This window comes from Notolepis coatsorum (genome assembly GCF_963971535.1).
Source record: "Notolepis coatsorum genome assembly, chromosome: 4".
Taxonomy (NCBI): domain Eukaryota; kingdom Metazoa; phylum Chordata; class Actinopteri; order Aulopiformes; family Paralepididae; genus Notolepis; species Notolepis coatsorum.
The window spans coordinates 120,725,232-120,794,250 of NC_140168.1; the positions used below are offsets into that span (position 1 = coordinate 120,725,232).

The window sequence follows — 69,019 nt, forward strand, 5'->3', positions numbered from 1 at the left end:
GCGAGGAATACTATCCTCCATTGTTGTAGCCAGCCAGCGTTGATGCTAAATAATTAGCGTCACATAGCTGGCCTTTTTCTGAAAACCCAAGCACATATTGTTCCATAGCATACGCCTTCAGTTGATCATGACAAATCCCCTCTTACCTTGACGATTAAAAAGCCTCCATAATTTAGTAAATAAAGCTGTAGCCAGCCAGCTAGCATTGGTGCTATTCAAAATGCTATCCACATTAGCTACATAGCTAATAGGGGTGGGAATCACCAGTTTCATCACGATACGATACGATATCGATTCTTTGGACAACGATACGATATTTGCCGATATCACAAAGTCTGCCACGATACGATACGATTCAATTCAGGTGCCTGCGATCGATATGAGGCGATATTATGTGCCCATTTAACACAATCAGTCACATTTAGATCAACTAAAAAAAGGCTACGGAAATATCAATTGATGTATTTATTTTTGAGCTCTTCCAGACATTTAAATGAAAAACAATCTATTGTTTTTAATACAAATAGACCTCCTGTTCACTTTTGTTTTTATATATTGAGCTTTAACACACACACAGACAGACACACACAGACACACACAGACACACACACACACACACACACAGTCCCCCACAGCCCCCACCCCTCCTCCTTCCAAGTCCCCTCTCTCCTCTCCTGTTCTCTCTCACGGTTAGCTGCTTAGCTTTTAAGCAGCCAACGCGACGTTCATTTAGATATTTAATGCGACGTTGGCATAAACGAATGGCGACGATGCAACGCCTGTTATATGCATTTGACCCGTTGCGGGGAAAAAACTGCACAGACTTATATCGGCTCGCAAAATAGACGCTCTGAGTCAGGGCTGTACGTTAACTTTTTTTGCACATAGCACTGGTGCTACAGAGGTTGATAGTTTTGTAGCACAGGCCAAAATCTTGTAGCACGAGTATAAAACGTCTCTAAAATCTCTAAAAACAACCACAAGTAGTGCAGTTCATTACTTAAATAGGTATGTGACTGGCAAGGGACATGAATCTTGCATACAGGGCACACAAAATCCAAACTTTAACAAGAAATGCTTTTAGACAAATTCTTTCTTTATTTGCCCATAATGTAAAACAAAAAGAACAAGGACATAACCATATAACCGATATGAAGCAGTCCGAGACCAGGCAGCGCTGGTGTGGACTCAGATTACAGGGAAAGCTAGAAACCAACCTAGAAACACCTAGAGACCAACATAACAAATAGATATAATGCATACAAACACCTGTACATATTTGTGGAACCAAATAAATAAATGTATTATTATTATTATTATTATTATTATTATTATTATTATTATTATTATTATTATAATTATTCGTGTGTGTGTGTGTGCGTGCGTGTGTGTGTGTGTGTGCACTGCACACGTGTCACAGTTCCAGCATCATGTCTGCTGGCCACTTTTTCAGATCCACACACACACACACACACACACACACATGAATGAATGAATGAAAACTTTATTTAACAGATTGCAGAATGGGTACAATACAGTACGGCTCAATACATACAATTGTTAAGGGGATGCAGACCTGAGAAAGACGTTTGTCTTGTTTCCATCAGGGTCCCCCACACACACACACACACACACACACTATTGCATTAATCAGAACTAAGTACAAGGAACTCTGCATGAATGAAAAGGGCTTTATAAATAAAATGAATTATTATTATTATTACCTTATTTGCATATTGTCTCGTTATTAGATAGATAGATAGATTGATTGATAGATAATTAATACTTTGTTGATCCCGGAGGGGAATTTAAGTAGCCATACGATGGAGTTCTTTTTACAGAGTAAAATTAGCGGCTTAAATTTAGTGAACAGCATTTCTTCCTTGGCGATGCAATATGCCACATTCATCTTAAACTTTACCTCACGGAGATCAGCATCATCCGCTCTGGTCGTCTGTTTACTCAGCGAGTGCAAGAGGGTGCCGGCCCGCGCTCAGGAGTTTGTTTAGCGTTGAAGGCATCCCGGGCAAGAATGTGTCGATGGGACGTATTGTGTTTATTAATGTTATCCCTTTTTAGGATATTGTTACCCGCGAGTCAAGGGATTCTCTGATCGGATCTTTTCCGGAGTCTCCCGGCACCAGTGACAGAATAATAATAGCTGTGCTTCCTCATTAAAAAATATCCACGGAAAATCATTTTCCCACTCTGCGTTATATCTGTACATCTTGTTAATCTTCTCCTTTTGTCTAGTTTCTATTAACGGTGGTCCCTCTCGGGCTCGTTTGGGGTTTTGATCTTGTACTTCTTTTGTTGGATTTAATACCTTAAAAAAGCGCTTCATCTTGTCGAAGTCACCCAGTCAGTGTACATTGAGCTCGCAACTTAGTCGCGGGGATATTGTTCGCTAGGGATTATGGGATTTGGTGTTTGATTATGGACTCTACGCGAGACGGGACATTGTTTTTAATCGCACGAGACTACAAGTACCAAGTGGATAGCGTGGCGCTGTGGTCCATTCAATTTACCGTCACACTTTATTTTTTTTTGCTTGCTCCACGGGCCATCGCACCAGTGCTACTGAAGTCAATTCATTCATCGCACAGACTGACGTCAGTGTCGCACGTGCGACATATATGTCGCAATGTACAGGCCTGCTCTGAGTGCTTTACAGCAGACGCAAACACTGCTGTAATGTCTACACGGAGTTTCACAATACTGGGCGCCGGCGGATATGACTTGCAGGGATTTTCAAAATAAGAGTATCGCAATATGAATCGATCTTTTTACGTTGCGTCGATCCTATTTGATTATTGATAATAGATCGATATATCGATCTGGATCGATGTATTGTCCCACCCCTAATAGCTAACCAACTAAATACAATGGTATCCTGAGGTAACGTTAAATACAACGTTTGCTAGTCGAAATGACTGGACACACACAGGGACACGTTAAACATCAATCAATTAATTTATTCCAACAGGTAGTTTGAGGTCTTTCTCTCTTCTCCATTGGAAACTAATGACGTTACGGTAACGTTAGCTCGAAAAGCACAGAAACGGGCGACAGAAGTTAAGCTGCTAGCAACAGACACTATAACACTTCCAAAATAAGAGGTAAGGATGGGTGGAGAGTGTTGGATGGATGGCAACTTGGTTTTCAGTCTCGATTTAAAGATTTCAGGGACGAGGCAAACGTGTATGGATGATGTGAGGGATGAGGGCAAAGGTGTATGGGATGCTGCTAAGCCATTTACACGTGTTGTTTATTCAACATACAACCTTTTTTAAAGTGTTAAAAAACACCAGGAAGACCAGCTGCATGTGCTAATCTGTGCCCCCCTCCCCCCAGTGCGATGGAGAGCCACTCGTTGTTGAACCCCAACCTGCAGAGCAGCGAGGGGGTGCTGTCCAGCTTCAGGACCACCTGGCAGGAGTTTGTGGAGGACCTGGGCTTCTGGAGGGTCCTCCTGCTGCTGGTGGTCATCGCCCTGCTCTCCCTGGGCATCGCCTACTACGTCAGCGGTGTGCTGCCCTTCTCCGCCAGCCAGCTGGAGCTGGTGCACTGAGGGGAAGCGAGGGAGAGAGAGAGAGAGAGAGAGAGAGAGAGAGGGTAGACCGGAGAGGTGCAGTGCTAGTTTGTGTGGGAGACTGTTGGAGGGTGGTGCTCTGAGATGGGCGGGGAGGAGGAGGGACTCTCTTTTTTTTATGTTTTATGTATGATGTGGAGCAAAGACTGAACTGGGGGAGGCGGGGGCCGGGGGGGTGAAGAGATTCGGAATAATGAGAATTCGAATGGGATTTAGGGGTAGATGAACAGGGTATGAGTAAGGTGGAGTTGATTTGGATATTTCTTTTAAAAACAAAAGAAATTATAATCTCCCCCACCACGTTACAAGAAGGAATGTGTTCGGGTGTCATGAATGGTGTTGCTTGCCAGTCGTCACTTGCGTTCTATCACCGGGTGAAGCCGGGTTACAGTGCTGGCTCTGGGTTCCAGACCTTCAGGTGGTGATGCACGCGGTGAAACCCGGGACGGGCAGCAGTGGCACCAGGAGTCGTTTCGTTCCAGGAAACACTCCCGCTTCGTTGCCCCCAGCCGGGAGCGCTGCCCGTCTACATTGTGTGCACGGGGGGGGGGAAAGAAGTGCGCCCAGTGTATCATCACCTTTTTAAAGTCTGTAGCCAAGGCCTCTCTCTCTCTCTCTCTCTCTCTCTCTCTCTCTCTCTCCAAAGGGTGCAGAACACATTTTCATGCACCATTTAGATTTCTTAGATGGTAGTTGCTGTTATTACTAAGCAAGAACATTAGTAACCAGACTATCCCCAAATGATGATGATGATGATGATGGCTATTTGTGGGCAGGTTGCTGGCTTAGTGGCTTGTATAGTATGCTATATTCTGCTTTTTTTTTCTTTTGTAAAGGCACAAACACGCTTACACTTTATCTGTTAACATGTTTATTTTAATTTCTTTTATGTATTAAGCTTCTTTTTTTTCCACAGTTAAAACTGATGATAATGTACTGTACATTTCCTAGATACCAATGTATTGTTTCTTTTTTTATTGCATCTATATTGAGCATAGATGAAGCCATGTCCTTTGGCCATCATGCTGTCATGTAGCAGGTCCCCTTTGAGGAACGGGTCGGACTGTTCAAGGGGCACGTCACTGAACACTTGCACACCTTCATTTAGTTTGACAGATGTTGAGAGTAAATTAGTTTGAATATGGCCACCAGTGATGTCATTGGGGGACATTTAGTGTTAATTACAGTCCAATGAAATGATAAGGTAACATTCTATCAGACTAATTATTACTATTTCTTCATCTACTAACTACACCATGGAGCTGTAATTAACGCAACACAAAGATTCACTGTCCCCCAATGACATCACTGGTGGCCATATTCAAACTCATTTACGCATGTGTGTGAGATTATGTGCAAAATAAATCGGCGTAATCTTTAGGTTTAGTGCCCCCTTAATATACACAAGCATACTACATTTCTGGCATTTGTAATGACATTTGCATCTTTAATTCAGTCTTATTATACTGTTTTGAAACAAAGTATCAGTTAATTACCCTTGGGGGTCATGTCCAGTTTTTTTTTAATTTGATTTCCCTCTTACACATCCTGTTACAAGCTGTATATTGTCGGTGTGTTTTTATATCATGTCCCGTCGTCCCCCCTGTATTCCATTATTTGTCACTGTCTGAGCCTTCGAGACACAATGAAACGGTTCATTGTTTATTTATCACTGTCTTTTTTTTGGTATTCTCTTTCCGTAAAAATATTGTCTGGTTGAAATGTTACACGTTTATTTGTATCCTGTTTGTTTTGTCCCTGCTTCCAACCTGACTTGATTGATCAGCTTCATTGTTGGAACTGACAATGAAGTGAGTGGAGTTGCACGGTGAATGTTATTGGCCGCTTCTTCACCGTCACTAACGGTAGAACAGCACCTGGACTGTGTGCCTTGAGAGAGAAGCAACGGTGACGTTTTAGAGCGTTTTCTTTTGGACATTCACAAGCATGCAGCTATAGCTTTCTTGCATTATGAATCTGTTGTAATCAACATTATACGCACTATGCTTAGAAAGTGGGCTTATGGAAGCTGTTTAACGGTTTGTTATATAGGCATATAACCACATTTACTTGTATATTTTATCGTTTATGAATTTTTATTTATCTGTTTTCACCCCCTTGTAGTTTCTGCACTACTCTTTTGTGTATGTAATCCTGTAGAATAACAGAATTGAGGTTTAATTATAATTTAATGTGGAAAAATGAATAAAATGATGAGTGCAAATGAACTAAATTGAAGTATATCATTAAAGAAGAATCCCAGTATGTTATTTCCACAGCCCAGGAAAGTGAAATCAATATTTGTGAACATGAGCTTCTCTCTCTCTTGAAGCCAGAAACTCCATCTTGGGATGTCATCCGGTATAAAGTCTGGAGCTGCTCCATAGACGGTGAATGGGAGACTGATTTTGTGGAGAAAACGTACCCATAATATACTTGGAGTTGGATCATTCCCCTCTTGTGTTCTCAAATTTCCCAATTAGTTTTCTTTGGAACAGCTCCAGACCTGGGCCCTCATTCATCAATGTGTGCGTAGAACATGTTCTATTTCCACACGTAAGCACGGAATGTAGAACTAGTGTACGCAGCACAGGGAAGTCGGGATTCATCACACGTGCGTACGCAGGCTCTACGCACACCTGTCATGATGAATCCCACCTTGGCTCTGCGCCGCGGCTCGTGCACGCTTTCACGTATTTGCATACCAGAAACGCCCCGATTAACCATATACGGTAATGGAATACACCCATGAAATGTGGAAAAATGGACTAAGCCGAGGGAAGCGTGTCATGAGACAGGCTGACAGACGTGTACACTTAAGGCGCTCCCATAGTCCAGCAGACTGTACACAGAGCAGACTCCGCGGATGTCCGCGCGGACTCTTGAGCTTTGATCTCAGCGGACAGCAGACCCACAGGTGCGACGCTCCTATTTCCTGACGCGCGGACATCCGCGCCGCTGACTTGGTGTCACACAAAACGCTGCTCGGCGTTTTGGTTGACATCGAACTGCATTTAATGTGACGCCGCGCGAGCGATTGGTGGCGCGAGGAGAGAGATGAGCCCTGAATGAATGAATGAATGAATGAAAACTTTATTTAACAGATTGCAGAATGGGTACAATACAGTACGGCTCAATACATACAATTGTTAAGGGGATGCAGACCTGAGAAAGACGTTTGTCTTGTTTCCATCAGGGTCCCCCATTTTCAATTCATATAGACATTTATGACATACACAACATACATGACATTTATGTTGAGAGCGTGAAGCGCTCTCTCTCTCTCTGTCTCTCTCTCTCTCTCCCTCTCCCTCTCCCTCTCTCTCTCTCCCGCTGATAATGTTCCCTCTGATCTGCCAGTACAGTAGAACAGACAGAATTGTGGGAAATGTAGTAAAACTGGAGCGAGAAATGTAGGAAATAGACCGCGGACGTCCGCTGAGATCTGCTGGACTATGAAAGCTCAAAGAGCCGCGCGGACATCCGCGGAGTCTGCTCTGTGTACAGTCTGCTGGACTATGGGAGCGCCTTTACGGTGATGTCGGATATGATATCTATTAACCATTGCTGCCTGGGCAGCGCAAACACTAATAAATACCGCGCTGGAATATGACTGCCTTTTCCCGTGTTGTTTGATTAATACCCAGGGATTAAAGTTCTCCTCAATTTTATTCCAAATCGCGATGGATCTCCCGTCAATTTTCTACCTGCTGCATATGATTTCTAGAGGCATACTACAATCTATTTTGATGTCAGTATTGGGTAGCAATGAATCTCACTGCATGTATGATGTAGCCTGCCTTTCAATACATGAACTTGAATTCCATCATGTTTGTGACTCACAAGGCTGTTGTCACAATGGGTGGTACCGGTACAGACAGTAATAATAACAGCACACAATATCACAATCCATGCCATAGCCTATGTTCTATTAGGACATGATCTGTGACGACAAATGTTCTGATATCATACTCTGACAGCATGCCTATGATCAACAAAAACGCGAACTTGAATCCCATCATATACATAGTCTGTCCACTATCTGGTGTCATTGCAATGCGTTTTCTATTCTTTCTTATACAGTAAAAAGGGGGAAGAACACTATATTCATATGACTTGTATTCTGCTTACAGCTTCGAAATTCCACTTGTTTCGTTTAACGTAAAGCCTTTTAAATATAATCAAACCGTTCCCGTGTTTCTGCGGTCTGCGCAAAATAATAACGAGTTGAGCTTTATGATTTATGATGAATTGAAAATGGGGGACCCTGATGTAAACAATACGAAAGTCTTTCTCTGGTCTGCATCCCCAATTAACAATTGTATGTACTGAGCTGTACTGTACTGTACCCATTCTGCAATCTGTTAATAAACTTTTCAATCAATCAATCAATCAATCAAGCTACGCGGAGCGCAGTCAGTCAGTAGCCTACACCCCGTATATTCCGATAAGATATAACGCTATATAAACCATGCTGCATTTGTAACGGATATGTGCCGCGATAGTGTGACTACGGCACATAGAAGTGTGTAAAACTCACTCCCCAGAGGCAGATAAACCGAGCGCTTAGAGGGGAATTCCCTTCTTGGCGCAGCGGTTTTCTATACTGGCCCCGGAGCAGACGCTCGGGGTTCGACTCCCACTTGAGGCATGGTCGAAGTTTCGTGACGGGTACTAGGACGTACCCGTTATACTGGTGCCGTGACCCGGATGCCTTGGGTGGTGTGAGTTTAGGGGGGGTGAATGTAACGGATATGTGCCGCGATAGTGTGACTACGGCACATAGAAGTGTGTAAAACTCACTCCCCAGAGGCAGATAAACCGAGCGCTTAGAGGGGAATTCCCTTCTTGGCGCAGCGGTTTGCTATACTGGCCCCGGAGCAGACGCTCGGGGTTCGACTCCCACTCGAGGCATGGTCGAAGTTTCGTGACGGGTACTAGGACGTACCCGTTATACATTCATTCTGAGAGAAATATCTATTATTCCAAATGCTATTTATAGGGTTTTGACCATAATTACACTACTGTTGCTGTTACGAAGGGTCAGGTTAAACCGAATATATATATTTATTGCCTGAGATCCCATGTATGGTATTTGTATGTCGTTTGATATCCCTTGTATATTCTTTGTACATATACACGGAATATCCCTTTACCTGGTACAGGACAGACCATAATATTCGTTCTCCTATTGGAAGCGATCCCCTAGGCGCCAGTGACTTACCCCCTAGAGCCGACTTCAAAGGTGCCGACGAACATGTCGTTACTGGCCCCGGCTCCGCGCAGGAATACGGCTACCGAAGGCAGAGCGGCACTGTTTGTCCACCGTGTATATAAATATGGCGCAAGAAATGTAGAAGTCCCTTGTCCCGTTCAGTCTCGTGCAGTTCCAGTTATCCAAGCAACGTCTCCCCATTATGCAACGTGGGGTAGAGTAGGGCTCGTATTGCCTCAAATAGAGTCGTGTTATTCTACTACGTTTGTTTAACGTATCGTTCGCTATTCACTAGTAAACCTTCATTACGAGTCAAAGACCACGTGAAGTGGGTAATTGTGTGTCTACATAGAGCACTTATTGCCGCGTGCTAATAAGGATAGTAACGTCAAGTTCAACTGTGAACCACGGACCAACCGGAGGATTTACCCCGGTGATTGCAGAGCCACTTTCGGGCAGGAGTACTATTATTATTCTTCATTCTTCACCAAGCTGCTGGAGCAGAGAACCGCCTACCCCGCTGCTACTGTGGGATCTACACACGCCCGTGAGGACATCATTCGAGCCCGTCTCTGTTGGAGCAGAGACTCCACGGCTTCCCCTTGTGCTGCTGCATACTGGAATTACAGCGGCTGCTTTTCCCCGCGGAGCAGGGAGTAATACACCGTCTCCAGGTGCCTTGCTGAAGCCCTGTGGAACCATTGACCTTCATAGAGCATTGCCTCCCCCTGCTGGCTTACAACCGGTAGTACCCCCCCCTCCCCAGAGTACCAGATCTAATTCCTAATATTCAGTATTGACTTGCCTACGCACATTCTTTGCCTTACAAGTGCATTCAAATGATAAATGTAATAATACCTTTTGATGTAATAAATATTCTAAACAAGTATTTGTGTGGAAACCGTGTTATTGTGGAGAAGTTCGCATCATATACCTGTGTACGGTATTGGCCAGTAATGTACATAAGACGGTAGTAGTTTAATGATACTAATACTTGATTAATACAGTCAGGGAATTGTACCCCTCAGTTACAATTGGTCCTTCGAGCCCCGGATAATAATTAGCGTAATATTAATATAATATTAATATTGACATGGCCGATGACGAACACTCCACAAACGGTTCTCCTAAGCTAGATCGCCCGCAGCGCAGACGGCAGCCACCTCCCTATCTAGAGGCATACTCTGTCAGTCCAATACCTAGCTTTAAAGGGAAATTAGATACGGATAAAATAACTAAAGCGGATAGTAAAATTATGTCCGACCCTACCAACCAGGCTACCCCGACCACAGAGGCCCTAGTGGGTTCTAATGTAACTGACCAAGCTCACGGTGGGGACCAGGAGGGAACTGACACGACTTTATCCCCCGACAACGCCGACGAGGTAGTCCCCGGAGCGCTCCAGGATAAAGAAAGCCCTCCCGGGATGGAACCCGACCCACCACAAGAAGAGACGCGCACCCAGGAGACGGATCTCCTCGGTACGCAACAGGAGAACGGGCCTCCAACAAGTACTGCCGGGAGCCGATCGCCCCGAACGGCGTCTTCCCCCAGCGCGGCGGACAAGATGCTGGCGCAAGCACTCATCGCCACCCTGGCAGCCTCCACCGAACGCGATCGACTTCAAGCGCAACAGACGCGCGAGCGCGAACATTTTGCAGTCGAGCGAGAGCGCTTCCAGGCGCAACAAAGGAGTGAAGACGACCGCATAAGACTGGAGACCAGACGCCTCCAGACAGAAGAGAACATTGAGAGAAGCCGCGCCGATGCACAGCACGCCGCCGCCAATGCACAGCACGCCGCCGCCAATGCACAGCGCGACGTCGCAAATGCCCAGCGCGACGCCGCCAACGCACAGTGCGACGCTGCCCAGGCCAGCGCCAATGCGCAGCGCGACGTCGCCAATGCCCAGCGCAAAGCAGCGCGCGACGCAGCCCATGCCCAGCGCGAGGCAGAGCGCGACCGGCTGCAGGCGGAGCTGATGGACAGACTGGTTGCCATGGCGACACCCCCTCACTCCACACGGAGCTCTCAGAGATCGTCAAGACATGGGTCTAGGACACATTCCCCTACCCGACGAAGCGACCCGGGACCCCGCCAACAGGAGGATCCTGTCCACGTCTCCGAACCCCCTTCCCGGCCGGTCCATACGAGACCCAGCAACCGGGAAGAATCGGACCACGCCGAGAGACTGAACAGAAGACTCCAGGTCCTAGCAGAGGGAGAGGAGGAGGAAGAGGAGGAATGTCAAGCCGACCAGCAGCAACGTACTCTGGCCCAGGAGGCCCAGTACAGCCCCGACCAGCAGCAACGTACTCTGGCCCAGGAGGCCCAGTACAGCCCCGACCAGCAGCAACGTACTCTGGACCAGGAGGTCCAGTACAGCCCAGAAGTCAGCCCCGAGGCCCTGCGCTACAAACCCCCGACTCAACTCACGGGTGAGTTTGACGCACCGCCAGCCCCGAGGGACAGCACCTGGGTACCCGACCTTCGGTACCCACCAAGTACCAGCCCAAGACGACACGCACGGGGAGACTCGCCTAGGAGGCCTCTTCCCCAACGCTCACCGATGTGCCAGTCATCCATGGCATCGTACCTTGGCGCACCGACGTTTCCAGACTTCACCCATGAGAACCGAGCACAGTACACGGAGCTACGGATGTGCTTAGAGACAATGATGGTTGATGTAGCTGATGAACGCCACAAGTATGCTACCCTATTGAAGCACCTCAAGGTGCCCCGAGCGCACAATATAGCGCTGGCCTATGCCAACTCTACTACCCCATACACAGCGGCTCTAGCAGCACTCGACCAACGTTATGGACGCGTATGGGACTATGTGATACAGGAGATAAGAGACATTGACCGTCTCCCCCCAGCCAGAGACAACAGAGCATTAGATGACTTGTCTATCAAGGTACAGTCCCTGGTAGGGATGCTGGGGTCCCAAAAGGAAAAGGGTATCTACGAACTGTACGCTAACTCCAACGTAGAGAGGATATTAGAGAAGCTCCCTCCCGCCCGACAAGAGCGCTTCAGGCGGCAGAGAGACTACCGCGACCCCAACGGTCCAGAGGCATCCCTCCTAGACCTATCTGAGTTCCTCGCCAGGGAGGTCAGTAGCCTACGACTCGACACGTTCGTATGGAGTGGACCAAGCCCAAGACTCAGACCTCGGGGACAAACGGATAACCGCCGGTTGGTGACCGCTATGCACCAAGCCGAATCAGTACCACACAAGAACCACAACACCCCCTCGACGAAAGAGGACCAGTGGAAGATTGAGTGCCAGTACTGTGAGGGAGAACATCGGCTGTATCAGTGCGAAGATTTCAAGAAGCTGACCACGGATGATGTGAGTCAGTGGGTCAAGGACCACCGCCGCTGCTTCCGCTGCGCGCGCAGCCACCTAGCAGCTGAGTGCCGCCTGAAAAAGAAGTGCAGCAGGTGCGGTGGCACCCACTTGGAGGTCCTGCATGACATCAACAGGCGTCAGCCAGGACAACAGAGTGGGCCCGTCGCGGTAATGTACCATGCCGAGGCGGTGGCACCAGCACCAAAGTTCCACCAGACCGCTCCCTGGTGTCCCGACTGCTACGGCAGACACTGGGAGCCACGGTGCGACTCGCACCATATAGATTCTACGTCACCACCCACAGGAGTGCTCCACATTGACCAGCATAGCGGGACCCCCCGTGTGCTCCTCAAAGTGGTCAGAGTGCTCCTGAGCTACGAGGACAAGGTCCTGGACACTTACGCCGTCCTGGACGATGGGTCTGAAAAGACTCTCCTCCTCGCTTCCGCAGCAGCCCAGTTGGGCCTGCGAGGTGTAAAAGATACAATGACCATACGCACCATCAGAAGGGACCAGAAGACCATAAAGGGTGAAAAGGTCTCCTTCAAGATAGCAGCGGTGGACCAGCCCGAGAAGCAGTATAGTATAACTAACGTCTTCACCAGCCACGACATAGGCCTGTCTCAGTACACCTACCCCATCCCACAGCTGATGGCTAAGTATGTGCACCTATGTCAACTACCTATACCGCTTATCGACGGCGCCACACCGACCCTACTCATCGGCTCCGACCACGCGGACCTCATTCTCCCGATTGAGGCGGCCCACGTCGGACCCAAAGGATGCCCAGTCGCGGTTCAGACCCGACTGGGATGGACGCTCCAGGGCCCCCTCTACGGACTTGACAGTCAACCCACGTCTACACGCTGCCTACACACAGAGGCGAGCGACACCGGCCTCTCCCCCGTACAGCAGAGGCTATTGACATTAAGCGAGAGGCCCGTGAGAGAACCGTGGGTACCAGAGGGAGTTCGGAACTCCACCCCCCTCAGCTGCGCTTCAGACGTAGCTGACCTCGGACCCAGCACCCCAAGCGACTCCTTGACGGGGCGGCCGGGACCGGCCCCTCCTCAGATGGGGTACAGAGCAAACAAGAGAAACAGACGGAGGAGGAGAAAGCACAGCCAAGCACAGATCAAAGCAGTCTCAGGCCCGCTTCCTCCTAACCCCCCCTTCATCCCGTCCAGTCGTCATGACCATAGACCAGTCACTACCCCGAGCTGCGTGGCCGGCCGGCCGCGTAAGCAAAGTGACCACTGGTGCCGACGGAAAGGTCAGAGTGGCAGAAGTGCTCGGCCAAGGGCGGACCTACAACCGACCCGCGGCGAAGCTGATAGAGTTGCCAAGGCTCCCCGACTCGCTTAATGACGACCATGACCCATGACTTTGTGACCTGCCTACCCTCACAGCGGACATTGAGTAGTGGACAGTGCGGTTAATCTGTCTCTGCTTAGCTAATTAGGTGGGACTAATTAGGGGGCGGCTGTTACGAAGGGTCAGGTTAAACCGAATATATATATTTATTGCCTGAGATCCCATGTATGGTATTTGTATGTCGTTTGATATCCCTTGTATATTCTTTGTACATATACACGGAATATCCCTTTACCTGGTACAGGACAGACCATAATATTCGTTCTCCTATTGGAAGCGATCCCCTAGGCGCCAGTGACTTACCCCCTAGAGCCGACTTCAAAGGTGCCGACGAACATGTCGTTACTGGCCCCGGCTCCGCGCAGGAATACGGCTACCGAAGGCAGAGCGGCACTGTTTGTCCACCGTGTATATAAATATGGCGCAAGAAATGTAGAAGTCCCTTGTCCCGTTCAGTCTCGTGCAGTTCCAGTTATCCAAGCAACGTCTCCCCATTATGCAACGTGGGGTAGAGTAGGGCTCGTATTGCCTCAAATAGAGTCGTGTTATTCTACTACGTTTGTTTAACGTATCGTTCGCTATTCACTAGTAAACCTTCATTACGAGTCAAAGACCACGTGAAGTGGGTAATTGTGTGTCTACATAGAGCACTTATTGCCGCGTGCTAATAAGGATAGTAACGTCAAGTTCAACTGTGAACCACGGACCAACCGGAGGATTTACCCCGGTGATTGCAGAGCCACTTTCGGGCAGGAGTACTATTATTATTCTTCATTCTTCACCAAGCTGCTGGAGCAGAGAACCGCCTACCCCGCTGCTACTGTGGGATCTACACACGCCCGTGAGGACATCATTCGAGCCCGTCTCTGTTGGAGCAGAGACTCCACGGCTTCCCCTTGTGCTGCTGCATACTGGAATTACAGCGGCTGCTTTTCCCCGCGGAGCAAGGAGTAATACACCGTCTCCAGGTGCCTTGCTGAAGCCCTGTGGAACCATTGACCTTCATAGAGCATTGCCTCCCCCTGCTGGCTTACAACCGGTAGTACCCCCCCCTCCCCAGAGTACCAGATCTAATTCCTAATATTCAGTATTGACTTGCCTACGCACATTCTTTGCCTTACAAGTGCATTCAAATGATAAATGTAATAATACCTTTTGATGTAATAAATATTCTAAACTAGTATTTGTGTGGAAACCGTGTTATTGTGGAGAAGTTCGCATCATATACCTGTGTACGGTATTGGCCAGTAATGTACATAAGACGGTAGTAGTTTAATGATACTAATACTTGATTAATACAGTCAGGGAATTGTACCCCTCAGTTACAGTTGCTATTTTACAATGAACTATAATGAACTACGGTTCGTACAGAACATGCCAGTGTTATTATGCACAGAAGCTCATTTCCTTGTTGTAATAATATATTCTACCACTGGGCGCCAGGTACGCCTGGTCTGACCTGTGCGTAGATGTAAGCACGGAGTCAAGTTCAAATCGAAATTGATGAATCCCACTCTTTGCTTAGAAATGATCGTACGCACAGGGTAAGCACAGATCTGTGCGTAGAACACGTTGATGAATGAGGGCCCAGACCTTTTACTCCAGACCTTTTCCTCGAGGACGTTACAAGTTTGAGTTTTAGCTTGGATTAGGGAGAGAGTTCTTTGTTTTCACTAGCATTCTTGGACCGTCTTAGACCATAGGAATAACATGTATAAATTCTTAAATAATAATTACACGCTACGGTTTAGGACAGCCCAAGACCGTGAACACAAGCAACACTTGCAAAACCAGAGCAGAGATGGTCTATATATAATGAGACGGAGCACTGTGGCAGTTTTGAATTATGAAATCCATAACACTGAAGATGGCGACAACAAAGAAACTACTTGCTACAAAACAAACCGAGAAAATAATTCAACGTGATGTGATTTTATGTTGAGTAAAACTAATCTATCTAATCTTGAGGTTCAATTTGACTTTTAAAAATATGTTGCTAATTAATCACATCTCTGCTAAAAGGCTGGGAATTAAGCAGTGAGTGGTTGCCACAGTAACTAAGGACTCTAGACAGGTGGCATATCTAGAAGCTGGTTTTAAGTGGAAATTTAGCAATTTACTAGTTATTTCAAATATGAAAAAAACAATTAAATTTACCGATACTTAGACACGGACGACTCCCCATTCAAAGAGATAGGGGTTGGGTCTCAGTCCCCATTATCAAGATGGGAGCAGAGTGAGCAGACTTTACATTTTGTGATTTAGCTAATGCTTTATCCAAAGTGACTTACACGTTCTGTACAACAAGTCAGGAAGGGTACAAATCTGGCAAGTAACATTGTTCGTCAAACAGTGTTGAACTTGAGTGCATAGTAGTATAGTCTAGAGATATATTAGCATAGTAGGTAGTAATATAGGCAAGGTAGATTACTTAGTAGCAATGTGTATTTTCTAATTTCAGATATTGATTTCTGAAAATTGGGCGGGTTTCAGCTGTCCTGACAGGTGGGAAGTTCGTTCCACCATTGCGGAGCCACGACAGAGAGTAGCCTGCTTCACTTTGATGACCCCCCAGGAGCCCGAATAGGAGTGGGTCTGAGGCGGCCAGAAGATGCAGAGCGTAGAGGTCTGAGGGTGTGAAATTAGACATCATTGACCGGAGGTAGGAGGGAGCCGTTCTCCTCGCTGCACGGTATGCCATGTCAAGGAGCTTGAAGCGGATTCATGCTGAAAGTCTTTCTCTGGTCTGCATCCCCTTAACAATTGTGTGTATTAAGCTGTACTGTATTAATTTGTACCCATTCTGCAATCTGTTAATAAAGTTTTCAATCAATCAAGAAATGGGAAGCCAGTTCTCTAAGAAGTGGGGTAACATGGGCTGGCTGTTAGGTTGGAGATCAGGTGGACTGGAGGCGTCTATGCTTTTACCAACCGGTTCGTGTTTCCGGGTTCCCGTTTTGCGCTCTGATTGGCCACTGACCTACGCTAGTACGCCCCCCTCGCTATGAGCGTAGCAGGACACTGAAATGCGTATCACAGTACTGCCTCCAGGAACAGCTGTTTCCGTGTGACTATGTGCGCTAAAGTTCTGGTAAGTTTAAAGTGCTTAGAAATGCCGGTAAATGCCGGTTCATTCATGCTTTGAGGCACGCTTCCTGACAGGATTTTATAATATTGTATTGACAGGATTTTATAATATACAATTTTAAGAAACGACACTCTCAGCTCAGCTGCGTCGGTCAGTAGTGTGAAGCACCTCTGTATTCATGGGACTATGAATGCCAATTTCATGGGCAGCACATTTAATGAATTAATTTGAATCATCCTGTGTTGGTCCTCAACATGACACGCCAACATGACTCATCCTTGAATCCTTCCTTCGTTTCAAGGAAGGACACACGCTTTTACACGTCCTAGAAGGGCTTCGACAGAGGAGCACACTCCAAACTGGAGACCATGCAGCTGGCAGAGAGTGAGAGGTAAGGAGGGAGGGAGAGGTAAGGATGGTTGGATGGAGAGGTATAGATGGATGGATGGAGAGGTAAGGATGGATGGATGGAGGGGTAATAATGGATGGATGGAGAGGTGAGGATGGATGTAGAGGTATGGAATGCGGTTACCTTGGTCTTCGACAGACAGACCGGCGCAGGCAGTTCAGCGTCGGGAGCATTTAGCCTGCTGGCTACCTAGCTACAGTTCAACCAGCCGAGCGTCGGGACCATTTAGCCTGCTGGCTAGTTCAACCAGCAGAGCGTCGGGACCATTTAGTAGACAACATTTGACTGACCCGACAGTCCATGTTTACTATGCAGCTAACCAGCAGTGTATACACCAAACCAACACTGTGACATCAGCAACAAAATGGCGCCGCCCATGGCGAAAACAGGGAAATTATATTTGATTTTTCAGACAAATAAGCAGGATTTCACATTTTATTATAGGACCCTGTCTTACACAAGGTACACAACAAACAAACTAGGATCACATTGTTCACTGCTTCATCTCCCCTTTAAAGTATAGAAGCGGACTGGAGTGCTAAAACTCATATTTGTGATGTCATCATATGTCATATGAAGCTGCTCCATATATAATGAATTATCTAAGATGGTAAAGAGGACAGAGCACCCAGGGGCATGTTTTTGCATTTTCTGTTTTTGAACTGAGATCACTACTAAAGAATAAAGGACATTTGGATATGAAAACTCAACCAATCTTTGGGTCTGCAAAATCAGTCTCCCATTAATTATCTATGGGACTTGATACCCGATGACATCAGATGCCTGAATCCTTATTATTTAGACTAGCTCATGTTCACAAATGTTGTTTCCGTGATTCTTAATCTGGAAAATGAATAAAATAGTGACATCAAATTATTCTAATCTACCAAGTATCCTACCCACTGATTTGTGTTCTCAAGCGAAAGCTCCTTTATCTTTTAAAACTAAGGCTAATCTCAATTACAATTTTCTTAAATTAGGAAAAGTCATGAAATAATAAGGAAAAATTACATCAATCATTTGCAACAGTGGCTCAGGAGGTAGATAATTGGAAGGTTCCCAGTTCGATTCCAGCTCCTCCAGTGTCCTTGAGCAAGACACTTAGGCTGAGGTTACACCTTTCGTATCATCTTCGTATTGTTTTCTTATACGCATCGCCGCGTATCGCCGCGACGTCATGCGCCTCGAGTCACACTTTCGTTTTTTTTTCGTTTTTGTCAGCCAAGCACACTGATGTAGTACACTGCCAAAGCAGTAGGTGGCAGTAGGTGGCAAACATGAAGGCAATTTCAACCAATCAGAACGAATGTGCCAATACACTTCCTGGAAGCTCCAGCAAAGAAAATGTCAACAAGGCAGGCGCCTATGCCGCGCCACCATCTTGCTCAATGCAGCAATTCTTTTTTCAGCAAAGCCTAATAAAAGTGCAATAAACAAAACGGATACATTCACTGTGTGTTCTGCCTGTCATTTGTTGATGAAACAAAACTAACATCAACACAAGTGACCACCAAGAGCGGATAGTTTAGGCTAAAAAACGATCGGTAGCATTGTTAGCTCACGCTACTTAGCCAGCATCAAAACTGATGATATCGCGAGCTATCAGTAGTTAGATAACATTAGAGACAACGCTGTGTGTATTAAACAAAGGTGAATAGATGACTGGGCCATTTTGTTTAATGCTTCTTAAGTTGAAAGAGGAACTCTGAGCTAACAGGGTCTGAATCCTGATAGCTCACGTTAGCCAGCTGCTCATGCCATCGGTAATGCTAGCAGAATGAATGGATGTAAACTTTATTTAACATATTGCATATGGGTACAATACAATACGGCTCAATACAAACAATTGTTAAGGGAATGCAGACTGTTGTAGCTTGGACTGGGGTCCTTATAACAATAACTTGACAACACATGATAGCTGAAGCTATTTGGGACACGGAGCTCCCACACACTGTACACAGGAAGGGCACGCAGATGGTATCTACTGCGCATGGGCGTTTTCGCAACAACTGCTCCGTGCTGACTACACGCTGTATTCCTGGCGTTTTTTTTGCGTATCTCCAAACGCAAACACAATTTTGCGTTTCAGCCGTATCCACAAAAAAACGCCAAAAAACGCGTTTCTGTGTAGATAGGACATGATACGTCGTCAAAAACGTATAAAAAAACGCCAGGAATACACTAGTCTAACCTCAGCCTTAACCCCTAACCAGGGATGTTGGAAGGGGGGGGGGGGGCTGCAGCACCCCCTCTCAATTATTGCAAAAATAATAATAAAAAAAAATGTTTATTTTTTATTTTTTTTATGTTTTTTTTATGACAGTATTTATATATTTGTATATACTGTAACTGTATAACTGTAACACTGTATATTATAAGTTTATCCTGCTCAAAGCACTTCACCATTTTAATATTGTGTGTATTGAGCCGTACTGTATTGTAGCCATTCTCCAATCTGTTAAATAAAGTTTTCATTCATTCATTACACTACTGTATGTACACAATCATACGTGTAAAACCGAGTAGATTTTCGAGTGATGACAGACTGTCACAGACTGATTGAATGACAGGTGAAACAACTAATTGTATTCACCTCCCGTCTCCCGCCCTTCCCACGCGCCACGAACCACTGAGCTACTGTGATACAGTGCTTGCGCAGTCAGTCGATTTTAGCTAGTAGTCAGACTTTGCTAGCACAGAATGTCTCACTCGCAGAAAAGAAAAATATCAGATTTATTTTCGAAACGTCCCGCCGGTCCCAGTGACAGTCCCACTAAATCTGATAAACGTCAGAGAGAGACAGAGACGACAGGTTCAGCCTCAGCATCAGGTATTGAAGAGTTAACTGAGTCTGTTCCCCTATACGCCCCCTCGGGCGCCAGGGGCTTCCACTGAGGGGTGATGCAAATAGGGATGGGGTGTTATGGCAGCTCATGATGGAAAGAGTGCGCACCGAGTCTGATCCCGAAGAATTGGCTCCAAAAGAGAGACAACTGGATGTCCAACAACATCCAAAACGAAATCTTACAGCTGTTTGCCCATGATATTCAGCGACAAATTAGAGGCAAAGCATCCAAAAGCCCATTCTTTGGCTTGAACGCTGACGGAACCACTGATGTCACTCACTGGAAAAGAACAATTCTCGTGTAATATACAGTTCGCCGATGACAACTTGGAAGGTCAGAACTTATTTTTTTTACAATGCGTTTTTACAATGCCCGGCCCAGACACAACAGCCGAGACGCTGTTTTTGTGTATAAAATACTTTTACGCCTCGACCTGCCCATGGAGAGGCTGATTGGATACTGTTTTGACGGGGCCAGCAACATGTCTGGGGGGTACAGGCTAGACCAGGGGTTCCCAAACTTTTCAGGCCGCGACCCAAAGAAAACGGTGTCAGAGAGCCGCGACCCCCACTATTATAGGAGGTACAAAAAAAATTTAAATGTAAATGTATGGTTGAAACATGCAAACGTTCAAACGCACACACACTAATAAGCATTGGAGGCTTTTAACCAGGGCCGGACTGGGGAAATCATTCAGGCCAGGAAATATAGCCCCAGTCAGGCCACTTTTTAAGCAGGGGGTCTGGGGGTCCCCCACCAGGATTTTTTTGTTACAAAGACTTCATTTCCTGCATTCTGGTGCAGGCATTTTTTTTATTTGTACCCTTTAAATGCCAGTGTTTGTGATGGCATCACAAATTATTGTTAAAAAACAGGCTAGCATAATTATGATTAGCAACAACACAGATTTGTATGGATTTTCAGTTTTTTGTAATTGATAAATACAATATTTTATTCAACTTCAGCCCTGATCATAACACCACATATTAATTTTATAATTCTAACCCTTTAAATGCCAGTGTGTGTGATGGCATATATTTGCAATATATCAAATGCAAAGTACATTTTTCTGGGGGGGATTATTACAGGCTAGCATGTGTCAATGATTAGCAGTTTTTCGTAAGGATCCCGCCTCCACCAATCACATGCGGCTCCCTTTGTGTTTGTGTGAGAGCAAGAGAGAGAGAGAGAGAGAGAGAGATAGTTCTCCAACTTGTGTGAGTTGCAGTGATCTCCTGGTCGTTCCCCACCTAGGTTATATAACTATTGCGCTGGTGCAACTAGAAACACTGGCCTGGCCTGCTTCTAAGTTCAGTGGCCTGACCGCAAAAAAAAAGAAAGAAAAGATTTGTCATCTGGCGACCCCCCAGCACCCCCTGCCGTTTTATAGTTCCAACGTGCCTGCCCCTAACTGCTCCCAATGAGCAGGTTGGAACCTTGCATGATTGAAGTGAAATGGGTTGCGATGAGCTGTTGTAGAGCTCAGATGGATGTAGCCAATTACTTAAACATTTTCTTCACAAACATAGCCACAACACTGGTAAACAAACTACCCTTCCACTCAGGGCATTATGGGGTAGAACACATAGTAGCATACTACAAGAACCTAGGGGTCCACAAAGATGACTTCAAACTGGAAATGGTAACAACAGATGAGGTACTCAAAAAACTGAGCGCCATCCAACCGAACAAGGCCACTGGCCATGACAACATCCCCTCCAAATTCCTCAGACTCAGCAGCCGCCATCACCCCAGTCATCACACACATAATAAACCTCTCCATAAAACAGGGACACGTCCCCAAGGACTTCAAAATTGCGAGAGTAACACCCCTGCACAAAAAGGGGAGTAAATTAGACCCAGGCAACTACCGCCCTGTTTCTATCCTTACTCAATAACCAACTAGGCTGCAGTAAAAAACTTAAAACCAGATTCTCAAACATAAACATAAAGACGGACAACACGCTCATCACAGAAAAGCTGGATGTAGCCAATTACTTAAATAGTTTCTTCACAAACATAGCCACAACACTGGTAAACAAACTACCCTCCCACTCAGGGCATTATGGGGTAGAACACATAGTAGCATACTACAAGAACCTAGGGGTCCACAAAGACGACTTCAAACTGGAAATGGTAACAACAGATGAGGTACTCAAAAAACTGAGCGCCCTCCAACCCAACAAGGCCACTGGCCATGACAACATCCCCTCCAAATTCCTCAGAGACTCAGCAGCCGCCATCACCCCAGTCATCACACACATAATAAACCTCTCCATAAAACAGGGACACGTCCCCAAGGACTTCAAAATTGCGAGAGTGACCCCTCTGCACAAAAAAGGCAGTAAATTAGACCCAGGCAACTACCGCCCTGTTTCTATCCTTACCTCCATCTCGAAAGTCATGGAAAAAATTGTATACGAACAGGTCGAAAAATACCTTGCGGAAAAAAATCTAATCTACGAATTCCAATCTGGCTTCAGAACATCCCACTCCACTGACACATGCCTTCTCTATTTAAACGACCACATCAAACAAGAGGTGGACGCGGGCAAATACTGCGGCATGGTCATGCTGGACCTACAAAAGGCCTTCCACACTGTCAATCACACCATTCTGATTGACAAGCTAAAAGCAATTGGTTTTGATAGTCTATCAGTGAGCTGGATGCAATCCTACCTGGAGGGGAGAGAGCAGATGGTGGAGGTAAACGGTACCCTATCCCCCCCCCTCACAGTAAGCTGTGGTGTTCCACAAGGAAGCATACTAGGTCCGCTACTGTTCCTAATTTATGCAAATGACATGTCGTCAGCTTGTGACTGCAACTTGTTCCTGTTTGCGGACGACTCAGCCCTGCTGGTCTCTAACAAGAACAAGTTACAGGTTGAAAAAACCCTCAGCTCAGAACTATAGGCAAAATCTGCATATGGCTCGCTGATAACAAACTATCATTACACATGGGCAAAACAGAGTCCATTCTCTTCGGTTCAAATAACAAACTCAGCAAGACCGACGGCTTCTCAGTTACAGTGGGTGACAATATTGTCACAAGGAAAGAAGATATTACCTACCTGGGTTCCATCCTAGAGGCAAATCTTTCCTGTGACAAAATGGCATCCAATGTAATAAAAAAAAGTCAACCAACGAACTCGATTCTTGTACCGGATCTCCTCACTGGTAAACAAGAATACCCTGAAGACTCTAGCAGGAGCACTCATTCAAGGGTACTACGACTATGCTTGCACCTCATGGTACCAAAGCACCTCAAAGGCGCTTAAAACAAAATTACAAACATCACAAAACAAACTGGTCAGACTACTACTTGACCTGAACCCCAGAACCCACCTCACCCCTGCCCACTTTGACAACCTAGGATGGCTTAGAGTAGACGACAGAGTACAGCAACTTGCAATGGGCCTGGTCTACAAGATACACTATACGACTAAGGTACCCATGTACATGTCAAAATACTTCCCAAAGGTCAGTGAATACCACAACCACTACACCAGAGGAAGCTCAACAAATCATGTTAAACCCAGATTCGGCTCAAACAAGGGACTAAACACGTTTCGCAATTATGCTACAACAATGTGGAATGCCCTACCCAAAGCTGTAAAGGAATGTGAATCCCTACCCACATTCAAAACCGCTCTTAAAGAGCACCTACGGGAGGCTGCAATTCGAAACTGGCCACCGTAAATGCCCAAAACCCCCACCACCTCCTAATAGACAGTCTCCTCCCCACCGCATGTATATATTCCCTCCCCGCCGTATGCATATTTCTCTCCCACCCACCCACCCCCTCCTAATGTACAGTCCCCTCCCCATCATATCTCATATGTATATACTCTGTCAGGATCTAGGGGTCACAGTACTGTATATTTGAATACCGTTTATGTCACAAATGTATCAGTACTAAATACCTATATGTCCCAGCTATGCCATAAATGTCATGTATGTTGTGTATGTCATAAATGTCTATATGAATTGAAAATGGGGGACCCTGATGGAAACAAGACAAACGTCTTTCTCAGGTCTGCATCCCCTTAACAATTGTATGTATTGAGCCGTACTGTATTGCACCCATTCTGCAATCTGTTAAATAAAGTTTTCATTCATTCATTCAGTCAAATAACAAACTCAGCAAGACCGACGGCTTCTCAGTTACAGTGGGTGACAATATTGTCACAAGGAAAGATGAAATTACCTACCTGGGTTCCATCCTAGAGGCTAATCTCTCCTGTGACAAAATGGCATCCAATGTAATAAAAAAAGTCAACCAACGAACTCGATTCTTGTACCGGATCTCCTCTCTGGTAAACAAGAATACCCTGAAGACTCTGGCAGGAGCACTCATTCAGGGGTACTACGACTATGCTTGCACCTCATGGTACCAAAGCACCTCAAAGGCGCTAAAAACAAAATTACAAACATCTCAAAACAAACTGGTCAGACTACTGCTTGACCTTACTCCTAGAACCCACCTCACCCCTGCCCACTTTGACAACCTAGGATGGCTTAGAGTAGATGACAGAGTACAGCAACTTGCAATGGGCCTGGTCTACAAGATACACTACACGACCAAGGTACCCATGTACATGGCAAAATACTTCCCAAAGGTCAGTGAATACCACGATCACAACACCAGAGGGAGCTCCACAAATCATGTTAAACCCAGATTCGGCTCAAATAAGGGACTAAACACGTTTCGCAATTATGCCACATCAATGTGGAACGCCCTACCCAAAGCTGTAAAGGAATGTGGATCACTACCCACTTTCAAAACCTCTCTCAAGAGACACCTACGGGAGACTGCAATTCAACACTGGCCCCTGTAAATATCCTAACCCAACCCCCCCCCCCCTCAATGTACAGTGTTACTTGTTTATACAGTGTGCCCCCCGGCCCCCCCCCCCCCAACCACCTCCAATGTAAATTACCCAGTATGGTTGTCAATATCCCAATGTACCCAACCCCCCCCACCCAGCCTCCTCCAATGTACAGTTTTCTACGTCAAATGTATATACTCCCTTTTCTTGACTCCTTCTGTATCACAAACAGTACTGTGTTTGCAGATCTGGTATGTCATAGATGTATAGATGTAGCAGTACTGACTGTCTGTATGTCATGTATGTCATATATGTCTATATGAATTGAAAATGGGGGACCCTGATGGAAACAAGACAAACGTCTTTCTCAGGTCTGCATCCCCTTAACAATTGTATGTATTGAGCCGTACTGTATTGTACCCATTCTGCAATCTGTTAAATAAAGTTTTCATTCATTCATTCATTCATCCTCCTGACTGCGAGAGGCGACAACGTGCCAACGGGCGTCTAGCCTGCCGAAACCAAACAAAGAAGAATAAGATGAAGAAGAAGCCAACGCCGTCGGCGTGTAGTCTTTTACCAACAAACTTGCAGTTCCGCGTTCGGGTTCTGCGATCTGATTGGCCACTGGACTCGATCAGCTAAAGCTACTGCTAGCCAAAGCAAAACAAGCTGCTGTGCCGAGTAGCCTGTCCGGCAACAAAACGAATCAAGCAAAGGAAGAAAACCTACCATGGGTGAAATTACCACTCGTTGACTATGTGACGTAACTAACGTTATGTAGCTAAAGGCATACTTAAGTAGCCAACGTACTTTTCCACCATGAATTTGAGAGGACTGTTTCAAGATTTCAATCCCAGGTAACGTCAAGTTAGCTAGCGCGTTAGCTCTTTAGCTTGCTATCAGGCTTTCGTTGGCGATGTTAATCCAATGTTACTTGGAAACATCGCCAAAGTCCATTGTGTTTATAATATCGTATCGATATTACCACGGTAACGTTAGCTAACGAAGTGGCGAATAATAGACGAGGATATCTCTTTGTTTATGAATGTTCAACGGCTGACTAAACCTGTGTGGGCCTCGCTAACTGGCTAGTATTAAACACTAACGTAAAGTAACATTTTGGGGCTCGTTGGATAACTTAGCCGTCGTTTTCACTGAGACAGGTTTACCTCACTAGATGGTATATGTCATGTGTTTATTTTCATACCTCCTTGCAGATTTGACTCTTCTTTTTGCCCACCTCTCCATTCACAACAACATTTACATTTACATTTTTTACATACATACTTACATACAACAACCCTCCCATTTCTCCACAACCTCCTCTGTCCTGTAGCAAAATAGCCTTTTCTTGCTGTGACTACTCTATCACCACCTTTCTCGCCTATCACCCAGCACGCAACCACTCGTGCTCCTTCTTACAGTAATATACTATAGACATACGTGTTGCCAGTTTGTTACACTTTTTACCCAATGCACCCCATTTAACCCACAGCCCCCCCCCTGACTCTTTTTGATCACATCTATTGTCTCTCTTGATCCATCTCGTATGGGTTCGAGTCCCTGTGATCTAAGATCACTAAAGCCCTGTGATCTATGATCACTAAAGCTACAGCGTATGGGTTCGAGTCCCTGTGATGTAAAATCACTAAAGCCCTGTCATCTAAGATCACTAAAGCTACAGTGTATGGGTTCGAGGCCCTGTGATCTAAGATCACTAAAGCTACAGCGTATGGGTTCGAGTCCCTCAGTGTGATCTAAGATCACTAAAGCTACAGCGTATGGGTTCGAGTCCCTGTGACGTAAAATCACTAAAGCTACATCACTACACTATTGCACTATTTTGCTACTCTTTTATCATATTATGTGTGATGATCGAGCCATAAACAGGGAGGCCTGTTGGGATGTTGGATCCTAAATGTGAATAACTGTGATTTGGTCTTACAAGTTGGCCTGTTGGGATTTTGGATCCTAATGTGAAAAACTGTGATTTGGTCTTACAAGTTGGCCTGTTGGGATTTTGGATCCTAATGTGAAAAACTGTGATTTGGTCTTACAAGTTGGCCTGTTGGGATGTTGGATCCTAATGTGAATAACTGTGATTTGGTCTTACAAGTTGGCCTGTTGGGATGTTGGATCCTAATGTGAATAACTGTGATTTGGTCTTACAAGTTGGCCTGTTGGGATGTTGGATCCTAATGTGAAAAACTGTGATTGTATATGTCTGCTCATTTTACCCTTGCTATTATTTTACTTATATTTACTTTTATCTCTACGCCCCACTATCCGCTGGGTGCATACTCTGACCTTTATCATGTTTTGTAACAGATTACAGAAGCCTATTGGAACATGAGGTTCTGATATGATTTGATTAATATATATCCCACTTTATGCTTTGCTGCTTGTTTTACACTGATTTTATGTATTATTTCTTACTGATGTAAAGTACAGTTGGAACTGCAATCCCCTGTATGAAAAGTGCTATACAAATTATTATTATCATCTCTTTCACAGGAAGTTCCTTATTGGCTAGTGTCTCTCTTTTGATCCATCTCTCTTTTGACCCATCTCTCTCTCACAGGAAGTGGCTGATCCTGTTGGGAGTTTGTTTGAGTCTTTTTACTTCCCCCTCCCTCCATTACTGGACATTCTTGATCCACTTGGACCTGATGCTTTCCCCCACGTTACACTCTTTCTATAATTACTGACCCCCTCTCTGCAGTAAGTTCCTGATCTACTCGTGCCTGTTGCTGTTCTCTGTGCTGCTGTCCTTGAGGTTGGATCAAGTCATCCAGTGGAGCTACTGGGCCGTGTTCACTCCAATATGGCTCTGGAAGCTGCTTGTTATCATAGGGGCCTCCGTGGGCACTGGTGTCTGGACACACAACCCACAGTACAGGTACACACACACACACAACCCACAGTACAGGTACACACACTAGGGATGCCCCGATCACGTTTTTTGCCACCGATACCGATCACCGATCGTCGTGAGCCATATCGGCCGATACCGATCCGATACCGATCGTTTTTGATTAAAAAGAAATTAAAAATTAGTTTATATTAAAAAGTGTTTTTTTTTTTTTTTATAAAATATATATATTATATAATTAGACTTGTACTTGTATTATCTGCGAGACATCGCCACCACGCAACAAGCTCCACTGTCTGTGTGTACTCTAGTAGCCTCCAGCTACGGCCAGGATTCTCTGGAGCTGCACCTGGACCTATACTCGAGTAGCCTCGAGCAGCGCTACGGCCAGGATTCTCCGGCGCTGCACCTGGACCCTATTGGCATAACGTTACTTAACTGTGCTCAGCAAGCCCTCAGCTCGAATACGCATCGAATCAGTGTTATAAGACATTGATATCAGGAGCTATCTGTAGCTACTGCTAGCCGGATATATAACGTTAATACAACGCCTCAGTGAATTATTTAGTTCAATGGGACATTTCGTTTTGAACGGTGAACTAACTTGCGCTAACGTGAGCTAACAGGTAGCATACACGTCTCTACTAGACTTTGTGGAGCGTTTGTTGATGTCAGGAGCTATCGGTAGCTGGCCGACTAGATGTTATAAGACATTGATATAAGACATTGATATCAGGAGCTATCTGTAGCTACTGCTAGCCGGCTAGATGACGTTAAGACAACTATTTAGTTCAATCGGACATTTCGTTTTGAACGGTGAACTGACGTCAGCTAACGCAAGCTAACGGAGATATCAACATGGACCACTAGACTTCTGGGGCATTTGTTGATATCCGGAGCTATCAGTAGCTAGCCGGCTAAATACCGTTAGACAATGCCTACTAAAAGTGAATAGTTGACTGGGTAATTTTGTTTAAACAGTAACGATAGCTAGGTAGCTAACGTTAGCTCAGGTCGAATGCACTATCTAGACTCAGCAGAGGAGGTCCGCCTCCTCTGTGTTTACAAACTCTACACGGGTATGGGCGGGGCTAGGGAGGAGGAGCAGTTTGCAGGTCCTGTGCGTCTGAGACAAGCGAGTGAGATATCCACTTGATCAGTTTCCGCGATCGGCGAATATGACTAATTATCGGAATTCCCCGATCGCATATTTATACTGATTATCGGCCGATAACGATCGGTGGCCGATCGATCGGGGCATCCCTAACACACACACACACAACCCACAGTACAGGTACACACACACACAACCCACAGTACAGGTACACACACACACAACCCACAGTACAGGTACACACACACACAACCCACAGTACAGGTACACACACACACAACCCACAGTACAGGTACACACACACACACAACCCACAGTACAGGTACACACACACACACAACCCACAGTACAGGTACACACACACACACACACACACAGTACAGGTACACACACACACACAACCCACAGTACAGGTACACACACACACACACACACAACCCACAGTACAGGTACACACACACACACAACCCACAGTACAGGTACACACACACACACACACAACCCACAGTACAGGTACACACACACACAACCCACAGTACAGGTACACACACACACACACACAACCCACAGTACAGGTACACACACACACACACAACCCACAGTACAGGTACACACACACACAACCCACAGTACAGGTACACACACACACACAACCCACAGTACAGGTACACACACACACACAACCCACAGTACAGGTACACACACACACACAACCCACAGTACAGGTACACACACACACACAACCCACAGTACAGGTACACACACACACACAACCCACAGTACAGGTACACACACACACACAACCCACAGTACAGGTACACACACACACACAACCCACAGTACGTACACACACAACCTGCCGTACAGGTACACACACACAATGTGTGTAATGGAAATGCCAGTACCGATACTCGGATTTCGGTCCAATACCAGGCTAAAGGGATACCAAAAGTGTATTATCAGAGCATTTCCCCCGATACTAATCTGATACCAAGAACCATGTGTAACGTGGCAGAAATCAAAGCAATTGACTCATGGAAGCAGGTTAGATCTCTCTAATGGAGAAAATGGATTTTGATCTCATTAATCACCCTCCAACGGAGTCTATACTGTTCAGTAAAAGCAACAGAGCCTATGAGTACTCTGTATTGGACGTCATATGTCTGGAGCCTTGGATATACGTGCATGGTGGTGGTGAATAATTGTGTGTGTATTCTCCTGTAGGGCCGAAGGGGAGACCTGTGTGGAGTTCAAGGCCATGCTAATAGCCGTGGGCCTCCACGTCCTTCTGCTGATGTTCGAGGTGTTGGTGTGTGACCGCGTGGCACGGGGGAACTACTTCTGGCTGCTGGTCTTCATGCCCCTCTTCTTCGTGTCGCCCGTCTCCGTGGCCGCCTGCGTCTGGGGGTTCAGACACGACCGCTCTCTGGAGGTAAAGGAGTGGAATTATACACACTGCATCAGGTTCCATGTTGAGGTCATGTTAATGTATTCATACTAGAGATCTAATTATAGGATATATACTATACGTATACTAGACAACTTGATTTGGACATTTTATTTCAAGTGAACAATGAAAATGAGCTTTACATATTATGCTAATGACCCTAGCCATACCATAATACCAGTTAAACATTATGCTAATTGCAGTAGCCATATCATAACACCAGTTACACATTATGCTAATAGCAGTGCCCATAACACAACACCAGTTAAACATTATGCTAATCGCTGTAGCCATATCATAACACCAGTTACACATTATGCTAATAGCAGTGCCCATAACATAACACCAGTTACACATTATGCTAATAGCAGTGCCCATAACATAACACCAGTTACACATTATGCTAATAGCAGTGCCCATAACACAACACCAGTTAAACATTATGCTAATCGCTGTAGCCATATCATAACACCAGTTACACATTATGCTAATAGCAGTGCCCATAACATAACACCAGTTACACATTATGCTAATTGCAGTAGCCATATCATAACACCAGTTACACATTATGCTAATAGCAGTGCCCATAACACAACACCAGTTAAACATTATGCTAATCGCTGTAGCCATATCATAACACCAGTTAAACATTATGTTAACCCTTTCAGTGCCACGGACGACATATCTCGTTTTATCAGCCCCCCCGTTGAGTGCCCATGACGACAAATATTGTTTTATTAGCGATCTGAATTCATATTTCATCAACCGAGTCTCCCGTTGGTACACCAGCCCCTACAGGAGCTCAGAATGGAAAAAAGCACCCCCTATCGTCTATCCCTGTGTAACTGCAGGTCAGTCGCTTAGACTGACCTGGGATCTGTAGAGGCGGAGCCAGCTGGCTCCTTGTGCTGGCAAGAAGTCTGATCAACATGGAAGTCATCGCGGGACGGGAATCAGCCTGGAATATATATTCACAGCAGCCAATAATCAATCAATAAGCGTGATCGATATTTGGAATGGCGATCAGGAATTGGAATAATCTTTTTGGAGAACATCTGATCTGAGGTAAGGAATCTATTTTACCAGTCTTGGGATAATCAGAGTTGTATTCGCTGAGATCTCAGCGTTTGCCCCATGTGTGATGTGTCTGTGTGTGCGCGATCGCTGATGAGGAAATAAGAGAATCGATTTTTCAGCTCGCGTCTATAGCGTGCATACGTACACATATACTATCGATAATCTAGCGTTTATTTGAAAACTATTCATAAATAGGCCGAATGACAGTTTTTGTGTATTCTAGAATATTCCAGTAAATGTCTTATCATGGAATCTTTATATTTTCCTTGAAAACGAGGGCTTTTCAAAATGCTATAGAAAGAAAAAGAACCGATAAAAAAAACAATCCGCTTCGACAATGTTGACTGCAAACGAGTCATTGATAAGTGACTGGGCAGATTAGACACAGCCATCATTTAAAACATAGATTCGGCGTTTTTAACACTAACATTGAAGTGGATTCATTCAACGGGGTAAATCAAGGTTAACCAAGGGCTCTGAAAGTGTTAATAGTAGGGGTGCACCGATATATCGGTCGGGTATCGGTATCGGCCGATAAGTGCCTTGTTGACTGCTATCGGCCTATCGGCCGATAAGCTCAAATGTGCCGATAGCAGTCGCCGATAACTAACCATCCATTTGTGTAGCGTCAAAAGGCAAAAAAAAAAAAAAATCACTCGCGACCTACCTGCACAACGCCCGCCCCCCCCCACACACACACAAGCTACTGCATCAAAGTTACTATTTATGATTAACAAGGCATTCGTTTTGTGGCATTAACGTTATATAGTTAGTGTTACACGGACAATAACATCAGCATATTATTATTACCCATAGCAGCAAGGCATTACTCCGAGTCCGTTCATAGCCGGGAGGCAGAAGACTAACGTTACTGGTGAAAATGTGATTTACGTTGGAATACTCCTTTGCCAACTTGCTGTACTTTGCTTGCAGGTCTGCAGCCATTATTACTGGATTAAGAATAGCCCCAACTTTAGCCAACGTAACGTTATGGCTAAACCTTTAACATTAGTTAACCCTAGCTTTCGGTTAGCTGTTCAATGTTAATAACACAACCAAGCGAATCCATCAGAGCTCCCCATCAACACCGCTCTGTCGGGAGGATGGCATTTAAGAAAGTATCTGCTGTTAAAATGACACAAACATTCGTTTTGTGGCATTAACGTTATTATAGTTAGTTACACGTTCAATTACATCAGCATAGTATTTACCCGAAGATAGCAAGCAAGCCGTGCATAGCTCGGTTACATTCCGTTGCTCATTCCGTACCCAACTACACATTCTGCAATCTGTTAATAAAGTTTTCAACCAGACAAATGTATAGAAAGGCTTTGTTTTATTATAAAATTTGTTGCAGTAAAATCATTGTGTCTCGTTTGGCCATCCTGTGGAGCGCGCTGGTCGGCGGGCACTGCCGGGCAGCTAACGTATTAGCTTGTTGTGGTTCTAAGTTTGACTCGCATTCTCGTAAGCAGATCAATGGCGGCATGCCCCGAAGTAGAAAAATGAATAAACGCTTGGTGGTAAGCAGGAGGTGGGTGCTAGCGGTGTGGCGTAATTGGCCGAATCGACTGTCAATCAAAATGGTTCCATTGCATTGGTTGAAAGCTCTGGTTGAGAGAATAGTATCCCGCTGCAGGCCGCCAGAATGGTTCCATTGCATTGGTTGAAAGCTCTGGTTGAGAAAATAGTATCCCTCTGCAGGCCGCCAGACGATACTGGGAGAGGGATCAGTGATACCATAAACATATTTCTTGATGTTTCCTTTTTTAAGTAAGTAAAGAGGCCTACAAATACAAACACACATACAGTAGTTTCATTAAAAAAATTAAAAAAAAATAAAAAAATAAAAAAAATAAATTAAAAAAATTTAAAATACTTATTTTTTGCCACAATTATCGGTATCGGTATCGGTATCGGCCGATTGTGTTAGTTGAACAATCGGTATCGGTATCGGTGGCCAATTTTCATATCGGTGCACCCCTAGTTAATAGCAGTAGCCATACACAACACCAGTTAAACATTATGCTAATCACAGTAGCCATACCACACCAGTTAAACATTATGCTAATAGCAGTAGCCATACCACAACACCAGTTAAATATGACGCTAGTAGTAGCCATAACACAACACCAGTTAAATATGATGCTAGTAGCAGTAGCCATACCATAACACCAGTTAAATATGATGCTAGTAGCAATAACGCAACACCATAACACTCGGTTAAACTGAGAGGAAAACAAACAAGATGCCTATTTAGGGAAGAGAATAGGAGGATAATCATCAACATGGTTTACAATTTCGACACACTGTATTGAACGTCAGTTCTATAATTTATTTTTTTCTATTCTGTATTGAGATTGTTACATGCCTAATATATACATAGATGTATGTACACACGTCGACTCAGACACACCCATACAGTAGAGGCAAGGCGTACACACTGGTCGTATATCCTGTGTGTATTGCTACTAAGGCTATGTGTTGGCAAGAATGATAAAGGGGATATGTTGTGAAGGATCAGATTAAACCGAATATATATATTTATTTATATATATATATTTAAATAGTATTTGTATATCGTTTGATATCCCCTGTATATTCCTTGTACAATATGCACTGAATATCCCTTTAGTCTACTAAACAGCCCATAATAGTTTCATTCTACCATTGGACGAGAACCTGGCGCCAGCAGCCATACCCCTAGGTTCAAGTTCAATCGTGCCGACCAACATGTCGTGGCAAGCCCGGTTCCGCGTAGGAATACGTCTGGCGAAATACGAATGGTACTATTTGTTCACAGCGCATATATATATGGCGCAAGTAAAGTAGAACTTTCTTTTAGTCCATTAGTTCTTTACCCTCCAACCGAGTAACAGACGCGAAGCCTCACCCACGACGCACGTGTGGTGCAGTAAGGCCTACTTGGCCTCAGAATAGGCATTGAGATATCGTGTGGATTAATAGTTGAATTGTCATAGTTTGGCACTATACCGTCGAGTTGGACGTATTTCTATTAAGCTAATAATAGTCTATTATGTATGGTGCATCGTCGGTTAGAGTTATAAAGTGAGCAGCACCCCCATCGTTCCTGACGTTATCTGGAGTCTTAACCAGGCTGGGCAGACCACTAGTGGTGCTTGCATCCGAGGAGCTCCGGGCCAGGACGAGGAGACCTGTACATTGGATTACTTTACTCGGACGACGGCGAGCCTTCCACGGCTTGGATTATGCTTTGGGTGCTTTGATTATTCCATGGATAACGGCCAACACTGCTGAGTGTTGGAACTACCCCCCGGAGAGGAGTCAAGGTGAGACGGCGCTCTACACCAGGGAGGTCGCCTCACGTCTCTCCGTTGTGGACCGGCAGCTACCGTCCACCAGAGGGTCCAGCTGTATTCATCTGCGGACCGAGGTTCTGTGGGCACCGTGTTCAAGACTTTGAATTCTCCCAAGAAATCGTCGGCCAGATGGGATACCGCCAGCGGCTTCTCTAACCCCCCCCCTCCTACTGTCTTACAACCAGCGGGACCCCCCCCCCCCCCTTAGTGTATCCAGCTATAATCATTTAAGTACCATCGCTATAGTTCCCTAAAGAACCGGGTTGTATACTTACTCCCTGCGTAACCAGAGATTGGACATTCAATGTTGATTTACCTACGAATACTCATTTGCCATACAAGTGCATTTCAAATCATAAGTGTCAACAAGTGAACGTTGTATATACCTTTTGCTATATTAAATGTTCGATTTGTACATTTGTGTGGACTTCGTTTCATCAGGTGGGAAAGTGTTCATCATATCTATATCATGTACTGGATGGCCAGAAGTTAAAGTACAAGAGGTAGTGGTTTAATACCATACTTATCAATACAGTCAGGGAATTGTACCCCTCAGTTACAGGATACATTCAATATATTGTGATACTATAAACACTGCAATATAGTACGTATGGTCTTTCATTAAAGGCCTGGGAAAAGTACAGTGAAAAAATGATACTGGGCGAACAATATAATACTGTGCCCCCTCCCTCCGATAGTGTGTACATACAGTCCCTGTGTAGAATAGGGAACTGTAAGTACCACTCAGCCCTGAGGTGTATTACCGGCTACAGCTACAGCACTCCCCACTGTAGCCATACCAAACCATATACCATAACCAGTGAAGCCATACTTGGTACATTACCACCTTATATCTAATTTATGCTGCTCGCACACCTGTGCTGCATCATTGTCACATGCAAGTAACGTTACTAACGTTAAGAAAACACACAGACCTATGCTTGTTCGCTTAAATATCACTTCCTTTTCCTCACTCAATATAACACACGCATATCACTTCCTCTTCCTCACTCAATATAACACACACAGACAGTGGGCTATGGCTGGGTATGTTGTTGTGTATCTTTTGTTTTAGGTACTTTGCAATATCGTTTTCAAATAAAACAGGATTATAATTGTTAGAAATGTCCTCACAACCTTTCTGTCTCTTCTCCCTTTTGTCAGCTGGAGGTTCTGTGTTCTGTCAACATCCTTCAGTTCATCTTCATCGCTCTGAGGTTGGACAGGATCATCAACTGGCCATGGCTGGTGAGTCACACACACCACAGTGACCACACACACACACACACACACACACACACCAGGTAAAAAAATTTATCATTAGTTGGCCGTGGCTTATGCACAATTTTCACTCAACAGTGATGACCAGCGATTTTGGTTCTTGGTGGATTCAGTTCTGCGATGCGCACATCAAGTGAATTATATCCTTATTTGTGTGTCACCCGGGTGGGAGAAAATATAATATAATATATTGTGAATCACGCCAGAAGCACGTCATAGCAACAGCTCTCTGATTGGCTGTTGCTGCTTCTAAGGCTGAGCCCGAACCCTGTTTTTAGGGTTCGAACGTTCGCCAGGGTTTATCGAACGAACGTTCGAACGTTCGTTTTTTGTAACTTTTTTAATACATTTTTTTTTTTATTACATTTTTTTTTTTATATATATATATTTTTTTGTATTATAGATCCTACGGGGGGCGGCATTGCATAATCTATTGGTGAAAAAACATGTTTACAGTGGTGGCTGTTCATGTAATTAAACAAAGCACTCAGAAGAAAATAAACAAGCTACTGAGTACTGCATGCATCAAAGTTCCTACTTATGATAAACAATAGCCCTTGCACACCGCAGTCACGTAAGGGGCTTAAAGGCATTCGTTTTGTGGCATTAACGTTATATAGTTAGTGTTACACGTTCAATAACAGGTATTCACTCTTGGTCGACGGGAAGGAGAGAGGCGCGCGCCTCGGCTCCTTCCACCGTCTACACCTCGGGACGGCAGAGAGACAGAGAGACACCGGCGCGGGGGTCCCGCCGGGCTCCCAACACGCCTGCCGCCTCGGCCAGAGTTGTTTCCAACGCAACCACCTCCCGCCATGAAGCTCGCGCTCCGTGGCCGAAAAAGGCTGGTATTCATTAATGATCCTTCCGCAGGTTCACCTATGGAAACCTTGTTACGACTTTTACTTCCTCGGCGGGGAGCTAACGCTACGTTGCTTCTCGCAAGCAGGCGGCATTGCCGGAAGTACAAAAATAATAAACGCTTGCCGATTGGTGGTAACAGCAGAGGCGGGTGCAAGCGGTGTGACGTAATTGGCAGAATCGCCTGTCATTCAATCAAAATTGTTCTATTGCATTGGTTGAGACTAGAGCTCTGGTTGAGTATCCAGCAACAGCCCGGCAGAGACCATACTGGTTGAGCCGAGCGACTCGGGGGACGCGCCGCTTCACATCGCCTCACCGTCGTTGCGCCTGCTTTATTTTTTTTCACCGAACGTTCGAACCCATTAATTAAAGTCTGAATGTCAGCTTAACGAACGAACGTTCGAACGTTCGGGCTCAGCCTTAGCTGCTTCACTGCGGTCACTCTCTGGGCCTCGTCGCTGTAATTCCATAAGCATCAAAAGGAATCTTTTTCCAATCAGTCCATTTGTCGCTGTTGCTGAAAACGTGTTTTCAGTCGGTGCATAATGAAACATCGGATACATAAAACCCGTATTTGCTGTTTTCATTGCTCTCGCAATGTTTATAATCCGCCCACGTTAAGTTGCACTTTTGGTTTTGGCGAAGTTGTAATGAGTCCTACCTCCTTTGATTGACAGGCAGTTAGCTTGTTAGCTTTCAAGGAGCATCCTATAGACCAGGGGTGGGCAATTATTTTTCCCGGGGGGCCGAATGAGCAACTGAAAATATGTTGGGGGGCCGGGCCAAAATTCCAAACTCAATTATGCATAATATACATTTTATTTCTATATAAAAAGCAGTAAATGGCATTGTTTTGACCCCTGGTAAGAGTGTATGTTATTATTTGGCAATTAAAAGGTGAGGTTAGCTTTCAAAAATATCATTTATTCAAATAGAATTTATTTCCAAAATGATGAACAAAATGTGAAACATTAATAACAAAGGGCATTTTGAGTTTCATATACTATTGAAACAAGGATTTTCTTAGCTTTCTAAAGACATCACATCATCTTATAGCAAAAATAAACAAGACATGTCACTGAACTGTGTAAAGAAAAGTGTCCCAGTTTTGTAGCCTTTTTTACTTTACATGCCTATATTAAACATTTAATGTTTTCAGAACTGTGCAAAAAAAAGAAAAAAAAAGATCAAGTGTCCCATTTCACTTGTTATATTTCCACATTTTAGTGTTCTTCAGTTCTTTTTTTTCATTCAGTGTGAGAAATCCAGTCTCTGTTGAGCTTTAACAAGTCCATCAAAGTCAGGTTGCATGTCTGAGGTGGATATGCGAAGCACAGCTGCCAGATGTTCATCAGTGAGAGAGGATCTGTACCTGGACTTGGTAAACGTCATGACTGAGAATGTCTGTTCACATACTGTATGTAGGTGGATCCAAAGAGAACCAACATCTTCTGAGCATGTCTCCTAAGCGTATACTGTGCGTGTGAACGTTGACACGAAAAAAAAAAAGTAAAAAAAAAAAAAAAATTAATAAATTTTTTTTTTTTTTTTTTTTTTTTTTTTTTTTATTATCATGTAATCTTTCGCGAGCCGGTCAGAATCATCCCGCGGGCCGGATCCGGCCCGCGGGCCGTACAATGCCCAGGTTTGCTATAGACCAATGTTAGATAATCGGGTTCTCAGCCAGTAATCTCTCTGTTTCCCGTGATGTCTGCGTTGTGTTTATCTCTTACTCATCATACTGACTGATACTCTCTCTACCCCGTTACTGCATCTGACTCAGAAGAAAACGACACACTGGAAATGTAATACCTTTCCTTGATGTTGATGTTTATTTTCATAAACATAGCTTCTGTACTAGTAGGAAAACAGTTCTGAAAAGTCTTTGAAGGTCTTTTGAATTCCTTAAATCTACCGGTCTCTCCTGCTATCAGTTCGAAGATGGTTGAGGCCTAGTGGTTAGCCAAAAGCCTTCCCTGTTAGCCGAGGCTAGCGATCTCGTGGTATTCCCCTTTCCCGGCTATCGGAGGGTGAAAGGGGATCTCTGCTGTCTCTCTCTCAACGTCTCTACGTGTCAGCCTCACATCCTAGTCTGACTCAACCCGGAAGAACCCCCAGCTATGGAGTGTATTTCCCTACCAACGGCTGTTATCCATAGCAACGGCTCTCTCTCTTAACTGTTACTATAGCAACAGTGTTGACACCTCTGACCCAAATCTCCACTACCAGCGGCCTGCTCCTCGATGTTGACCGTGGCTCTATCTCTTGCACACCCTGCCTGTCTCTGTCTGGTGAGTCTAACCCACACTACATGGAAGCTGTCTCGGTGTTAATCATAAAGCCTGAGTGTCAGAGTAGATGTATGCTGTCATCTACAGATATTTACATTATATACACATATGAAAAACAAGTCGGATCTCACACCAATCAATATGAACAAGTAAAAAATGGTAAATGGTGCATTTATATAGCGCTTTTATCCAAATCGCTTTACAATTTTGTTCCTCATTCACTCACCGGCGGCAACCATGCAAGGTGCCAACCTGCTCATCGGGAGCAATTAGGGGTGAAATGTCTCACTCAAGGACACTTTGACACGCTGCCCAGGAGAAGCAGGAATCGAACCGGGAACCTTCTAATTACCAGACGACTGCTCTTCCTCCTGAATCCACAGTTGCTGTTGTCTGTCTCCATCGTCACTGTAGGGTTGTTCCATATGATGAAATATATCGTGGGATGAGAGAAAAATGCTCAGTATTTGACTTCATCCCCGCCTACGCGTACGTGTGCTGGAATAACGAACGCCGTGTGTCTGCAGGTGGTGTGTGTCCCTCTGTGGATCCTCATGTCCTTCCTGTGCCTCGTCGTCCTCTACTACATCATCTGGTCCGTCCTCTTCCTCCGCTCCATCGACATCATCGCAGAGCAACGCCGCACTCACATCACCATGGCGATCAGCTGGATGACCATCGTCGTGCCCCTCCTGACCTTCGAGGTGAATCCAAACTTCCGTTTGTTTTATTTCTAGCGAATAATTTTGTCAATGAAATGATTTTTTCAGTGAAAAGGGAAACACTCAAACTGTGTTTTATAACCTGTCGATTAGGTTAACTGTCTGTAGTGTGGTAGTGAAAGGGTTATTGAAACAATATATGATTCTCAGTTTAATTTGTTACTTCATAAAGTGATGTTGCAGGGGGTGGGGGTATTAAGGCAGAATATAAAATGTAACTCTCCACTGTTATGTACCCAGTGATATAATGATTTTCCAACATTTTACCTACTCTACAACAGTATTCTGGAATTCTGCACAGAATTGCGTTTTATTTTGAAAGTAGTCACCTATGGTTACAGCCAGCCATATCGGAAACATTCTGTGCACAGCCTCTATCATCAATTTGTGGGTCCTTTGATGTGGCTGTGGTTGGTCTCCAGGGTTCGCACAAGGTCCTTGAAGTGATTAAAGTGCTTGATTTTTTACCAAAAAAAAGTCGAGGCCTGGAATTCCTTGAAAGCAGCACATTTTTAACAAGGTGCTTAAAAAGTCCTCGGAATTCAAATCGACTATACGCATTGAAAGTTTTGTTCATCCATGATAAAAATGTTCTGAAACAAGCAATTGAATTTTTATCTAAAGTTTAACTGTCGCAAATTGGTTTTTAGCCATAAATATTGGATCAGAAAAAAAAAATTAAAAGTGAATTGGATCCTTCTTATGCCCTTTTTTAAATGAAAAATTGTGCTTGGAAAAGTACTTGAAAGTCCTTGAATTTTATTTTGCAATGTCTGGGAACCCTGGGTCTCACTCTCCTTCTCTCCACACATCTCTCCTCCCTCTTTCCACACCCTCTCTCCTCTCTCTCCCTCCCTCTGCAGATTCTTCTGGTGCACAAACTGGACGGCCACAACAGCCTGAGCTATGTGTGCGTCTTCGTACCCCTGTGGCTGTCCCTGCTCACGCTCATGGCCACCACCTTCGGTCAGAAGGGCGGGAACCACTGTAAGTCTCCTTGCCGCCGAACAGGTGCATCACCTGTCGGTTATTGCATTAGCGAACATTGCAACAAGGAAACTATAGCCAGTTCTATTGAAGCCTGTATTCAAATAAAAAAATATACAAGCTATCTGAGGAAATATACCTCAACCAATATATCAAACGTTAGCTTGTTAACAAGGCAACAAATTGCAGATGATTCTGACGTCTGAGGTGAATGTCCTAAATGAGGCGATGGCTGGTCCCATTCAACTCAATGTCAGACAAACTGAAGGTTTCCACACTCTGCACCAATGTGCGGTCACACGCTACACAAGGTGACGTGATGACCCTTCCTTCTTTTTATACTTCCCTTGCATTGCAACTAGGGATGTCCCGAGCCGATCACGAGATTTTCCGAAGATCGGGATTGGCAAAAATAAATACAAAATAATCTGGATTATTATTATTATTTTTTTTTTTTATTCAACAAACATGACCATGTTCACGTCTTAAACTCATACTGAGGCCTTAGTTTTGGTTTTAAATTGCGTATCATCATTTATTTATTGTCACACAGAGCAGAAGAATTTTGCCAAAACAAACGCATTTATGTCAAGGATTGCAATGCCTCGCTTGAATGAAGTTAACTTTTCACCTGGATAACGTCAACATTCAGGGTGAATGTAATGTGAGAAATTGGGATGGGATTTTTTTAATTTTTTTTTATATATTTAAAAATATATATATATATTTGATCGGATTGGGAAAGATCGGTATCGGTAGATACTCAAAATCACATGATCGGGATCGGATCGGGAGCGAAAAAATGTGATCGGGACATCCCTAATTGCAACAGGAAATTACCATGGGTTTGTTATTCAGAATGTTTATGTTGTCGAACTGAATTTGTCCACAGGAACAATGAACCCTACGTAGAGAGTTGGACGACGTTCCACTGTCAAACATCTCTGCCCAAACAGGAAGTAAACTAACCGGTGCTACCTTTTATTTGTATAACTTTTAGGGGTGGGAATCACCAGTTTCATCACGATACGATACGATATCGATTCTTTGGACAACGATACGATATTTGCCGATATCACAAAGTCTGCCACGAATCGATTCGATTCAGGTGCCTGCGATCGATATGAGGCGATATTATGTGCCCATTTAACACAATCAGTCACATTTAGATAAACTAAAAAAAGGCTACGGAAATATCAATTGACGTTTTTATTTTTGAGCTCTTCCAGACATTTAAATGAAGAACAATCTATTGTTTTTAATACAAATAGACCTCCTGTTCACTGTAAAGTGCCATGTTTTTATATATTGCGCTTTAAACTTTATGTTGGATGTTTTGGAACTCACAACATGCAAGCTAAAACCCCTTCCTCTCCCAAATTGTTCCTACAATTGTTTTATGTTGCATGATGATCATATTATGTATTCATGTTTAAATATCAACATTATCTGTCCATCCTCAGTAACACGCACACACACACACACACACACAGAATGCCCCTCCCCCAGTCCCCCACAGAAAGGTAGAATGCCCCCACCCCCCTCCTTCCCAAGTCCCCTCTCCCCTCTCCTGTTCTCTCTCACGTTAGCTGCTTAGCTTAAGCAGCCAACATAACGTTAATTTAGATCTGCCCACGCAACGTGGGCATAAAGGAATGGCGACGATGCAAATCATGTTAGATGCATTTGACCCATTCCGGGGAAAAAACTGCACAGACTTATATCGGGACGCAAAATACTTAGACGCTGCTCTGCTGTAATGTCTACACAGAGTTTCACACTACTGGGCGCCGGCGGATATGACTCGCGGGATTTTCAAAATAAGAGTATCGCAATATGAATCGATATTTTTACGTTTCATCGATCCTATTTTATTATTGATAATAGATTGATATATCGATCTGGATCGATGTATCGTCCCACCCCTAATAACTTTCCCTTAACCGTTTCTGCGCCAAGAACGAGTTTACTCGTTTTTATGATCGTTATTTCCTTTATTCGCTATTGCCATTCATAATTCATCCAGCAAGGCTCCGGGAGACTCTGGACTCTGTCTGATATTGCAACGGCTCAATACCGCCGCCTGGTGGATTTCGGGCGATGTTGCACTCACTCTAAACCGGATGGTGCGTTCTGTGCATCGGTGAAAATGTTCCGGGCAGAGCTCTCTTGTTATGTGGATCCAGACAAACACTCGAGTGCAGTGGATCGCTTTCGAGACGCAAGAATCAATATGCTTTCGGCGTTTATTGCGTCGTACAAACGGAAAACGGATCTAGCAGATGGAAATCAAATAATTGGAATATTCTTTCTCCAGACTCATTGGCCACAGGTAAGAGGAATCTAACGTTAATTCCAGCTCGATTGTCTATTTATTTCATTGCAATCCATCTGATCAACGTATGATGTCGTACTAAAGAAAGCCGTTACTGACAATCAAGGAATCATAAACGCCCCCCCCCCCCCCTTCCTTCACGCATGATGGAGCATAATGTATACCGACCATATGCATTTAAATTTTTTAATATAGCGTGTATAGGAACGAAACGCATCGATTATGTATAATATGCATCGGGGCCTATAACTCGCGTTCTAGGAATGACTGCAGACCACTCTAAAAACATACTTATATTTACGACGGTATTAACACGACAATGTATGAATGGAAAAATATAACGTTCCCACATCCGGAACGATAGATACCCGATGTTGAATGGGCCATAGTCATGTCGATATAGCTATAATATTTAAAAAGTTATAGCCCTGCAAAGAAGGTGAGCGACTCCATAGGCTTACAGCGCTGGCAGTGAGAGGTATAAGATGGTCAAACTGCGTGGCAGACATTGTGTTAACATATTGAATAAATTATATTATATTATTATTCCCATCTTTTTCTCTTTTTATAAATAAAATTTGTTTAAAAAAAGGTTAAATAATGAAATTTCACCACAAAGTTAAATAGTTTTATTTCACAGCGTCTGTGCAGCCTTGCTTATTCACTGTCCATGGAAACAACAATGAACGCAGCCATAAATATATGGTTTCCTTATGAAAGACATATAACTAGTCTGTTAACCTTTCTGATAACTACACAACTCATAAATGTTCAGACAAGCTTAATTTTGTTATTAGTGATGCTCTGAATGCATATGCACCCAATTCAAACTAATTTGGTCGCGAATGTCCCGATTTGCCCTCTTGGGCAGAGGTGTTTCGGAGGCTATGATGTACAGGCGTAGAGTCTGAGGTGTTTTAGAGGCTGATGTACAGGCGCAGAGTCAGAGGTGTTTCAGAGGCTGTGATGTACAGGCGTAGAGTCTGAGGTGTTTTAGAGGCTGTGATGTACAGGCGTAGAGACAGAGGTGTTTCGGAGGCTATGATGTACAGGCGCAGAGTCTGGGGTGTTTCGGAGGCTATGATGTACAGGCGTAGAGTCTGAGGTGTTTCGGAGGCTATGATGTACAGGCGTAGAGTCTGAGGTGTTTTAGAGGCTGTGATGTACAGGCGTAGAGTCAGAGGTGTTTCGGAGGCTGATGTACAGGCGCAGAGTCAGAGGTGTTTCGGAGGCTGTGATGTACAGGCGTAGAGTCTGAGGTGTTTTAGAGGCTGTGATGTACAGGCGTAGAGTCTGAGGTGTTTTAGAGGCTGTGATGTACAGGCGTAGAGTCAGGTGTTTTAGAGGCTGTGATGTACAGGCGTAGAGTCTGAGGTGTTTTAGAGGCTGTGATGTACAGGCGTAGAGTCGGAGGTGTTTCGGAGGCTGTGATGTACAGGCGTAGAGTCAGAGGTGTTTCGGAGGCTATGATGTACAGGCGTAGAGTCTGAGGTGTTTTAGAGGCTGTGATGTACAGGCGTAGAGTCTGAGGTGTTTTAGAGGCTGTGATGTACAGGCGTAGAGTCTGAGGTGTTTTAGAGGCTGTGATGTACAGGCGTAGAGTCAGAGGTGTTTTAGAGGCTGTGATGTACAGGCGTAGAGACGGAGGTGTTTCGGAGGCTGTGATGTACAGGCGTAGAGTCTGAGGTGTTTTAGAGGCTGTGATGTACAGGCGTAGAGTCTGAGGTGTTTCGGAGGCTATGATGTACAGGCGCAGAGTCAGAGGTGTTTCAGAGGCTGTGATGTACAGGCGTAGAGTCAGAGGTGTTTTAGAGGCTGTGATGTACAGGCGCAGAGTCAGAGGTGTTTCGGAGGCTGTGATGTACAGGCGTAGAGTCAGAAGTGTTTCGGAGGCTGTGATGTACAGGCGCAGAGTCAGAAGTGTTTCGGAGGCTGTGATGTACAGGCGCAGAGTCGGAAGTGTTTCGGAGGCTGTGATGTACAGGCGTAAGACAGGTGTTTTGGAGGCTATGATATGTACAGGCGTAGAGTCTGAGGTGTTTTAGAGGCTGTGATGTACAGATGTAGAGTCAGGTGTTTTGGAGGCTGTGATGTACAGGCGTAGAGTCAGGTGTTTCGGAGGCTGTGATGTACAGGCGTAGAGTCAGGTGTTTCGGAGGCTGTGTGATGTATAGGGATGGGTACCGAATTCGGTACTTTTGAGGTACCGAACCGAAACACGTCGGTACTACCGAGTATCGAATCAAGTGAGATACCAAAAAGAAAATAATTTTTTTTTTCCACTTTTTTCTTTTCATGTCAACGTTCACACGCACAATATATGCTTACCTAGGATTTGACTTGATTCAACAACAAAGCAGTCGGAGCAATGGCAAGCCGAAAACTGTTGAAATTGTAGTTATTTGAAGTTTGGATAATTTTTTTTCACGACTCGGGTAGGTAAATTACATTTCTTGAGACTAAAGTACCGAAAAAAGGTACCGTTGGGTACCGGTATCGATTCACAGGTACCGGTATCGGTTCAAATGTGAAAGGTACCCATCCCTAGTGATGTACAGGTGTAGAGTCAGAGGTGTTTCGGAGGCCTTTATTTTTTGTAAGGCCCGACAACACACGTTAATGTCCCCATGGGCCAAGTCAAGAAGAAACATCACAATAAATCAAGAACAAAACAAAAAACACAATGAAATCCAAAATAAAATGTAAAATAAATAAATGCAACACACTCATACCACACACGAAGGTAAGGAAAAACTCACAAAAAACCCAGCAATAGGAAAAAAGCACCACAGGCAATGTGGAGTGAGAGAAACCTTAGAAGGGCCGTTCATGGGGGGGGATCTCCCTTCTTGGATGTTGGTGATAGTAGTGTTGTTATAAAAACAGGCGAAACAGTTGGTAAGTATGTACATATACGTGTAATGAAACACAAATGTGACTCGACGTGACCAAACCCGATTTGATCCGGTGAGAAACGAGTGCCAGAAAAGGAACAATTGTCTTGCTCTTCAAAAAATCTAAATCTGTTTTTTTTTACATCTTTGAAATGTCAATAATGTGTTCTCTTATTTGCCCTTATTTGCAAACTTAAATACAACTTTTAAATGAGGTAATTATTGTTATATAGTTCGACAGTATTGTCTCAATACTGTGGAAAAACTACAGGTGAGGGCATTTACGGTGTGGGTCTGTCAGCTTAACAGGTACTTAAGAGGTGTTGAAACACACACAGCCAAACGCTCTCCTTTCTTAGCAGGGAGAAGAACAATGTTTATACACTTTATCTTAATGTTATAAGTTATAGCAACGCAACAAACGCAGTGTCCTGTCCATATAAAAAAGATTAAAAAAAACGCGAGTCCGCGCGGGTGTATTGTCATTAAATTAAACAACATTAAAACACTTTTAGAATGTCACGAATTTGATGAGCGAACGAATTTCATTCGAGTGAATTTATTGCAACCTAATGGTATAAGAAGTAAATTCATTCAATAGGGAAACTCAAAGAAAATAACAAACAACTTATTATCATTATAGGACGCGTTGGTTGTTGTTGTAGACGAACGCGCGCTGGCAATTCATTTGATGACAAGACAAACGTCTTTCTGGGTCTGCATCCCCTTAACAATTGTGTGTATTGAGCTGTACTGTATTATTGCAACTTGGCTTGAATCCGCAGCAATAAGCCAGATAAACAAAATTGTATTAACGCGCCTCGTTAAATCCTCCGCTGTTTCCTCTCTCTCAGTGCTCCACTGTCCGGCTGGCTGCTCTGCCTGTCTGTCTGGCTACTCTGATCCAATCACATTCAGCGTTTCTCCCCCCCCCCCCCCCCCCCCCACAGTCTGCGAATCAGAGCAGAGTAGGGCGGGTTTTCACGGAATGGAAACAGTCTCTTTGCTTGTGAAGAGTGGCAGAAACGCAGCTACGAAACAAAACAGTTATTTTGATGCAGCCTTTCCTTGCTGGTGTTTGTGAGGTTTAGTGAGTTAACAGAAGGTTAACCTTTCACTACCACACTACAGAAGGTTAACCCTTTCACTGCCACACTACAGAAGGTTAACCCTTTCATTGCCACACTACAGCAGGTTAACCTTTCACTATCACACTACAGAAGGTTAACCCTTTCACTATCACACTACAGAAGGTTAACCCTTTCACTGCCACACTACAGAAGGTTAACCCTTTCACTGCCACACTACAGAAGGTTAACTTGATTGATTGATTGAAAACTTTATTAACAGATTGCAGAATGGGTACAATACAGTACATTTCAATACACACACAAGGGGATGCAGACCAGAGAAAGACTTTCATCTTGTTTACATCAGGATCCCCCATTTTCAATTCATCATAGAAAATAATGTTATGAATGCCCGAAAACATTTGTGATGTCACAGTATGATGTCATAATCAAACATAATAGAACATTTGTGTATCTATTCAACAATTCTCTCACAGCTACAGAAGGTTAACCCTTTCACTGCCACACTACAGAAGGTTAACCTTTAAATCTAAACATCTAAATGCTTATTGATGTAGCCTTTCCTTCAGCCAATACCTTGACCCCCAACATTACATGGCTTATGTGAGGCTTCCAACAAACCTTTCACTACCACACTACATACGGTTAACCCTTTCACTACCACACTACAGAAGGTTAACCTTTCCTTATATACATTTACATTTAGTCATTTAGCTTTTAGACTTACAAGGCAAATACTTTAACTGCCACAACAACTTGCCACAAGACAGAGTCATTGCCATAACAAAAGAGCCTGATGCAAGGTGTTAATGTCCTCAGAGAGAGGGGGGCCATGGAATACAATGCATTCTGGGTAGGGTTGTAGTTGATTAAATCACAGGTGTGAACCTCTCCACAAGTTCGAAGACCATTCATCTCTGAATGCGTAACCGTTTACTGATATCTCCATGATTCATAGGATGTAGCTTGAAAAATATCCCACCAAAATGTTCAAGTCATGGCTTATTTTTAAGGTATGAATCTGTACTTTCACAATATGTAAAAAAAAAAAATTGGACCTTACCTCAACAAGTCCCGCGCCCCCATGCCCAGTCACAAATATGTACATGCAATAGCAACTGGGGTACATAAGAACATTTTGAAAGATTGAAAATAGAGCTGCTGACGGGTCCATTTGAGGTATGGGGAGAGGATCGTATCCTCTTGGCCATCACCACGAGACGTCCACTCACAGGGAGACAGGGACAGGCGTAAGACAGTTTGCGTGTTTGTGATGGGCGGACATAGCAATAGATGCATGTAGTAACCATATAATATTGCAGTTCTTAATTCCATTTATTACTTAATTTCACAATTCTCTTATATACTCTGATTCTATTCACTAAGAACAACTGCAAGTGTATGTATATGTATACAGTATGCAAGTTACAGTTTCCTTAGTAGAATATATGTAGATGGATGTTATTATACTGTGAGCTTTTTATTTTGCAAAAGGACTTATTGTGGTTTTTGTAGGCTAGAACTCTTATCCCATTGGATTTGAGCGTGGTGAGAGGATTTGGCACAGTGCCGTGTTACTCAATACTATTAGCAATCAGTAAAATTCCGACCTATACTAGTCAACATCATACCAGACGATGTTTAAATAAGGCCTGGTTAAAAAGGGGAAACAAGTTAACCCTTCCTTTTAACATTATAGACTTATAATTGCCATGATACTTGTGTATCATTGTGTTCAAGCACTGTTCTATAATTATTATTACGATTTACACCACAGTCCCCTCTGAAGGGAGCACAGGCATAAATCCTAACCAATGTTGATCTTTATCTCTTTTAAGGGTGGTTTGGCATTCGTAAGGACTTCTGTCACTTCCTATTGGAGCTCCTCCCTTTCCTGCGAGAGTATGGCAACGTGTCCTATGACCTCCAGCGCAGCGACGACCCCGAAGCGGCAGAGGATCTGCCCGTCCCTGAGCCGCCACCGAAGATTGCTCCCATGTTCCACAAGAAGACTGGTGTGGTGATCACGCAGAGTCCTGGGAAGTACTTCGTCCCCCCACCGAAACTCTGCATTGACATGCCTGACTAGGGTAACCTATTGAGCCAAAATGGTGGGGGCCTCTGTATTGACTTAACCGAGTAACATGGCCATAATTGTGGAGACCTGTGAATTGGTTTGCAGAAGCCCCCCCCAGTCAAGATTCTGTACTGACATGGCTGAATAGGATACAACAATGGAGCCAAAATGGTGGGGACTATGTTGAATTGACCAAGTAACGGAGCCACAACGGCGAAAACCTCTGCATCGGTTTCAATGACTGTCCTCAAGTAACAGTATTTTGTTCCCCTGCGAAAACTCTGCACTGACATGGCTAAGTAGCATGATATGTTGGAGCCAAAATGGCAGAGCTGTGCAGTGGAGAAGTTTGCCTTATTGCCGACCCTCTCTCAAACCTCAATAGGGAAACTGGGCAACATGGTGACCATCTGAGTTTCTTCATTCTAAAACTCTGACTGATCTATGGTGTCAAAATTATGTAGGGATCTGTATGAACTTTACAGAATAATGGACCTGAAATGGCAGTGGATTTCTGCATTTACAGATCTAGTTTTAGACTATCGATGCAAAATGGGATTGCAGATGGGGACCATTCAACTGACTATAGGTTGAATTTGGGATAAGCTTAACCCCCATTGCTTCTATTCCCCCCTTGGACCATTTTAGATGGAGAAAACAAGGGTAAACTAACTAGGGATGGGTACCGAATTCGGTACTTTTGAGGTACCGAACCGAAACACGTCGGTACTACCGAGTATCGAATCAAGTGAGAAACCGAAAGAAGAAGAAAAAAAAAAAAAGTTTTATATTTTTTTTTTTTTTTTTTTTTTGATTTTTTCATGTCAACGTTCACACGCACAATATATGCTTACCTAGGATTTGACTTGATTCAACAACAAAGCAGTCGGAGCAATGACAAGCCGAAAACTGTCGAAATTGTAGTTATTTGAAGTTTGGATTTTTTTTTTACGACTGAGGTAGGTAAATTAAATTTCTTGAGACTAAAGTACCGAAAAAAGGTACCGTTGGGTACCGGTATCGATTCATAGGTACCGGTATCGGTTCAAATGTGAAAGGTACCCATCCCTAAAACTAACAGATCAACTATAAAGGCACTTTCTGACCCCTTTCCAAGAGGAGAGGAACTCCTTCTTTGTGTGTGTAAATAGCAGAAGTTGGCTGCATAGGGACCAGGATGTGCAGTTGTTCAGTTCCAGGCTGTTACCCGTCTGGGTCAAGTGTAACTCCAGTGATTTCCTTTGAGCCGAGGCCTCGCCCCGAACCAGCCCTTAAGGGTTGACGTTAAAAGTTTCTTCCAAGATCTTTACCCCAATCTCCTAAATCTGTGTGCGATCGCCTAATTGTGAAGTTTTTGGGATGTATATCCACCTGTATTCTCCCCCCTCTTGTATTCCTGGTAAGACTGGGTTTGTGGTCACTTATAGACAGGAGTTGCCTGTAGACTGGGTTTGTGGTCACTTATAGACGGGAGTTGCCTGTCCAAAGCTCAGACCCCTCACATTAGAAGCCCGCATTTCAGTGCCCATAGTGCCCATAAGTCAAATGTTCACAACTCACCGTAGCGACTGATGGCAACATTTTTTAAAGAAAACAAACTGTTAAAGCACACAGTTTAGTGATTTGGGATTCTGCTTTATATTAAGCCATGTACATTGATCTATTTAAATGGCACCTGTACAGCTATAGCATCATTTATTCTGTTTATATACTTCACCGTTCTTAGGGTATTATTGTCAGCATCTCCGCTGCCGAGTTGACAATATTGATGAAACGAATGCCTTTTTTGTTACATTTATTTGCTGACGCTTCATCCTCTGTGTGTTTGTTTAACGCCTTTGTGTTAAAGGGATAGTTTGGATTTTAATCTATTTTTTTGTAAGAGTTATTATATTTCACCAAGCCCTTCTGCATCCATTATGACAAAAACTGCAGTTTTTGACATGTGTGTTCCCCGTCATTCACACCTTGATACGAGTTCACATCAGACCGTTGTTCAAGTGGCTTTTCCCCCTACTGAGATGTTTTGATGACCATGTTGTGTGTCGCCGGCATCAGTCGCATGTGCGCTAACCTTCTGCACGTCGAGCTGTTTTTAAGTCGCTTCGTCGTGTCGTCTGTTTAGCACAGGGTCAGTGACCTTGGCCACGCATACCACCATTGGAACCAATGGAACACTAGCAATAAGTGTAAGAGAGGAACCTTTTTGGAAGTGTCATCTCAGCCGCATGCCAAATTACCTCTTTTCACAGCCATTGGCAGTTGAGCAGCCTGTTATTTATGGTCGTTTGATTTATATATATATATATAAAAAATAGTAGGGTCAGGTCTTCGCAGAATGCGGGTGGGGGTGGGGAATAATGCTGCCAGGGCAGCTCAGTTGACGACGGCAGGACCGCTAGTTAAGAAAGCTAAAGTAGGGGCGGCTAAGTGGCGCAGTGGGCAAGTCGCTTGCCACTAACGCAGGAGATGCTGGGTTCGAGCCCAGCTCTCGGCGTTGCTACCAGCTTGGCTGGTCGTTCATACCAACACAATTGGCAGTGTTAGGGGTGGGAAAGCTGGTGGGTGGGGATCGGACGTTGTGGACGGCGACTCCTACAGGTCGGTTGGTGCGCCTGTACAGCAGAATCAGGAAGTAACGGGGGCAGCGTGAGCCTCCCACGCGTTACTCCTCGCCACTGTACAGGTGAAAAGATGCGACAGCTGCCTCCTTGTGTACCGGAGGGGACACGTGATGCAAGGCTTGGTCCTCACTGCAGCCGACCAGTGGGAGGCATAGTCTAGCAACGTTCGAGACAGGGGAGGGGTGAATTGAAGGGAGAATTGGCGAGACGAAATTGGGATGGGAGAAAATTAGAAAAAATAAGGAGAAAAAAGTGAATAAAAAAATAAAGAAAGCTAAAGTAAAGTTCAGGCTCTGTAGATGATGGCAGGACCGCTAGCTAAGAAAGCTAAAGTAAAGGTTCAGGCTCTGTAGGCGATGGCAGGACCGCTAGCTAAGAAAGCTAAAGTAAAGGTTCAGGCTCTGTAGGCGATGGCAGGACCGCTAGCTAAGAAAGCTAAAGTAAAGGTTCAGGCTCTGTAGACGATGGCAGGACCGCTAGCTAAGAAAGCTAAAATAAAGGAGAGGCTCAGTAGACGATGGCAGGACCGCTAGCTAAGAAAGCTAAAATAAAGGAGAGGCTCAGTAGACGATGGCAGGACCGCTAGCTAAGAAAGCTAAAGTAAAGGAGAGGCTCAGTAGACGATGGCAGGACCGCTAGCTAAGAAAGCTAAAGTAAAGGAGAGGCTCAGTAGACAATGGCAGGACCGCTAGCTAAGAAAGCTAAAATAAAGGAGAGGCTCAGTAGACGATGGCAGGACCGCTAGCTAAGAAAGCTAAATTAAAGGAGAGGCTCAGTAGACGATGGCAGGACCGCTAGCTAAGAAAGCTAAAGTAAAGGAGAGGCTCAGTAGACGATGGCAGGACCGCTAGCTAAGAAAGCTAAAGGAGAGGCTCAGTAGACGATGGCAGAACCGCTAGCTAAGAAAGCTAAATTAAAGGAGAGGCTCAGTAGACGATGGCAGGACCGCTAGCTAAGAAACCTAAATTAAAGGAGAGGCTCAGTAGACGATGGCAGGACCGCTAGCTAAGAAAGCTAAAGTAAAGGATCAGGTATTCCAGCTCTCGTGGACAGAAGAGTCTTGTGTCTCAGAAGGACCGTGCTGTGTAATGTCTTGAAAATGTTGTTTGCCGAGAGTAGAGTGTTAGGCTACGTTTAGACGAGCGTTTTGGGATGGAAGTCTGAACAGAAACCGCAAAAGTCGTCTTGCGGTTTCACTTTTAATTTTGCGTTTAGACAAGCGTTTTGGGGTGGAATTCTCCGTGCAGACGAGGCTGTAACAACTCGAGACAACGGAGCCCCGCTGTCACACGATTGGCGCATATGTCACATGATGTGCTGTGAAGACCCGCCCTACTCTGCCTCTGATTCTCAGAGTGTGGGTGGGGAATGTGATTGGACCAAAGCAGAGTCACTCACAGACAGTGGGTCCAGTCATAATAGTTGTGATAGCCGCGGGACAGATTCTTGTGTATTTAAAAGTACTGCCAATGTAGCCTTCAGGTGATCGCCATGGATAGAATCAGACATGCTTTGTTTACGCTTCTAGGCTACTGGCGCATGCCTGTGATGTAAGCAGTAGGCGCGACGAGAGCCTTGACGACCCTTTCGTCATCGTTTTATGCGGTTTGACAGTTTAGACGAGAGCGCAAAGGTTTACCGTTTCTAGGAATTCCACCCTGGAAGGTGGTCTCACTTTTTTACGGTTTCACCCCGTAAAAACGCTGTTTCCGTATATAAACGAAAGGCACACCTGAAAAAATATTTTTGCGGATTCACCTGCTAGCGTTTCCGTCTAAACGGGGCCTTAAACGCCATTTTGAGACCAGACGTGAAAACTCTCAAGGATGAGGCAGACGAGGCTGAATCCATCAAACATGCCATAGGTCTGGGAGGCAAGCATTTCATAAGGATGGGAACATTCTTGTATAGTGCTCACATGTAACTTTAGGAGAGAAACGTTTATTAAAGCTGTTGCTAAACTTAAATGTTGATATGGCACACTGATTAACAAGATTTTAAATTGGCACTTCATATCAAAAAGGTTGCCGACCCCACAAGATGAGGAAGATGTGTGGTCTCTCTCTGAGAGAAGGTTTCATGACACTATCAAGGAAGCAAGTGTTTTCTTCAGATGTGGGTTTGGTGCATCTATAAAGATGCATAAGATTTTCAGATGCCTAAAATGTAAACCTATGGAAGGGACGGATTGGCACAAAAATGGCTACCAAATATCTCTACCGTGCCTGATGTATGAACTCGGATGAGGCAGGAATAGCATAGGACTTTAATAATAACAAAAATGTAAAGGGGCACTTCACCAAAAACAATGCTGATATACTTTTCCTATAATCTCACACGCAACCAAACAGTTTTGTACACATTCATTTAGTTTGAGAGTTATTGAGTTTGAATGTGGCCACCAGTGATTTCATTGGGGACACTGAATCCTTGTGTTGTGTTAATTACAGTAGATGAAAAAATGGCAATACCTTGTCATTTAATTGAGCTGGAATTAACACGACGACACAAGGATTCAATGTCCTCGAAGACATTACTGGTTAGCGATATTCATTTACTCTCAATAACTGTTGAACAAAAAAATGTGCAAAACTGATTCCAGTTTTTGGATATGTGTGATTATGTGCGAAATAAATCAGCATTGTTTTTAGGTGAAATGCCCCTTTAACTATCTCCAAGTGAAATCCAAGTGAAACTTTTATTTAATAAAAAAAAATGTAAACTGCTATTTCATTGAGCTGCATGTTGTCAAAAATCACACATTCTCCAGTGTATCATTTGAACTTCTTGATGCGATCCACTTCACGCAAAAGGACTCAAACACTCCATTTTGTCCCATATACACTTCAGATCACATTTGACCACGATAGCAAAGGTAATATTTACTTAATTTGTTTTGGCCCAGAAGAACTACTTTTGGTTTCCTTGTGAGGGGGATGCATTAAAACTACTAAAATTAAAATCACCTGGGTCGTGTTTCCGATTAAAAAGAGTAGTGCTCAGCTGGACTGAGGCTGTTTTGAATGTAATCATTTCATCACTTGACCATATAAAATTCAACCCATCTTAAAGGAACATCCCGACTTTATGTGCCTTGAGCTAGTGAGCACTTGCATTTACAAAATAGAAATAACTAGCTTTTTTTTCTAGAGGGGCAAATCCAAAATGGCCCCTCGCAGCCATCATGGAAAATCAGAGCACCTAGAATTATGTATGCAAACCCATTGTCGTGTAAATCGACCAGGAAGGTCAGTTTCACGTTATAAAATTTAAACTTTTGAATGGGAAGATATTTTTCACTTTGTCTATGAAAGACACCTTAATTTGACTTTTTAAACTATATTTGATCATTTATTCTGGTAGATCATAACATCACCTGTCAAATGATGTATAATACACCAAGGTTAAAACAAATGTAAATTAGGTGGTATACTGATTTTGAAGGCATTTTAGTCTGGGCGGAAGCCATGGTGTTGAACCTGGTTTTGCCGGGTAACGTTTTTTTCTCTGCTGATTCTTGTTGCTTGTTTGTACCTCTTCAAAATACTGGAGTATTTTCAGATATTAACGTTTTAATGCCCGAAGCATCAAAATCCCATAAAAATAGGAATTTATGAGATTTCATGAAAAATACTCAAATCAAATGCATCAAATTTGCCTTTCATGTAAGTTGACCACGAGTATTCCGATTCTGACATCAGTTTCATGTTATGAATGGGAGGCCCTGTGTTTGGAGTTTGACATGTTTACAGTAAGGAATGACATAAAAAATGGTAAACTAGGGCGGCTACGTGGCGTAGTGGGCAAGACGCTCGCCACGAATGACGGAGACGCTGGGCTTGCCTGTTCGAGCCCAGCGCTCCACATTGCTTTCAGTTTAGCTGGTCGTTCATACTAATACACATTGGCCGTATTAGGGGGTGGGAAACTGATGGGTGGGGATCGGGCGTTGTGGACAGCGACTCCTACAGGTCGGTTGGTGCGCCTGCGCAGTAGAATCAGGAAGTGTCGGGGGCAGCGTGAGCCTCCCACGCATTACTCCTCGCCACTGAGAGATCGAGCTGCGCAGGTGAAAATATGCGACTGCTGTTACCTCAAGTACCGGAGGGGACTTGTGCTATGTATGACTTAGTCCACATTGCAGCCGGCTTGTGGGAGGCAAGAAACAGCGTTCGTGACAGGGGAGGGTTGAATTGGATGATACGAAATTTTGATGGGAGAAAAATATAGAAAATGGGAGAAAAAGTGGATAAAAAAAATGGTAAACTATAGCTATGACAGTTACACATCTATGCCTACCAAAAGATTTAGTATTCATAATTCACAGCAAAATATACAATATATGCTTACCTAGGATTTGACTTGATTCAACAACAAAGCAGTCGGAGCAATGACAAGCCGAAAACTGTCAATTGTAGTTATTTGAAGTTTGGATTTTTTTTACGACTGAGGTAGGTAAATTAAATTTCTTGAGACTAAAGTACCGAAAAAAGGTACCGTTGGGTACCGGTATCGATTCACAGGTACCGGTATCGGTTCAAATGTGAAAGGTACCCATCCCTAAAACTAACAGATCAACTATAAAGGCACTTTCTGACCCCTTTCCAAGAGGAGAGGAACTCCTTCTTTGTGTGTGTAAATAGCAGAAGTTGGCTGCATAGGGACCAGGATGTGCAGTTGTTCAGTTCCAGGCTGTTACCCGTCTGGGTCAAGTGTAACTCCAGTGATTTCCTTTGAGCCGAGGCCTCGCCCCGAACCAGCCCTTAAGGGTTGACGTTAAAAGTTTCTTCCAAGATCTTTACCCCAATCTCCTAAATCTGTGTGCGATCGCCTAATTGTGAAGTTTTTGGGATGTATATCTACCTGTATTCTCCCCCCTCTTGTATTCCTGGTAAGACTGGGTTTGTGGTCACTTATAGACAGGAGTTGCCTGTAGACTGGGTTTGTGGTCACTTATAGACAGGAGTTGCCTGTAGACTGGGTTTGTGGTCACTTATAGACAGGAGTTGCCTGTCCAAAGCTCAGACCCCTCACATTAGAAGCCCGCATTTCAGTGCCCATAGTGCCCATAAGTCAAATGTTCACAACTCACCGTAGCGACTGATGGCAAACATTTTTAAAGAAAACAAACTGTTAAAGCACACAGTTTAGTGATTTGGGATTCTGCTTTATATTAAGCCATGTACATTGATCTATTTAAATGGCACCTGTACAGCTATAGCATCATTTATTCTGTTTATATACTTCACCGTTCTTAGGGTATTATTGTCAGCATCTCCGCTGCCGAGTTGACAATATTGATGAAACGAATGCCTTTTTTGTTACATTTATTTGCTGACGCTTCATCCTCTGTGTGTTTGTTTAACGCCTTTGTGTTAAAGGGATAGTTTGGATTTTAATCTATTTTTTTGTAAGAGTTATTATATTTCACCAAGCCCTTCTGCATCTATTATGACAAAAACTGCAGTTTTTGACATGTGTGTTCCCCGTCATTCACACCTTGATACGAGTTCACATCAGACCGTTGTTCAAGTGGCTTTTCCCCCTACTGAGATGTTTTGATGACCATGTTGTGTGTCGCCGGCATCAGTCGCATGTGCGCTAACCTTCTGCACGTCGAGCTGTTTTTAAGTCGCTTCGTCGTGTCGTCTGTTTAGCACAGGGTCAGTGACCTTGGCCACGCATACCACCATTGGAACCAATGGAACACTAGCAATAAGTGTAAGAGAGGAACCTTTTTGGAAGTGTCATCTCAGCCGCATGCCAAATTACCTCTTTTCACAGCCATTGGCAGTTGAGCGGCCTGTTATTTATGGTCGTTTGATTTATATATATATATATAAAAAATAGTAGGGTCAGGTCTTCGCAGAATGCGGGTGGGGGTGGGGAATAATGCTGCCAGGGCAGCTCAGTTGACGACGGCAGGACCGCTAGTTAAGAAAGCTAAAGTAGGGGCGGCTAAGTGGCGCAGTGGGCAAGGCGCTTGCCACTAACGCAGGAGATGCTGGGTTCGAGCCCAGCTCTCGGCGTTGCTACCAGCTTGGCTGGTCGTTCATACCAACACAATTGGCAGTGTTAGTGTTAGCTGGTGGGTGGGGATCGGACGTTGTGGACGGCGACTCCTACAGGTCGGTTGGTGCGCCTGTACAGCAGAATCAGGAAGTAACGGGGGCAGCGTGAGCCTCCCACGCGTTACTCCTCGCCACTGTACAGGTGAAAAGATGCGACAGCTGCCTCCTTGTGTACCGGAGGGGACACGAGATGCAAGGCTTGGTCCTCACTGCAGCCGACCAGTGGGAGGCATAGTCTAGCAACGTTCGAGACAGGGGAGGGGTGAATTGAAGGGAGAATTGGCGAGACGAAATTGGGATGGGAGAAAATTAGAAAAAATAAGGAGAAAAAAGTGAATAAAAAAATAAAGAAAGCTAAAGTAAAGTGCATGGTTGTGCGCGCGTGCACTCAAGAACGCGCTGCGCTCGACTCGGCTCGTTGTGTTTACCTGCCTCCCGGCGCTACCTCGCATTATCATAACAATAGCCGCTAGGCCGGTGTCTTCAACCACGTCTGGACTCTTTGTGATGTAAATATGGAATGTCCCAAGTTGCTGCTGTTTACAGAGTGTATTGTTGTCCAAAGGTGAATGATGTATGAGGATAAATTTTCCTACGTGTCTCACCGTTTGGAATTGACAACTGTTTTGATTTAACCCTTCATTCACCATCATTCACCTTTGGACAACAATACACTCTGTAAACAGCAGCAACTTGGGACATTCCATATTTACATCACAAACTTTGGGACTGAGTAGATAATTAATTAATCTTCTCTTTATTTTTATTATTTATATTAAAACTGAATCAAACCATAAACAAGGTTGCCTGTTGGGATGTTAGATCCTAATGTGAAAAACTGATTTTATGTCTGCACTTTATGTGCTCATTTTATGCCTGTCTTTCTTCTGTTGTGAAGCACTTTGAGCTGCAGTTTCTGTATGAAAGGCTATACAAACAAAGTGTATTATTATACATGTGCGCGAGGGAACATATGCGCATGCGTGCGGCGTCATTATCCTGCGTGCCGGCTCAGTCCATAATAACAACGCACCACTGGGCAGGACCGCTAGCTAAGAAAGCTCAAATAAAGGAGAGGCTCAGTAGACGATGGCAGGACCGCTAGCTAAGAAAGCTAAAATAAAGGAGAGGCTCAGTAGACGATGGCAGGACCGCTAGCTAAGAAAGCTAAAGTAAAGGAGAGGCTCAGTAGACGATGGCAGGACCGCTAGCTAAGAAAGCTAAAGTAAAGGAGAGGCTCAGTAGACGATGGCAGGACCGCTAGCTAAGAAAGCTAAAATAAAGGAGAGGCTCAGTAGACGATGGCAGGACCGCTAGCTAAGAAAGATAAATTAAAGGAGAGGCTCAGTAGACGATGGCAGGACCGCTAGCTAAGAAAGCTAAAGTAAAGGAGAGGCTCAGTAGACGATGGCAGGACCGCTAGCTAAGAAAGCTAAAGGAGAGGCTCAGTAGACGATGGCAGGACCGCTAGCTAAGAAAGCTAAATTAAAGGAGAGGCTCAGTAGACGATGGCAGGACCGCTAGCTAAGAAAGCTAAAGTAAAGGAGAGGCTCAGTAGACGATGGCAGGACCGCTAGCTAAGAAAGCTAAAGGAGAGGCTCAGTAGACGATGGCAGAACCGCTAGCTAAGAAAGCTAAATTAAAGGAGAGGCTCAGTAGACGATGGCAGGACCGCTAGCTAAGAAACCTAAATTAAAGGAGAGGCTCAGTAGACGATGGCAGGACCGCTAGCTAAGAAAGCTAAAGTAAAGGATCAGGTATTCCAGCTCTCGTGGACAGAAGAGTCTTGTGTCTCAGAAGGACCGTGCTGTGTAATGTCTTGAAAATGTTGTTTGCCGAGAGTAGAGTGTTAGGCTACGTTTAGACGAGCGTTTTGGGATGGAAGTCTGAACAGAAACCGCAAAAGTCGTCTTGCGGTTTCACTTTAAATTTTGCTTTTAGACAAGCGTTTTGGGGTGGAATTCTCCGTGCAGACGAGGCTGTAACAACTCGAGACAACGGAGCCCCGCTGTCACACGATTGGCGCATATGTCACATGACGTGCTGTGAAGACCCGCCCTACTCTGCCTCTGATTCTCAGAGTGTGGGTGGGGAATGTGATTGGACCAAAGCAGAGTCACTCACAGACAGTGGGTCCAGTCATAATAGTTGTGATAGCCGCGGGACAGATTCTTGTGTATTTAAAAGTACTGCCAATGTAGCCTTCAGGTGATCGCCATGGATAGAATCAGACATGCTTTGTTTACGCTTCTAGGCTACTGGCGCATGCCTGTGATGTAAGCAGTAGGCGCGACGAGAGCCTTGACGACCCTTTCGTCATCGTTTTATGCGGTTTGACAGTTTAGACGAGAGCGCAAAGGTTTACCGTTTCTAGGAATTCCACCCTGGAAGGTGGTCTCACTTTTTTACGGTTTCACCCCGTAAAAACGCTGTTTCCGTATATAAACGAAAGGCACACCTGAAAAAATATTTTTGCGGATTCACCTGCTAGCGTTTCCGTCTAAACGGGGCCTTAAACGCCATTTTGAGACCAGACGTGAAAACTCTCAAGGATGAGGCAGACGAGGCTGAATCCATCAAACATGCCATAGGTCTGGGAGGCAAGCATTTCACAAGGATGGGAACATTCTTGTATAGTGCTCACATGTAACTTTTGGAGAGAAACGTTTATTAAAGCTGTTGCTAAACTTAAATGTTGATATGGCACACTGATTAACAAGATTTTAAATTGGCACTTCATATCAAAAAGGTTGCCGACCCCACAAGATGAGGAAGACGTGTGGTCTCTCTCTGAGAGAAGGTTTCATGACACTATCAAGGAAGCAAGTGTTTTCTTCAGATGTGGGTTTGGTGCATCTATAAAGACGCAGAAGATTTTCAGATGCCTAAAATGTAAACCTATGGAAGGGACGGATTGGCACAAAAATGGCTACCAAATATCTCTACCGTGCCTGATGTATGAACTCGGATGAGGCAGGAATAGCATAGGACTTTAATAATAACAAAAATGTAAAGGGGCACTTCACCAAAAACAATGCTGATTTACTTTTCCTATAATAATCTCACACGCAACCAAACAGTTTTGTACACATTCATTTAGTTTGAGAGTTATTGAGTTTGAATATGGCCACCAGTGATTTCATTGGGGACACTGAATCCTTGTGTTGTGTTAATTACAGTAGATGAAAAAATGGCAATACCTTGTCATTTAATTGAGCTGGAATTAACACGACGACACAAGGATTCAATGTCCTCGAAGACATTACTGGTTAGCGATATTCATTTACTCTCAATAACTGTTGAACAAAAAATGTGCAAAACTGATTCCAGTTTTTGGATATGTGTGATTATGTGCGAAATAAATCAGCATTGTTTTTAGGTGAAATGCCCCTTTAACTATCTCCAAGTGAAATCCAAGTGAAACTTTTATTCAATAAAAAAAAATTTAAACTGCTATTTCATTGAGCTGCATGTTGTCAAAAATCACACATTCTCCAGTGTATCATTTGAACTTCTTGATGCGATCCACTTCACGCAAAAGGACTCAAACACTCCATTTTGTCCCATATACACTTCAGATCACATTTGACCACGATAGCAAAGGTAATATTTACTTAATTTGTTTTGGCCCAGAAGAACTACTTTTGGTTTCCTTGTGAGGGGGATGCATTAAAACATCACCTGGGTCGTGTTTCCGATTAAAAAGAGTAGTGCTCAGCTGGACTGAGGCTGTTTTGAATGTAATCATTTCATCACTTGACCATATAAAATTCAACCCATCTTAAAGGAACATCCCGACTTTATGTGCCTTGAGCTAGTGAGCACTTGCATTTACAAAATAGAAATAACTAGCTTTTTTTTTTTAGAGGGGCAAATCCAAAATGGCCCCTCGCAGCCATCATGGAAAATCAGAGCACCTAGAATTATGTATGCAAACCCATTGTCGTGTAAATCGACCAGGAAGGTCAGTTTCACGTTATAAAATTTAAACTTTTGAATGGGAAGATATTTTTCACTTTGTCTATGAAAGACACCTTAATTTGACTTTTTAAACTATATTTGATCATTTATTCTGGTAGATCATAACATCACCTGTTTAATGATGTATAATACACCAAGGTTAAAACAAATGTAAATTAGGTGGTATACTGATTTTGAAGGCATTTTAGTCTGGGCGGAAGCCATGGTGTTGAACCTGGTTTTGCCGGGTAACGTTTTTTTCTCTGCTGATTCTTGTTGCTTGTTTGTACCTCTTCAAAATACTGGAGTATTTTCAGATATTAACGCTTTAATGCCCGAAGCATCAAAATCCCATAAAAATAGGAATTTATGAGATTTCATGAAAAATACTCAAATCAAATTTGCCTTTCATGTAAGTTGACCACGAGTATTCCGATTCTGACATCAGTTTCATGTTATGAATGGGAGGCCCTGTGTTTGGAGTTTGACATGTTTACAGTAAGGAATGACATTAAAAATGGTAAACTAGGGCGGCTACGTGGCGTAGTGGGCAAGACGCTCGCCACGAATGACGGAGACGCTGGGCTTGCCTGTTCGAGCCCAGCGCTCCACATTGCTTTCAGTTTAGCTGGTCGTTCATACTAATACACATTGGCCGTATTAGGGGGTGTGAAACTGATGGGTGGGGATCGGGCGTTGTGGACAGCGACTCCTACAGGTCGGTTGGTGCGCCTGCGCAGTAGAATCAGGAAGTGTCGGGGGCAGCGTGGGCCTCCCACGCGTTACTCCTCGCCACTGAGAGATCGAGCTGCGCAGGTGAAAAGATGCGACTGCTGTTACCTCAAGTACCGGAGGGGACTTGTGCTATGTATGACTTAGTCCACATTGCAGCCGGCTTGTGGGAGGCAAGAAACAGCGTTCGAGACAGGGGAGGGTTGAATTGGATGATACGAAATTGGGATGGGAGAAAAATATAGAAAATGGGAGAAAAAGTGGATAAAAAAAATGGTAAACTATAGCTATGACAGTTACACATCTATGCCTACCAAAAGATTTAGTATTCATAATTCACAGCAAAGATGTTAATGTCAAAACCCTGAGTGCACATATATAACGAAATGTAATGTTAAAACTGTCCCTGGTAGGGAGGATAATCATTTGTTGGTAGATAGACATAAGTAACATAGAAGATGTCAGTTGTGTACCATCACATTGTTGTGTACTGTAAAGAAGAAGTGTTACAACCGTCCTCTGCCTCCCCTATGTGTGTGGAACTAAAATGTTTAATTCCAATAACGGAGACAAAAATATTCTTGGAACATTCTTTAATTCGACAAATTACACAGGCAATAAGTCGCAGAGCAGTAATATATACAGTACAGAACAAAGCATTATTGCCTCTGAACTAGCAGGGGAAAAAGCCAATGATGTGTCTATAGCCATCTGATTTAACAAATGATGTGTCTATAGCCATCTGGTTTAACAAATTATGTGTGTATACTGTATAGCCATTTGATTTAACAAATTATGTGTGTATCCATCTGATTTAACAAATGATGTGTCTATAGCCATCTGATTTAACAAATGATGTGTGAGGTGTAGTGGTTATGTCATTGTTGTTTCCAGCCGGTCCACCTCGCTTGAAATTGCAATGTTTTTCCAATGGACACATTTCTAAATAGTTTCGTTAAAACAAATAAAGCATGAACATTGGCATGGTGTACCTTTCTGTGTGTATTCATCCATAATCTATAGCTCAACATGAAACAATTCACAATTAATCGTAAAATAATTACGTATAATTTTATTTCAACCAAAAATGCTTAAACAATAATGTTAGTGATAGAAGGGAACTCATTTTGTGCAAAAATGGAAAGCTTGCCAATGTTCATGAGGCAGAATTATTACAATAGCCAATAATACATTTTCCCAATGATAAATCCCTATACGGGTGGACCGCACGGGAAACTGAAGTGACGTCAGACTACACCTCCCTATACCCTATAGCCATCTGATTTAACAAATGATGTGTCTAACCATCTGATTTAACAAATTATGTACAGCCATCTGATTTAACAAATTATGTGCGTATAGCCATTTGATTTAACAAATGATGTGTCTATATTTGACCGATCGTATGGTACTCCTCTTGCGTTGTGTAATTTGTCGATGCCCCGAGGGAGAGTCGAACACGGGTCTCCCACGCCGTGGGCAACAACATAGACCGCTGCACTAAGAGGTGAATTCACTCCTGGGTACCGTATCTATGTATCTTTTAACCCTGTTAAGTGAGTTTAACTCGCAGCCCGCTTACTGCCACAGTCACTTCACAACACACGTGTTTATCGTGACTGTGGATATTACAACAAATCATTTCCACAGGGTGACTTCACTCACAACCCAGAGTCTTTTTAGTCGCCAGTGTCGTCTCATACGTCACCGGTTGCACCGTAGGACCTGTTGGGCAAGTGTGATAGACCGTGCCGCCCGGAGAACACTTTGCCACAGGTCAGGATGAGGAAACAGCCGATGAAGAGGAACACCAGGACCACAGCCCAGGACAGGGTGTTCAAAAAGAACGCAAACATGTAGACGACTTTGTGGCATCCCTCCACTCCGGGCGAGTAGTTGGGAGGATATATGGCGTAAACCCACACAGTTCCTGGAGACACAGATAGAGAAACACAAACGCAGTTACCTCTTAACCCTTTCTCCGCCGGAAACGGCTTACGACATGTTTCAAGTTCATGCGAATTCTGCCAGATCACGGCGTACAACGTTATTCTGATCATATTTCATATTTTCGCCATGGTATTCATATTTCCATCACGGAGGCTGGTCTGATGCTGTCTGAGCCAGCACAACTCTGCAACGCTTCAATACTGCCACCTGGTGGCTGATCGGCGAGTTGCAACCGGAAGTGGGTCTCTTCTGATCCCGGTGCGTCTCCCTATTCCGTCCGGCCACTCGTATATCGTCGCGGGACTCAATACACACACCGTGGATATGGATCGTTGCCATAACTCAATAAACAACATGATTTGGGCGTGTATTCGTATTATACAAACCGGAAATAGATCGCCTCGATCCCCATCACATAACTGGGATCTGTTTGCTCCAGTATCATCGCCCAACGCTAAGAGGAGGATGCCGTGAGTTTCAGCGTGAGTGTTTATCATTATCGATACAAACTGCTCTGATCAATATATCACCAGAGGCGAATCCTCATGGAAGCCAACGGAAGCCAGGCCTCCCCATTATGAAAATATGAATTAATATGAAATATGAAGAAAAAAAATTAAATATTTTAAAATGTTATTTTTTTATTTTTATATAGTTCACAATAATAATAAAAAATCATTATTTTTCATCTGTTATATATATATATATTTTTTTTTTAATGTCTCCCTCTTCTCCTTCTCACTCTCTCTAACACACTGTCAGACTCACTGTGCTCACTGCAGCAGAGGAGAGGAGGCAGAGGGGAGGGGTGTCTTTCTCCAGCTTCCACCATGTGATTCATGTATGTGGAGTCCAAAACCAATAAGATTCGAGCTTACTAAAGCCCTGCCCACACCTTAAAACGGGGCTGTCAGCAAACTAAGTAGTCTAGCCTCTGCTCATTTGCCGCCCTGGAGGCGGGGCAGGTCCAGAACGTTTCCACCGATGGACCAATCAAATCACATTAAAAGCTAAACGTGACGACGTCATCGCCTCTGTGAAACTGGTTGGGGAAAATATAGATGCCTCGCGGCCATGTTCGAATCAAAACAACAATGAACCCCGGAGATAGCTAGCTAACGTTATGTGAGTCTTAATGTCTAAACAAACAGCATTGTTTGATTGATTGAAATTCGGATTCCTCTCTTGGATTAATTCATTGAGGAGACCTGAAATTCGCTCAGCTGCAGAAGAGTTTAGGAGAATACCCACAGGACTTGGAAAACTTTGTGGACGTTGCTTTACTTTACTTTGGACCAAGGCGCGTCATCTGCAACAATGGTCAGTACCTAATAACCTAATAACTTTTCATAAGTGATGCCGCTGTGTGTGTGTGTGTGTGTATGTGTGTGTGTGTGTGGGGAGCCATACTGTATATTCTGCCGTGTCGTATGAATGTGTGAATGAAAAAGTAAAACGTTCCTACATCCTGAACGATAGATAATCGATGTTAAATGGGCCATAGTAATGTCAATTTAGCAATACAATTTAAAAAGTTATAGCCCTGCAAAGAAGGTGAACATCTCCATAGACTTACAGTGCTGGCAGAGATCAAACATCGATGGATATAAGCGTGGCAGTTAATGTGTTAACAGCAAACACAGTTACTCTTAACATTACAGAGCGTTTGTGTGGTGTTAAAGGTGCTATAGATAACATTCAGCCACTAGATGTCACACTAGAGCACCAACTTTTCATTCTATATCTCGAGTCGAGTCTCGAGTCCCCAGTGGTCGAGTCCAAGTCCGAGTCACCAAAGAAGAGTCACCTCCACTCTGGCAGTCAAAGAGCTGACATACAAAAAAAAAAAGTCTACATTAAACAAAAATTACACAGCGGTCACCATTTCAAAGGGAGTTTATTTACTTTGTGACACAATTACCAAACAAATGCACTACCAAAATTAGGGCCCATTAATTTTTTTTAATAAATAACTTCATTTATCAATTAACAAGTCTTGAGTCCTCGTCTGCACCTTCCGAGTCCGAATGCAGTCAATGCTCGAGTCCAAATCCGAGTCATCAGTGCCAGGAGCGGACTGGGACACAAATTCAGCCCGGGACATTCAGACGCACCAGCCCACGCACCGGCCCTGAAACTGGCCCACGCAACGGCCGTTATGAAACAACCCAAGGCTGTGGCTAAGGAGTCAACATCAGGAAGACCAAATCTACACCCCGCCCCTAGATGTGCACTCGTGCACAGTGCACACACACACGCACACACACACACACATATTACCTGACCTCTGTAAGATTGTCTCTGAGTGTAATTCCGCCACCTCCTGCCTCGATCCTATACCAACAGCATTTCTCAAGCGGGTGTTCGATAGTGTCTCAAATCATGTCCTTGAAATCATAAATATGTCGCTTCAAACAGGCACTTTTCCAGATGCATTTAAAACGGCTGTAGTAAAACCACTACTAAAGAAAACAAACTTAGATGTAAACGAACTAAAAAGCTATAGGCCAATATCGAACCTTCCATTTATCAGCAAGATATTAGAAAAGATAGTCTCAGTACAAATAAACTCCTTTCTCAAAGATAATAACATCATGGAGGAATTACAATCAGGTTTCAGAACAAATCACAGCACTGAAACTGCCCTTACTAAAATAGTTAGCGACCTCAGGCTAAACTCCGATGCTGGCAAAGTCTCAATTCTTGTCCTATTGGACCTTAGTGCAGCGTTCGATACGATTGACCATAATATCTTGATCAGTCGTCTTGAAAGACTGGTTGGCTTTTCCGATCATGTACTAAATTGGCTCATAACATACATTAAGGGGAGAAGGTTCTATGTTAAGCTTGGAGACAATGTATCCGAGGAACATGACAGCAGCTTTGGAGTTGCACAAGGAAGCTGCCTTGGTCCATTACTCTTCTCACTATATATACTGCCCCTCGGGGACATCATTCGAGACCACAATGTATGCTTCCATAGTTATGCTGATGATACACAACTATATATCTCCGCAGAACCAAATAACACTACAGCCATACAGTCCATTACAAATTGTCTGTTAGCAATAAACAAGTGGATGAACAATAACTTCCTAAAATTAAACGAAAGCAAGACCGAAATCCTATTGATCGGCCCAAAAGCGAAAAGGGAAGTGCTGTGTGAAAACCTGGGGAGTCTGTCATCCTATGTAAAGACTGAGGTTACAAGCCTAGGTGTCATCTTGGACTCAGACCTGACCTTTAAGTCTCATATAAATAAGGCCATGAAAACGTCATTCTTCCACCTAAGAAACATAGCGAAAGTAAGACCTTTCGTAAATAAAAAGGATGCAGTGACACTTATTCATGCTTTTGTATCAAGTCGGCTTGACTATTGTAATGCACTGTTCACTGGTCTTCCCAAAGCAACCATTGGGAAGCTTCAGCTTATCCAAAACTCTGCAGCTCGATTACTAACTCATACAAGGAGAAGAGAACATATCACTCCAGTCCTAGCCACTCTGCACTGGCTTCCAATAACTCATAGAATTGATTTTAAGGTCCTTTTCCTAACATATAAAGCTCTTAATGAGCAAGGCCCAAAATACATAGCAAATTCCCTAGTTAGTTATCTGCCCTCAAGAACGCTACGGTCATCCACTACAGGTTTACTAGACACGCCCAGAAACCAAAAGAGGATAGGAAGTATGGCATTTGCCAACTATGCCCCAAAACTATGGAACACACTACCAACACACATCAGAAACGCCAGCTCCATACACATTTTTAAAGGAAAATTAAAAACGTACCTATACAGTCTAGCTTACAAATAGTTATGGCTTGGAAAAACCTGATGGATCCATGAGGCTAGGATAAGCCTTGTGGACCCAACTTTTTAGATGAAGGAACGGGTACATACGCACACAATACACGACCACTGATGGATCCGTAAGGCTTGGATAAGTCTTATGGACCCAACTCTTTAGATGAGGGAACGGGTACATACGCACACAATACGCGGCCACTGATGGATCCATGGGGCTTGGATAAGTCCTGTGGACCCAACTCTGACCACTGACTGACACATGCCTTCTCTATTTGAATGACCACATCAAACAAGAGGTGGACGCAGGCAAATACTGCGGCATGGTCATGCTGGACCTACAAAAGGCCTTTGACACGGTCAATCACTCCATTCTGATTGACAAGCTAAAAGCAATTGGTTTTGATAGTCTATCAGTGAGCTGGATGCAATCCTACCTTGAGGGGAGGGAACAGATGGTGGAGGTAAACGGTACCCTATCCCCCCCCCTCACAGTGAGCTGTGGTGTTCCACAAGGAAGCATACTAGGACCGCTACTGTTCCTAATTTATGCAAATGACATGTCGTCAGCTTGTGACTGCAACTTGTTCCTGTTTGCGGACGACTCAGCCCTGCTGGTCTCTGACAAGAACAAGTTACAGGTTGAAAAAACCCTCAGCTCGGAACTAGGCAGAATCTGCATATGGCTCGCTGATAACAAACTATCATTACACATGGGCAAAACAGAGTCCATTCTCTTCGGTTCAAATAACAAACTCAGCAAGACCGACGGC

General features: G+C 44.1%; 3 protein-coding genes across 4 annotated transcripts in view; 2 read left to right on the forward strand and 1 right to left on the reverse strand.

The window, feature by feature from the left end:
• ankrd46b (ankyrin repeat domain 46b) overlaps window positions 1–5,819 on the forward strand; it is a 9,568-nt gene extending 3,749 nt beyond the window's left edge. Inside the window, exon 4 of the mRNA XM_084312651.1 lies at window positions 3,355–5,819. Within this exon, the coding sequence (XP_084168777.1) occupies window positions 3,355–3,571 (217 nt within the window). The 3' untranslated portion in view covers window positions 3,572–5,819. The remainder of the gene's footprint in view (window positions 1–3,354) is intronic.
• Window positions 5,820–25,369: 19,550 nt separating this feature from the next.
• Window positions 25,370–54,653, forward strand: tmem185 (transmembrane protein 185). The gene is made up of 7 exons (XM_084313261.1): window positions 25,370–25,568; window positions 27,434–27,610; window positions 29,922–30,129; window positions 35,727–35,810; window positions 39,526–39,702; window positions 40,584–40,707; window positions 48,866–54,653. The coding sequence occupies exons 1-7, from the start codon at window positions 25,531–25,533 to the stop codon at window positions 49,114–49,116; spliced, it is 1,059 nt and encodes a 352-aa protein (XP_084169387.1). The 5' UTR covers window positions 25,370–25,530; the 3' UTR covers window positions 49,117–54,653.
• Window positions 54,654–63,127: 8,474 nt separating this feature from the next.
• Window positions 63,128–69,019, reverse strand: part of LOC311226320 (transmembrane protein 272-like) — a 13,895-nt gene continuing 8,003 nt past the window's right edge. For both annotated transcript variants that reach the window (XM_084311740.1, XM_084311741.1), the window contains one exon: window positions 63,128–64,421. In XM_084311740.1, the coding sequence (XP_084167866.1) occupies window positions 64,189–64,421 (233 nt within the window). In that variant the 3' untranslated portion in view covers window positions 63,128–64,188. The remainder of the gene's footprint in view (window positions 64,422–69,019) is intronic.

What these genes read in the sequence shown, in the direction of transcription:
- tmem185 (XM_084313261.1), top strand. Translation starts at nt 25,531, where the DNA reads ATGAATTTGAGAGGACTGTTTCAAGATTTCAATCCCAG. An exon ending in TTTCAAGATTTCAATCCCAG is followed by an intron (nt 25,569 to 27,433) that starts GTAACGTCAAGT and finishes CCCTCTCTGCAG; the next exon opens with TAAGTTCCTGATCTACTCGT. An exon ending in TCAGAAGGGCGGGAACCACT is followed by an intron (nt 40,708 to 48,865) that starts GTAAGTCTCCTT and finishes ATCTCTTTTAAG; the next exon opens with GGTGGTTTGGCATTCGTAAG.